Source organism: Numenius arquata, chromosome 1 (assembly GCF_964106895.1).
Source record: "Numenius arquata chromosome 1, bNumArq3.hap1.1, whole genome shotgun sequence".
Lineage (NCBI taxonomy): Eukaryota > Metazoa > Chordata > Aves > Charadriiformes > Scolopacidae > Numenius > Numenius arquata.
In genome coordinates this window covers 12,995,575-13,067,663 of record NC_133576.1, presented here as the reverse complement: position 1 = coordinate 13,067,663, position 72,089 = coordinate 12,995,575, and the positions used below count along the sequence as shown (strand labels likewise).

The 72,089-nt window shown below is 41.2% G+C and overlaps 1 protein-coding gene across 1 annotated transcript; it reads left to right on the top strand.

Annotated features, from left to right (window-relative positions):
• The first annotated feature begins 20,180 nt into the window (after nt 1-20,180).
• Nucleotides 20,181-54,429, top strand: SLC22A15 (solute carrier family 22 member 15). The gene is made up of 12 exons (XM_074150791.1): nt 20,181-20,267; nt 34,465-34,677; nt 37,785-37,917; nt 38,909-39,073; nt 40,094-40,223; nt 42,122-42,337; nt 43,633-43,773; nt 44,598-44,683; nt 46,706-46,826; nt 47,786-47,858; nt 51,027-51,215; nt 54,343-54,429. The coding sequence occupies exons 1-12, from the start codon at nt 20,181-20,183 to the stop codon at nt 54,427-54,429; spliced, it is 1,641 nt and encodes a 546-aa protein (XP_074006892.1).
• Nucleotides 54,430-72,089: the final 17,660 nt, after the last annotated feature.

Sequence of the window (72,089 nt, the reverse complement as noted above, 5' to 3'; positions counted from 1 at the left end):
AAGCTAACCATGTGCCCATGTTGGCTGCAAACCAAGGCTGGTTAAAACCTGCTCCTTTTTTTGCATGCTGTTTGTTTTGAAAGAATCGGAGACAGGGGCTTTGGGTCAGGCGTTCCAGCGCGTCTTATTGCAAGGCTTTGCTCACCCTCAGCAGCCCAAAACCCAATTCAGTTGGAAAATCAGGGGTCCTGGTATGATTTGGACCTGAGGGCCTTCTAGAAGCCTGTCCTGTCCTGGGGCTGATGCAATTTGAGGCAGGAGGAGAGCGTTAAATCTCCCTTGGGCCACTGGCAGTGTATTCAACCTGGAGTACAGCTTCTGAGAAGATTTCATGCACTGCTTAGTAGGACACACAGCAAGGAACAGTACAATGTTTGTAAGACTAAACCTCGGCTTCATTGGCAACAACTGTTTTAGAGGCATTGCAGCTACAGCAGGCGTTGTACCTGCATGTGGCTGGACAGACTTCCTAGGGTATCCTCCAAACTCTAGCCTCCTCCAAGCCTGCACTCACTGCTCCGTGGCCCATGTGGCTTGCTGTTCCCTCCTTTTTAGCTGCTTTTGTTGCTCTGTTTTGTTTGAATGTTTGCTGAATTGCCATACCAGTGCAGTTAACAGTGCACAGCTCCATCTAGAAAGAACATTTACTACTGTCTTTCAAGGTTGCCAGACCTTGAGTCCCTCTGTCACCCTTTGTTTGCACTGCTGCTGTTCTCAGGGACACAATTTCCTTCCTCTTGCAGCATCCATTTTGCTGATCCTTCTTGCTGTTCCCACAGCTTTTTCTTCCCAACTCTCCTATGTGAAGCAAGCTGACAGCAGAGGCTACTTATAAGGGCTCCCATTTGTGGACATGGCTCTTGTTTCTTTGGGTGTGCTGTCTGCTGCTTCTCTTCCACTGCCTTTGGTGGCATGTGCCCCTCTGTCCTAAGACTGCAGCTACCTCATCTCACTGTAGTTCAAATTGTTGCCTGCTGCACGCCCTTTGTGTGACTACTTGGTAGCTAAAGCAGATCTACTCTTGAGCACAGTCTCAGGCTCTTTTGCTGTAAAGCTGGCCTGCCTATCTCGATAGCCCTTTCGACAGCTCTGCCTCCCACACCTCACTCCTGCCATGGATTGCAGGAGACTACTTCTTAGGTGAAAAAGTGTTGCTTTTCTAGCCCCTAAGTCTTTACACTGCGGGGAGGCTGTCCTCTGATGATCTGGTTTGGCATGCATCCCTTTCTGCTCCCTTTGCTTTCGTCTTCTGTTGCTTGGCTGCCTTCCTACTGACTCTACCTTCCCAAAGATTGCTGTGTTCAAAAGGGACAGCATCTGGAGCAGAGGTTCCCAATTAGTGCTAATTAGTCATGTCTTGCAGTGCCTTCTGATCCATTGTGTGAGTAAGGTGGGTCTGGTATGCCAGCCCTTGCAAAACTCACTGTCAACTTCCTGGTCACAGTCCTTGCGTGAGTAACTTTTCATAATCCTGGCACTGAATAGCAAATAGCCCCTCTGGCCCTTTCTAGAGGTGGATTGGGTTCTTTAAGTCTCTTTCTGTTACTGGTTGTTACGCTCTTCACTCAGTTCGCACATCTCTCAAGCATGGCCATCCTGGATCAGATGAAAGGTACTTCAAGCCCAGTGTCCTGCTCCAGCAGTGGCCAGCAGCAGCTGGCTAGGGAAGAATGTAAAATCCAAGACAAACAGAGAGAGGCTGCTTCCAGCGTCACTAGTTTAGGGATCTCTTAAATAAAAGTCCCAGAAATTGTAGCATTTCAAATTTTATTCCTTCCATGTGATTTCCTTTCAAAAGCTTTTTTGCAACTCCCTGGCTATTCTCACGCTGCTTCACTGGTTATGCCTATGTGCTTTTGGGAAATGAGCAAAAACTGTGGTGCACTCCCCTCACATGCTCCATGCATGTACATCACCCACCTGTGACTCCTCTCATCATGCTGCTATAAGTACGCTCTAACCCTGTGCCACCTACGAATTTAAGGGACCCCTGTGGTGTGCGGCACTGTAAGGACCAGAGTTCTTACCTGCCCAACGCTCTCCATGTGGTATCACCATGATGGTACATATGAATCATGGTGGCTGCATCAGGCTGAAAACAGTGTGTCTCCCATTGCCCACACTGAAGGCAGATGCTGCCTAGGTGTGTGCTGATGACATGAGGTAAGTTTGATTTTAAGCGTATATCCAGATTTGCACTTGAAATAGAGGTGATGTACCCATGTTGTGTGGCCCAATTCAAGGGCTCATACATTTCTCAGTGGCAGAAGCAGAATCTATTCCTCTCTTCTCATAAGTTCCTGGATTCCCATCACGTCCTTAATGTATGTCAGTTTCCAAGGCTCCAGTCATTTGCATAAGTTATCATTTTAATGCTGTGTATGACCACAAACTCTAGATATACCTGTGGCAGACCACATACTTTATTTTCACTATGTAACCAGAGCTTGTCTTGCCACTGGCTTTTCCTCTTCATGTCATAAAAAACCTGTAGATGCAGATCTGTCCCTCATTGTTTGCTGGCTTGATAGTCAAGGCCAGCAGAACTCTGTACTTCAGTAGTCTCACAGGTAGCACAAAGAGGTCAATATCTAACTTTATCTTAGCCTTGCAGGGTTTTCTCCTTCTTGAAATATTTTGCTACAGAGCTTGATAAGATTTACAGTAACCTCTTCACGCTTACACATGATGAGGATGGTCTGGCATTCCACCATGGTCCTATATCATAAACTAAGAAATAACCTCTCTTGTTTCCTGGGCTTTTCAAACTGAAAGTTTTAAATACTTGCTACTTGAAAAGGGTATTTCTGGGTGCTATTAGGACCCTGAGGGCACCAATTGACTTTAATTGCCCTGCCCAGCCTTTATTAGGCTCTCCACCAACACACCCTGTGCCCATAGGCCCAAGGACTCTATATAAGCTCTGGACACAGGTGCCCAGAACTAGTCTGAACTGTGTCCTAAGCGTACTTCTGCCTTGTGCTGCCTTACTGGCTGGTTTTCAAGGCTGGATGCCAGACCTATGTTGTAAGCAGCTTTGTTTTAAGTCCTAGCTCTGACCCCATCTCCTACTGCTCCTGATTGGGCTCGCTGACCTGACATACCACTCCACCTTGTCTGGGACTGGATTGTCATTGCTCTGCCCTGCTCAGGCACTGTGAGATTGTGTGGGTGAAGGTGATGCACTTCATGTGTTGAGGTCACCTTCCTCTCCCCACCTGCCCTCTCTTGCAGAGTAGCCCTTATCATGCTGTTCCTGGACAGGTGTTGTGTTGGTGCTGTCAGATGTGTCCTGCCTGATCAACTCCACAGCAATAAAAGTCAGTCAACTTTCTGGTTTATGTCGGGAGAAATGGCTGAACGTTGCTGTGATAGATCAAGAGAGGCAAGGAAGTCATCATGCCTATAACCTTCAGGGAGATGTTGGCACCCAGATCAGCTTGTTTTAGTACACTGCACACATCAATACTGAAATTCTTCCCACTGTTGTGGTTTTTGCTCCTGACTTTTCTGAGGCGTGGTTGTGGCTTCATATTTCAAGCACATAATAGGTTGCCATTTCTTGTACAGAATAATGCATTTCCTACTCTGAATTGCATTTGCCCTGCACTGGCCAGTGCATATCATCAGCACATGGGTGTATTTCTCCCAGCTCATTTTCCTGCTTATCTTCTTTGCTAATATTACACGGCAGCTGGGTCTGCAGTCCAGCAGCAATCAAATTGGTCATTGATCTTAGAGCAGAGTTACTACAATGGTAGCTGAATGGGTAGCAGTCTTTGGAGATGTGCCTAGCATGTGTAAATCTCCCTGGCTGTGTTATCGTGCTAGATACAAATCTTCACCAGAAGTCTGTGTCATGTACCTTACCATCCATTACACAGCTGTGCTCTCCTTCTGCAGAAGATACCCCACAGGGAGGTGAAATGGTGCCGTTGCTCCAACATCTTCCACACCCCTTCATGACCTGTATATTGTCTTTCTTGTCTCTTGAATTGTTTCTGTAGGGTGTGCACTCTACTGTGACTTATTAGTCGGCTTTCCTTCTTCATGAAAACTGTTAGCTCTGGCAAATATACTTGTTCTACTGTAGCAGCCATTGTTTTGATGCTGGTTTTGGTATGTTCAACAGCCTTTGGTACTATTTCCCTAGGTCTGGGTCCGTGTCTCTGGACAAGGTGGAGTTCTCTCAGTTCAGAGGTGGGATCACTTGCAGAGATTTTTAATGAGTCTCAACGCCAGCATTGTTGTTGTTGCTCTAAGTATATTTCCTCTTCTTTGTATGTTTCTTCTGCATTATATGTTTGTATAAGCACCAACAAATTGTAACTTCCCCAAAAGCAGCTCTCTAAACTCTCATTTCCCTTGGCACTTTGTCAGTACCAAGCAGACGTGTGCAAATCCCTCCTGTTGGAGGCAATGTCTTTGATCCCTGATAGCTAAACTATTCATTTATGGACAGAGTCAACAGCTCAGGTCTAATAACAAATTATTGCTACCCATTTCTTCCTCACTCTGTGGGTCCTCTCTAAGATGATCTGGTGGCTTTGGTATATTACTTGATAGATGGAAATAAGATGTTGGCATCTTCTTGAAGATGTCCTAGGAACAGCAACTGAAATCTTCAGTATCTGTCCCTCAAAGACAGTGAGGATGAATGCTGCAGCACACTTTTGTGACAGGATCTGAAGATGAACTTGCTGATCAACAGATCTTAGAAATGTGCCCTGAAACCTATTGATTCCTGACTTTTATCTGACCATAAATGCCATTCCTCTTGCCCTGCCCTGGGAAGCAGCTTGTGAGAAGTGGCACAATTGACTTTCCCCACCTACCCAAGTGACATGATGCACTTGCACAAGCAGCACCACTGAAAGATAACAGGGAATTCTCTGCATGTGGCACCTTCTCTAGGCCAGAAAGAAAGAAAAGTCTATTGTGGCTGGTGTGACTCCAGAGTGGCAATTCAGACTCAGGGACTGTACGTCTGTCCTGCTTTGACAAGCAACATTGCAGGGTGTATGACCCAAAGAGCTAGCTGAGTCTCACATATAGGTCAGTGCCTTTGTTTAGACATTCAACACACTTCTTCCAACTGCCTGGCAAAAGGAATGTGTCTGGAGGTGTAAATGATTTTGACAATTCAAGTGCTGTGTGTTAATACACTGATCAAAATGCTGAGAATTTTCAGGTCAGGGCACATCTGTTCATCTCGGTGATTTTGTTAAGAGGTAAACTCTTATAACCTGGGTGACACCGAGGAAACGTTGCAGGATTTCTCTGTCTGGCAGGATTCTTTTCCAGTTTTAACTAGTGCTGGATCTTCACCATAGAAAGGGTCCTGTCATGGTCTTGAACACTAAAGAGACCTCAGCGGGTCAGTGTTAAACCAAATGGGATCTAAAAGGCCTCCACACTGTTTCCCAGCATCAGCGCTGACGAATGGCGGAAGCCGACAACCATTCATCAACACGACTAAATGAATGCAAGGAGTTTAGAAAACGCTAAAAGAAACTAGCGGAGTCATGGGGCCAATCTGCAGAGCTACTGTCGGTCATGTGAGGTTTGGGTCAATTCCCTGTCTGTGTTACCAATTCATTAGATAAATCTGGGCACTTCTGAGGCTAATGGGAGGTTTCCTGTTGTCTGCCAGGAGCTTGGCTTTAAACTGTCATTGCTTCCCCTTCCCTACTTAAGAAATAAGGATAGTTCTGCTTGCCGGGGAAGCTCTCTCCAGGTTTGCACTGCCTAAGATGTTACAAAAAGTTAGATCTCCTGTGGTCATTAAACTTCCTAGGGAGTTAGCCCCACCACCTGGGTGCAATGCATCATCTTGCCTATCAAGAAATGTCCCTGGGAATGAACGCTTTTGGTGAGTTGCTACACTTCATTCCTAACAAAGCAGAACAATTTGCATTACAAGTCAGTTGTTTTAGAAGACAATGGGTGAAATGTGGAGCTTGACACTTGGCTTTCCCTCAGTCTGTCTTCTTCAGGAATATTGCCAGCCAAAGAACTGACCAAAGACAGCATGAGAAGCACTGCTACTAACACAGTGCATTTCTGCAGTGCTATTTGTTCAAAGACTTCAGAGTACATTTATTAACTAAGGTAAAGCCCAGAGAAACCAGTTGAAATCTTTGCATTGACCTTAAGCAGCTTTTGGATCAGCTCCAAAATAAGGAAATATGCAGGCTCTGGAAAATCCTGGCATGTAGGCAAGAATAATCTATTTCCTTTTGGTGGGGAGAGGGGGAAATGGAGGCACAGAGGTGAAATAACTTGTCTGGTGCTGCTTGGATAATCTGAGACTGACACTAGGTAAAGACATATGTTTTAGGAAGTACAGACCATGGGGTCGGTATGTTCAGCTGATGTGAAATGGGCTAAACTTCAAAGTGCAAATTCAAATCACTTCAAGAAACTTTTCAATTTCAAAAAATCCCAAAGCCTCATATGGATTTGGTATAGAATGAATTAAGGACAAACTTCTTTTAATTGAATCCAAAAAGCTCCCTTGACTATTCTCTCTTCCATTTCTGCCTTCCCGCTCCTTTGGTGTCTGTGTAGCTATTATGTTTTATTTACAGATAATTGGAAATGCAATATAATTTCATTCACTGAGCCCAACTGGAACTCCAAAGAAATCAGCAATTAATGAGTGAATATTTAAACCAGTCTTGCTTAGAGGCAATAATGATGGATGTATAGTGTGGCAGCAGGTAGATTCTGGCACATGGGGTGAAAATACCATAGGTTATCCAAATCTGACCCCAGTTTTTCCTGGCTTAAGGAAAAGCTTGATTCCCCAACCTAAAACCTAGAAACTGACTTCCTCAGGTGCTGTGGTTCCTGTGTAAGACTGACATGGCTATGATCACACCTCTCAATTGACAAATCTCTATTGACTTTTAATTAGCTGAAATAATAGATCCCCACCTGAATTATGGAGTATGGTTCCTCTTTTTGTATTAGGAATATAACTTAACTAGTGGTCAAGATGGGCCGGAACATGCCAGAGAGGAACATAGGACTACTAAAATCACAGCAGGTTTTGAAAAAAGGGCCATTCAGTTCTACCTCCAGTGCTGCATTCCCTTTCCCAGGAGCTGTATCATCCATGCTGGCTGATAGCTAGTTCTTCTCTCTTCCCCATGGTCAAATCTAGGGGTCTCACCTCTTGACTGTTTGCTTGTAATTCTAGCAGTGCATCCCTGCCAAAAAAAGACTCTCCATTTCCATTTTGATTTTTTTCCCTTTCAGTCTACACAGACATATATGTAATTTTTTTCACTTAACTTCTATCTTTATTATCAAATATTGAACTATAGACAAGTTTGGGTTGCAGTCCATATGGCACATATGATATAGTTGTTTTAAGTGGCACTCTGGACTAATAACTTCCCAGCTATTCCCCACTCATGAGGAGCAAAGGCAGTTTTGCCTGTGTTCTTAGCAAATCTTTCCTTGCTTTTATTGGCAATGCTTCTGTTTTGGCAGCAACTGTCAAGTTTGGAGCTGGCAACTACAGTTTTTTTCGCATTCTCAGATGAAACGTAGGCAACATGTTTTCTACGAAAACACCCTTCTTACTCTTCATTAGTGCTTCCAACATTATTGTTCTTGGTGCAGAAAGCAAACAGTGGTAGGTTTCCCTCTCCCACCACTGTAACTTGAACTGAACAGGGCTGAACTGACATGGAGTTTTTGACTAGGAAAAAATGTCTAGTGAAGAAATAAGAAGCGAAGTCCATCTCAGCAAGCGAAGAATGGCTGAGTATGTTATACAAGTGGATGTCATGAAGTTGGTGCCATGCAGAGATACTTGATTCAGGGTACTGGAAATGCTATAGCGTGTTAGCATCACTGCAGCATGCTCCATTCATGCCCCATGCATCTCTTTTCAGCTCTACAAACTGATCCTTAGAAACATGTTACACGGGAAGCAAAGCAAGTCAAGTCCAAGAAGTCAGGTTTCCTTTTCCACTCAGTATAAAAAATGCGGCATGCATTGTAGGTATCAATCAGATCAGGATTCTCTTTGCTTGAGCAATGACCTTGTCCCTACAATCCCTGTTTAAAACCCTTCTGACTTCCTGTGCATCTCACAAATTATTTAAAATCAAAGTCCCTATAGAGACTTTATTTTATCCTCCTAGATCTCTGTTGTCCTACTGTGTTTACCCTTATTGGGGGTTTTCTACTGTTGGCCCCCCTCCTGCAGGAAGGTTGCCAGACCAGAGCATACTATGCCATTTCCCTAAGGTTCCTACACCGATTTCTGAATTCTTGCTCTACTCTACCCTTTGGAGATCTGATAATCTAGGATGGGATTCAGATCCCAATGTCCACACATGAGGATCTTAAAAATAAACTGTGAGGCAGTGAGGAAGTTAATCTCTGCTGAGATGCTTGGAGTGCTATCTCTTGCCCTCCCTGAGGTTAGGATGGATATCCCAGCCCCAGTGAAGAGTAACACAGCTGTTCACACTTGTGCTTCCTTTATCCTTCCTAACAGAGCCTCTGTCCCCTCAACACAACTCACTTCAGAGACTGCAATCATTAAAGGCGTCGGAAATAGGGTCTGAGACTTATGCAAACTCCTGCCTCAGGTGTCATGACCAACGAACCGATCAAAAATGCCAGCTCCTCTTAGAATGTCATCCCTGAATTCATACCCCATGGCAGATCTGTCACACAGTAGCCAAACATGTTAATACAGCTGAAGCCTTTAGGTGCACTTGTACCCTCAAAACTCAGTGGAGTTGCTGTCATTCTCTGACTGTTCAGTGGCCTAGATGAAATTAGTTAGAAGTCTAAATGCAGCTGCTAATAAAGATACTGTCTTTCTGCCTCAGAAAAAGCACCAGCTCCCTTTGCTACCAGATGTCCTCTTTGGCAGTTCGAGTCAATGAGGAGCTAAGTGATGAAGAATGAACCCAGTCTCCAAGAGGAGGCCTCAGGCCCGAAGTGGCAGTGGTGGAAACAGCAGAAGAGAAGTTCTCTATTGCTGCTGCCTACTGGGGCTTGGAGTTGATGTTGCTTCCTACTGACGCTGCTTGTCACCAGAATTCAACAGAGCTGCTTGTGTGAACTGTCTCCTGCTCAGGATACTTCTTGCCTTGGCTCCACACAGATCTCCTGGAGACAGGTCTGTGGGTAGATGGCCAGAGTGATCCCAGGAAGAAATGCAGGGTCTGGGGCCAGCTGACAAGTACAGCTTGTGGATGTCCAGATTTTTGGGGGGAGGAATGTGCATCCTACCTTCTCTGCCTGCTTGCTACTATCTGATAGAATTTGACTGGGAAACCAAACACGGTTGGATGGACTATCCTCACAATTCAGAGCTCCCAGGAGGAGGAAATGGAGAAGGAGCACTGCCTGCAACTTTCACTGAGAAGTCTGAGATATGAAGGCTACGTGTAGCTTGAATTCAGCACCACCACCACTTCCGGCACTAAAAGTGCTATCCAGATTTCATTTCATATGTAGCAATAGTCCTGAATCAGATTGCTCCAAATGGCCTGATCTAGACTGAGAAAGGGGTTTGAGAGCTAGTCACAGAAAACCACACATCTGAGAACCTTTTATGCACTTTCTCCTTGTGTTTCCTGCTAAGAAGCTTTCCCCAGGAAGTACTTCCTCTGTCCACTGTCCTAGAAGAATAGCAGGAGACCTCACAGTGCCCATCAATGTTTATAAAACTCCAAGTGGTACAGAGGATGTGAACTCTCTTCCATTTCACCAAAAAACATGGCAAGTGCAGATAGCAGGTCCCAGGATAACAAAAGGAGGTATTGTTTCACAGAACATGCAGTTACACAGTGGAAATCCTTGCTGTGGGACACAGTGAACAAAAAAAAGTTGGCAGGGCATCCAAAGGGGATTGGGCAATGGAAGAAAGCCTGTCCAGACCTACTAAGCATAAAGGCATCAGCTGTGACTTCAGTCACACATTGCAAGAAGACTAGGAAAGGGGGCTTGGAAGTCTTGGGGTATGTCTTTGCTCTTCCCTGTACTCTTTCCTTGGTACCTGCAACTGGCCAATAGTGGAGACAGTACTAACCTTTCGTCAGACCCAGCACAACTACTTTTACATGAAGTGCATACTAACCATACTAGTAAGGGTGAATGGGACTAGGTAGGTCTTAGAAGGAGCCAGTTTCAAAGTGTGTTACCTGTGTTAGCCAGGCTGGGCTATGCTTTCTTCTGTGGCTGAAGACATTCACAGGAACAGAAGTGCAAGCATTCATGGCCTTTGACTCTGGATTGAGGGTGGTATCCAAGTCCACTCCCATGGAATTGTGTAAGAAGTTTTACTGAAATCTACCCAGAACAGCAACACCAAGTTATGGAGAGATTACATTTTCAACGGGCCTACAGAGATCAGAATCTGGCTTGTAATGAGTGAGATCAGAGGGAGTTGCCAAGTTTGTTCAAGGCATCACCCACAATTTTACAGGCTAAAAATATTAGGGGAATTAAGATCTCCTTTTCCTTTATCCTACAAATCCAGAGAGATTAGAAATTTGGTTGCCTGTTGCTGAATGTATTTTAAGTTCCTCTAGAATGCACTGTACCAGAAGAGCACATATTTTTCATGTGAAGACATCCTTCTCAGTTTGGAGGACAAGGGTGACTCTCTCAGACTTCAGCATCATCCAGATTTACTAAAAAGTCTTTGAATTTTCTGCACAAGACTTGGATTTCACCATTTCATTTTTTTGAAGGATCTCTCCCATTCAGCCTAAGCTAACTCAAAGAAGACAAATTTGCTTCTGTGCTGTAGTCCAGAGGCTTAAATAGGTATAAAAACACTGCATGCATTTCCTCCAGGAATTCAACTATGTGATTTAGACTTCGAATGGCCACATCTTCTCCCTGACAATTTCCTAGGTTTTGCCATCATAAACAAATTTGCAGCTATTCTCTACCTGCTATGGCGATTTAATACTCCCCAAAAGTCTGGAAAATGTGACCATTGTAGTCAAGTGACCAATATGCTGGTAAGCTTGGTACTTAGAATTGCCACATCAAGTAAGTCAATCCTCTATAGAGCAGCTGCTTCTCTCACCTCTGGTAGAAAAATATTCTTTGGCTCTCATTGTATGTTATAGCTCTGTGTCTGTATAGCATGGTACAGTGATGGGCACGGTGATGGATAGTAATAGCGACTAAGAACTAGATATTTACAAGTCCGAATGGCAAATTTGCGTATCTTTTGCCAGAAACATCTGATGAGACTGCCTTCATGTTCTGACAAAGATTAATCCAGGCTGCAGCATTCAAGCGTGGATTTCAGACATGCCAGCGCGGTCATATTTAACTCGCATATTTAAGCAGCAAGATGTGAAAGTTGTTGTAATGCCCTACGCGGCTTCTGGAGATGCACCAAGAGGGCTGATGCTCCAATCCTGCTGTACGTCAGCAGTTTGCAACTGACACTCGCGTGGCCGCAGAACCCATTTGCAGCAATTAAATAAGATCAGCGGCGAATAAAATCAAATGCGAATAAACCCGCATTTCCCTTAAGTTCGGGGCCGAACTCGAGCTCACACGGAGAAGAAGGTGCTGGGTAAGGGAGGGGGGGAAACCCGCCCCAGCGCCATGGGGAGATTTACACCCGCAACGAGCCTCCCGACCGCCAACGAGGCCGTACGAGGGCAGCCCCGGCCCTGCTTAGAGCGCTAAGAACCGACCCCGCTGGAGGGGAGACACTGGCCCCGGTAGCGGCGTCGGCCCCGCGGGCGCGGCAGCGCTGGGCCGCCCCCTGCTGGCCCCGGCCGGCGCCGCAGGCGCTCTTTGTTCCCGAGGCGGAGGCAGCCACGCACCGCTCTTGTATTTCTTTATCTTCTTTTCCCCTCCTGGAAAGTGATGTAGGCATCTTCCTCGGTTCCTCGGCGCGGCCCCTTTGCTGGTGGCAGGTCTGTGCCCTCACGCGTTTGATTCACCTGCCTCGGGCAGCGCTGGGGCTCGGGGGGCGGGGGGGGGTGTGTACCTCACCTGGCACACACACCCCTGCCTCGGGCGGGCAGGCTTTGCTTTGCGCCCACCCAGTTCTTTTTCCCCAAAGAGCGAATTGCTGAGGATGCTGAGCAGGAGCATGAGAATCTGTGCCCTCTACAAAAAAGGACACTAATCCTCCCCAGCTGAGTTGCAAAGCCCTGTTCTTGGGCCTGTCTTAGGAATTACTTCAATGGTTATAGAATCATAGAATGGTTAGAGTTGGAAGAGACCTTAAAGATCATCTAGTCCCAACCTCGCACTAGACCAGGTTGCTCAAAGCCCCATCCAACCTGGTCTTGAACACTTCCAGGGAAGGGGCATCTACAGCTTCCCTGGGCAACCTGTTCCAGTGTCTCACCACCCCCTGGCTAAAGAATTTCTTCCTAATATCTAATCTAAATCTACCCTCTTTCAGTTTAAAACTGTTACCCCTCATCCTATATTACACTCTCTGATAAAAATTCCCTCCCCATCTTTCCTGTAGGCCACCTTTAGACACTGGAAGGGGCTATAAGGTCTCCCGGGAGCTTTCTCTTATTCTCCAGGCTAAACAACCCCAACTCTCATCCTGTCTTCACAAGAGAGGTGCTCCAGCTCTCTGATCATCTTTGTGGCCCTCCTCTGGACCTGCTCCAACAGGTCCATGTCCTTCTTATGTTGGACACAGTATCCAGGTGGAATCTCATGAGAGTGGAGGAGCAGAATCACCTTTGGTGCCTAGGGGATTGTGTTAAAACTGGTTGTAACTGTACAGTAGCAAAGAGGTGAGACTGAAGTGTTTTGAATCCAGAAGTTCCTTCACAGAGTCACCAAACAGCTACTAATGTTCAGACTAGGAGCACTGGGACAGCCAGCCTTGGTACAGTTCTGGCCTCCTCCAAAATTCAGACCTAGCCATGTTATTTCTTTGTACAGCCAGCTGAACATTTTTACCCCAGCTGGGTGTCCACGCTGTTACAGTGGTTTGCAGGTTGTCCTGAAACAAATGTACACAAAGGTCCCAGTTGAGACCTGCAGGCTTCCTGAGGTCCTTAGCAGTCAAAGTCCTTAGGCATCTTTCACGCTGTCAAGGCACCGTAATATTAGCTATCAGGCCATCTGGACTTTCACATCCAGGATACATAACATCTCCAGCCTCTGCTGGAGAAACCCCATATAGTCCAAATCCACTCCATTTGAAAGCCTTCCTCAGGACCTCTTTCTGCCTGTGTGCCTGTGGAAATCTGCCAGCACGTACTAGTTGTAACAGGCAGTTCAGTGCCGGCGTATTTATCTCGTTTGTATTGTACCATTTACCTCAGTGGCAAAATCCACTGTCTCCATGTTTTCTAACTTATGTGTTCATTTGGATTCATATCACTGCCTCCCCGTTTCACTGTCCCTCATCGCTCTCATTGACTCATGTCTTGCACCAGGCTGGAAATTTCTGAGGCAACAACCAACTCGGGGAAAATAAAAACTAGTACCGTGGATGGCTGAGAGATCCTTCTCACTATAGGGGGACAGGGCAAAGCCAGCTGTTTCTCTGGGATGCTGTGCTGTGTGAGGGGTTTGGTGTCTTTTGTTAACCCACATATCAACTGGAATGTCTGAAGACAAGGATGACTTGAAATCTCCTGTTTCCTTGGGTAAAGGGAAGCACCTGAAATTCTCCTGTTCTTGTTGCTCAAGCTTCAAAAGTGCTTCTTTGCTGCAAACGCCTGATTGTGTGTGTTGTCCCTTCCTGGTATAATTGAGTGAGGGTCTTATCTTGCAGAACATCTTTTATAGATGCTCCTACAGGATCCCAAGATCACTTTGAGAACTCCAGGTCTTTGGAGAAACAAAGTCCACAAGACCTTTGTGTCTTGGGAACTCCCTCAAGGTGCAAATCCCTTTGCTGGAGAAATGTCCTATGACTACCTATAGAAAACCTACCATGATTAGTGACATAATGAGCATCCCCCACCTCCCACGTCTAAAGCTAAAAATGCAGAATCCCATCACCCATGGATGCTTTCTCTTTTTGTGCAGAAGCCTAAAGTACATCTACACAGTTCAATAGATCATACTTTGATTAGCCCTGAGCCAGCACCAGCCAGAGTCTGGCAGTCCACATAGCACAGTCAGTGCCAACCCATCAGTTCAGACAAGTAGGGCATCATGAGACTTTCCATGTCACTGCCGCGGTGCTCTTAGGTCAACTTCTGCTAATGTTGACTTTGAGCTTCTACTTGACACTCAGCGGCACCTGTCTGATGTCTGGCTGCCTTTACACCTTCATTCCTGAGGGGTTTTCCTAAGTTAATCTCACTTCTTTTGCAAGGGCAGGACAGGACCAAAAGCCTTATTTTGCAGTTTAGAGTTGCTGTTGTAGGACAAGTTACTCCTGTGATAACCTGCAGCAGCAGTGATTAAGAAATTTAATGGGGGCCAAACATACTGAGCAGAACACCAGTACTGCCCTGTGTGGCACACCTGGGGTAGCAATATCTGCTGAAATCCATGTGGTTGTCCTTGCTAAGGGCTTTTGGCATTTTGAGAGCATTGTGAGAAAGCCAAGTGCCCTCTCTGCCGCCAAACCCGGCGTGCTGTCCCTTCTGCCAGACAAACCACCTGTAAGTGCTTGCGTCCTTCTGTGGGATCTTCAGCAGTCTCCAGAGCAACAGACATGGTCCAAACAAGTCTTGTGATGAGGCAGAGAATGAGGGGTATAAGTATCAAGCTTACGAGCACTACTCCAGCCAAATGATGACTGCTTGGAAAGAAAAAAGTCTGCGAAGAACACATGGGTTCTCTCAAAGGCAGAATGGCACAACTGTTCAAGAGAACCACTTTGAAATACAAGAACTCACCTTTCTGTTCAACATTGTTATCTCAGTCTCAGTCACTGCTGGGAGACCACAGTGGCCAATCCTAGCTCTTAGGACCACATTGGTTTTTTGGTTTTGTTTTTGTTTTGTTTTTTTTATGTCTAAGGTTTTAGTATATTTAAGCACTAAAGTGTGGTTCATAAATCCCTTTACTCAGGCTGAAACCCCTGAAGGCATTTGTGGTGAAAGCAGAGCTCCCACCCCCGGGTGGACACTGCAGGTAATGTGATGGGAAACTGAGCAGGATCAGGACAGTAGTGACAGATGCTGTTGGCCAAGAAGGGTGTTGAATGCAGATGTGCACCTTGGGGCATGATCGGGGAGACAGCTTGAGAGCAACTATCCACTGTCAGAGATATGTGATGTGTGAGGAAGCTCATATCTCTCTGGAACCTGAACCGGAGCTGGTTTGCAACAGACAACTGTCCATCTAGCAAAGGGAAGGGAATCAGCTTGTAACATCACTCACGGTACAGCCAGAAATTCAGCATCCCCAAGCCTCATCTAAAATTGAAAAGTGCCTCCAAAGGCATTGTTTGTTGCTTTGTTTGCAAAAAGTGCAAACGGCACATCAGAGAAGCAAAAATGCCTTGGTGGATTGTTTGGCTGAACACTTAGTCAGGGTATATTGTAATGAGCCATATGCTAGCTTTGCATAGTATTATGGGGTAAGCCAGCTGCAACGTGCAGCTGATTAGTCTGGTTGGAAAAATCTTCATTTTCTGTAACAGGAGGCCAGCGAAGGCAAGCATTCTGGCGGGTACCGTCAACCCCTCTGACTACTCCTGTCATCTTCCTGTGGATCGGATGAAGCTAAGAGAGCAAGAGAACCTCTGCTTTATTTTCACCCTAAAGGAGGGATCCTCCTTTAGCCTTATGCTTGTTTAATAGTAACTGTTTTTAAGAAGCATAACCCTTTTTATATCCTTATGGAAGAGGTTTCCACCACCTCTTCCTGCAGCTGCCATTCTCATTGCCTCAGTCAGAGCTCTGCCACTCCCCAGTTGGTATTCAGCTCGGCTGATGTGGTAGAAACCTCCTGTGAGTTAAGAGGATGGAGGTCAGGAAGGGATGGGAACCTGATGAAGTGCAAGATCACAAAAGTAGCTGGGCAGCAAGAGAGCATGTTCTTTTTGCCCCAAATTCCGCCTTCTGCTGTGGCCAAAAGCTGACGTCTAGGCAGGAGTATAAGAAGAGGGGGTATCCTCCAGATATCAGCTTTGAACAATTTGTTTCTTGGGGACTTTCTGGAGCCAGAGGTGTTTCCTCTTTGCATTAGATAAGCCTCAGTGGATTTTCCTTCTGTCTACTTGTTGAGCCTTCACTTGAACCCACTTGATCTTCTGGCACCCACAGCAGCCTGGGCTAAGGAGCTTCACAGCTTACTCACAATGCCCACTGGCGGACAAGCTGAAACTTCCTCCATCAGGAACAGATCTTCCTTAGATAGCTGTGCTAAGTGCTGAATCAATGATTCGTCTTGCCACTCTTTGAAATGGATGAGAAATCCACACCTAGAAGATGGGAACTTGAGTAATTCTTTTAAAGTCTTTTTTCAAACTATTACCGGTTGTGTTTCCAAGGCAAAATTAACAGCCGTGTCAGAATCTACTGCAAATCAATACAACAAATCCGGAAACACAATGCCAAAGAACCAGAATGAGTTTTTAGCTCTAAGGTATCTGATTTAACCTTGTTTTGTTTTTTGTTTTGTTTTGGTTTTTTTAGAGAGGAACTTAGCTTAGGGTTATCCCTTTGCATTTACAGACATCTAGCGCTTTGAATGCTCTGGGTCATCATTACACACAGATGGAAAGGGGCTGAACTTATACGGAAATATTATTTCAGAAAGGCTGAAAAAGAAGCCATGCAGCTATCTCAGTTTTGGGCTGCCCACGTGAATTTGACATGTTAAAGCCCCTAAAAAGCAACGAACCCATGAAGCCGTAGTAACAGAGGAGGGGTTGGGAGTGATGTGGGAAAACCTAGGGGATATATTTATGTCTGAGTAAGAACCCTGAATCACTCTCATTAAAAGAAAAATTCCCCCCAGACAGGATCATTAAGACTGTTCTTATTTGACACGGTTATTAATGAGGAGGAGGAGGGAGCAAATTGCACATTAATGAACTTCACAGACAATAATACTCTGGGAAGATCTGAGGGCTCCAGTGAGGAGAGGTCATTGGCCAAGTAGAGTGCAGCACTATTGTTATGTCCACAAAACGCTGAAGCCTCTGAACATTGCATCCAGTCCTTTCCAAAACCACCTGCCTCGCAGGGCAGACAGCTTTCATTGTCAGTGAAGAAGAAAAAGCCTGTTTTCCTCTAAATTCACCGTGTGGTCACTGCAGAACGTGACGTGAGGTGACCTGCATGTTTGGGGGTTAGGGTGATGGTTAATGGGCATTTTACTTCACCCAGTCAGTTCTTCTCCTCGCTCTACGTTCCACCTGGGTTCCTTGTTTCATACCTCTGGTCAGCGTCTCATAGATACACTCCTGCCAAGTCCTATCCTTCAGGCTGACCCTGAAACAACACCCTTTCTGCCGACACTCAGCTTTGACTGCCAAAAATGAAAAAGACAAATCCCTACTAAAATTAGGCATTTTTGGAAGTGTGACCAAAATCTCTAGCGTTTAGAAGGAAGTGGGAATATGAGAGGCTCAGTCGTAGCTGGGACATGCAAACTACAGAATTGTAAAATGGTTGAGGTTGGAAGTGACCTCTGGAGATCATCTAGTCCACCCCCCCTGCTCAAGTAGGGTCAGCTGGAGCAGGTTGTCTAGGACTGTGTCCAGTTGGGTGTTGAATATCACCACAAATGGACACTTCATACCCTGTCTAGTCAACCTGCTCCTGTTTGACCACTATCACAGTAAAAAAAAAAACTCAAACCCAAAAACTTCAGAGTTGAGGCAGGGGGCAACAGCCCTCCCTGGTGCTGGGCAAGCTGGAATAAAGCTGTGGTTGCCATAGAGCATGGCTGAACTGACTGGGAAGGTGAGGAAGTTGCAGTGGAGAGGAACACAGAGCGTCCTGAGCACCAGGACACCTCCTCTGCATCTTAACCAAGTAATAAAATGAGACTAGTGCAGTTGGATGAACACCAGAAAGGTCCTGACATTTCAGAAATCCTTTGCTGTTTTGCCTTTAATCAATCTGTACTAAGCCTCAAATATGAAAAGAAGTGCTTAGGGCAAAGGTGAATTTCATATTAAGAGTAAATTGCTTTGATGCTTGTCAATTTGCCAAGTTTTTTACAGCAAGGAAATGGTATTATTTCCCAGGCTCCTGGCATGGTTCTAAAGGTCACATCTCATGACACAACTCTCTTCCTTTCTCTCCAGCTGTTGTTCATGCAATAAAAGCCACAAGCATAAAGATGTTGCTGCTGCTTTTTTGCCACCACCAGGTAAAAAAGTCTCAACAATCTAAAGTTGTTTCATGTTCTTTAGTGTTTTAATGTAAAGGTGGAATGAAAATGGACTGTGAAAAGCTCATTGCCGCTTTGCACGAATATTATTATTTCACACACATATTTATCTCCCTTTCCTACTCAGTAGAGTTCATGTTCCTTCACAAACCAGCCCCATTACTTCCAACTGAGAATTTCTACCACACGTTCACAATGAAGGCTCTCCAAATAAATGGCAAATACTTTTCATAAAACACATTACAACTGCAGTTTTATGAAGACAGCTGTAAAAGAGAGAGGCATGTCTGCATTAAATCAAAACCAGCAAGATTTGTGTAGGTCCAGAACTGTAGTGGCACCTAGATAATAGTGTCATGCCAAATTTGTCTTGTTCAACTACCAGCAGGTATGCTATGAAGTATAATTACAGAATATTCTACAGTTGTGGTTATGTCAGCATTTAGGGGCCCTGCATGAATTTACAGAGATTAAGCAGCGTGCACTATGTAGGTACAGCTTCCCAGACACAGGGCTAACTAACACTGATGAAAGTGCAAACCCACTGAGCGCAGACTGTAGCTTAGCTGTGCTTTTATGATGAACCTGGACCGAAGCTGCCGTATGTAGAATGCCATAAAACCCAGAACCACTTTGCTAGCACGGACCCAGAGCAGCCTTCTTGCCAAGCCCCCGGAGCCAGAGCACTGGCATGGTCTAACCAAAGGTCCAGGGGTAATGCCTCTTTCCTTCTCCCCTTCCAAACAACTATGACCTCACAAGGAACACCAACACCCTCTGCCTAGCACCCACCTCCCCAGTCCTGCGCCTGCTTGATGTAAGTGACCCAGCCGCTCTGGCACCTCCACACTGCCTCCCCGACACCCCTCCCACACCCCCTCACACAGCACTTCATGCATCCCTTGCAGACCTCCCACACCCCCCCAGATCCCTCACAGACCCCCTCACAAACCCTACACCCCCTCAGACCCCTCACACACCCCTTGCAGACCCCACAGATCCCCTCACAAACCTCCTCACAAACCCTACACCCCCCCAGACCCCTCACACACCCCTTGCAGACTCCACACATTCCCTCACAAACCCCCTCAGACTCCCCACAGACCCCCCTCAAAAACTCCATCAGACCCCTCACAGACCCCACACATCCCCCCACAAACCCCCTCGCAGACCCCACACCCCTGCAGACCCCTCACAGATCCCCTCCCAGACCTCCCACACACCCTCACACTCCCTCAGGCATCCTTCACAGACCCCTCTCTGACATCCCACACCCCCTCAGACCCCTCAGAGACCCACTCACAAACCCTACAGCCCGAGACCCTTCACAGACCCCCGACAGATCCCCTCCCACACCCCCTCAGACCCCTCACAGACCCCACATGCCCTCCGACCCCTCGCAGACCCCACACATCCCCTCACAAACCCCCTCGCAGACCCCACACCCCTCGCAGACCTCCCACACGCCCTCACCCCCCCTCAGGCACCCTTCGCAGACCCCTCTCAGACACCCCACTTCACGCAACCCCTCAGAGACCCCACAGCCCTCCCCCTTCCTTCCCCCCCAGCAGTGCTGTCACACGTTTTCCCTCACGCACCTCTCACAGCATCCCTTCCCTCCCTCCCCCTCCATTTAAATTAGGAAGGTGCGCGTGCGCTAACGCCTGTAACGGCAAACGCTGCGCTTCCGCTTCCCTGGCGGGCGCCGAAGGAAGGAGGCGGGCGGCCTCCCAGCGGCTCTCCCCGGCGCCTGCGCATGAGCGCCGCCTGGCGCCTCTCGCCCTTCCCTCCACCTCCTCCGCGAGGGCCCGGCCGTTGCTCCGCGCCCCGCCCCGAGCCGGGGATGCGCTGCTCGGCGGCGGCTCGTCGGGGCTGCGGGGAGCGGGATGGAGGTGGAGGAAGCGTTCCCGCTGGTGGGGCAGATGGGCCCCTACCAGATGTACCTGTGCGTCCTGCTGGCTGTGCTCCTCCAGGTGAGAGGCCGCCTCCCCTGCCCTTCTCTCTCCGTTCCCCGGGGAATGGTGCGGCGCCCTGGGCTGGCCCGTGGGGGAGGCAGTGGTGGGGAGCGGGCTGCCCCAAGCTGCACGGCGTGGGTGGTGTGGGCAGTTGCCTTCGCCGGTGGTTGGGTGGACGTGCCTGTGGCAAGCTCTGCCTGGTGTAAAGGTTGGTGCTGGAGGCCTTCTGCTGAGGGGCTGCTGGTGGCGGTAACTGGTCTTCTGCTCTGGATTTAGCCTGCTGTGCTCCTGGGGCAAAGGTGACCTCTGCCCACAGGCAGGGTGAATTTCTACAGGGTGAAATTGGGGTAAATGACTGATGCTGTCTGTGCCACGCTGCCTGAGGAGTTATGCCGTGTGTCGGTCGCCCTGTGAGCGAATTGGGAGCATGCAGCTTGCCAGGTGAAGGCCTGGTTGAAGTGAAATTAAATGGAGATTTCTATGGGCTGGACTGGAAGTCAGCAACTTCTGTCAGAGACGCTAATGGGAATCCTACACAATCTAGAGTAAGTGGCCTAGGCTAGTGACTTCTAGGTTGTGTGTGGCTTGTGGTGGAAATGTTTGAAAAGCTACAGGTGATCACTGATAAATCTGTGTGCAGAAACTGTCATCTAACTAGCCAATAGGCCTATGACTGCTTATGGTACTTTGATTTGCCTTGACTTATCTCTTAAAATGTAAGGTCAGTGACTCTGTATTAGGTATTTGGATGAGGCTCTAGGTTTTGGGTACTCAGGTTTCTATTCTGTGAGATACAAAACTGGAACTCTTTTAAGTTCCGTGATAAAAATGGAGTCCAAAGTAACAGTGGAGGGCTATAACATCATTCGGAGACTGTATGACCAGGTGATGTGCTCTACAACCGTGTTTGTCATCTTTACTTCTGGGTTTCCTTCATCTTTGTGCCTGTTCCTAGGGGGTGTGGAATGGAGATGAGGATAATATGCGCACCTTCAGTCGGGCCTAGGCATAAAGTATAGTTTGAATCTGACAGGTTTGGCTTACTCCATGCTAACTCTTCAAAAAACTCAATTTTAGTGAATTCAGCTAGGCTGACAAATGATGCCCCTGTGGAAACTTACCAACTACAGGAGGAAAGAGGGGAACTTAAGTGTTCCCTTGCCTCTGTGACCAGTATTTTGTAGTAATCAAGAACTTCCAGTCATGAGCTGTGAGTCTGAAAATGTCTTCTCCTGGCGGCTAGGGGCCCAACAGAAGTATTAAGAAGCTTTATAAGAGGACCAGAGAAAATTCAGATGCCCAGTCTTGTCAGACTTGAGAACTCTGTATTTGGTTGCAAAGCTATGATGATGAACAGCAAAAGCTTTGTAGGTGTCTCTTTTGTCTCTTTCCTTGTACTGTTTTTCTCTTTTTCTCTCTCTCTCTTTTTTTTTTTTTTTTTTTTTTACTGACCTACCTGATTAATCCTATAAAATTATACATTGCTTAGAGTTTGTTTTACTGGCTGACTGGCTAGAAAGCTGGTATGCTCACTGAAGATTAGGGGGTGAGGAAGCAATAGTTATTTTTTCTTCCAGTGCTGCTCATGTTCTGGAATGAACTGCAACCATGACAAGTGCTCTGTACTCTCAAAGTTTTAAATAGTATGGGTCAGCTGTTCTGTAATGCATTTGTTTGTTTTGTTTTTAATGGATTAACTTGCATTTCTCATGGGAGAAGTTAGCAGAAATGTCTTTACGAATTCTTGAACTAATTCAGAATAACTGAAGGAAAAAAAGGTAGTAGGTCTGCTTTTTCTTCTCGGGTTATCTTTAATTCTTGAACTTTACCAATGGGCATCATCCCCTGACTGATATGTTTTCTTTGCTTCAAATCATGCAGGCGCAGGAGTTTGTAAGGGATTTAGATATGAAGCTTGTTGTCTTTCAATCCGTGAATAGGTTTGGACTTATACAACTGCTTCCTGCTTGGGTGGTTGATTGCTTTCTGTGTTCCTTTATTGGTGCCAAGTTACATAATGTGTCACTGGGATGTGCAAGAGCAAGATTGAAGGCAGATGCTATGATTGCTGTTAGTCTTTTGTCTGGTTTATTGTCAGTCCTTGGAGGATGGACCCAAAGGTAAGTAATGTGTCTGGTGTGTGTGATGTAGATTTAGGTAACCGTGGGCTTCCTTAGTGGATTAGGTGTAGCATCTGGCTGCAGAATGAGAACTCCTGCTAGACTATGTCACTGGCTCTGCTATGGACTGATTATTCCATTTTATTGCTTTTTTTTCCCTGTTCTTTCCCATGTGCTCCCTCAGCTGGCTTGTATTTTCATGTTGGCCTATTGGTATAAAATATTTCTACATTCTTAAAGGGAAGAATACCACAGAGGTGAAAACTGTTTTTGTCTTTGCTGTGTCAATTCCCTGCATCTCTTATGCTAATATACTGAGTTTAAACTCTCTACATTCCCTGCCCCCTAAGATTCCCAGCAGATGTTCTTGCTTTCCTTGTAGGCTTTTGTGCTTTTTCACATCTGCATGTTTCGGAGCTCTTGAGTTCCATACTTCATAGGTATTTTCCCTCATCTTAGTGTTTTTCTTCTCATATAAATTTCTACAGTTAACTACTTCTACCTTATAAACTTACTGATATGCCAACATATCTGGTATCTGAATTCTAATTAGAAACATAGTTTTGCTCACAGAACTTCTTTGAGGCACGTTGTACCAAACATTTCCTTATGGGTGAGACTTTCCACATGATAGTCAATTTTCATGTGGGCTTGAGCGAACTGGTACTCAACCTGTGGGATGAGCTTACTGACAGTCTGGCAAAGCCCCTCCAGGTTGCTTGTAATGGGAAAAAAGTTTTTGCATGTTATCAGCATAAAACTAGATTAAGTTTTGTGGGCTGCTGCTTTCATCTTCTTCACTGATTTGTATTATTCGTCTGCCACCTGCTGCTGTTATTCATTAACTTGTTGAGCTGTTACTGTATTAAGGTATGCCTGGCTTATTCACTACCAACTTAATAGAACTTTGAAAGACTTCAAGGAATTTTCTGTAGCAGTGGTTGCTAACTTTATAATTGGAGTGACAACAGCTAATGTAGAGAAACATTTTTTTCCAAAATCTATGAAATTATCCAAAGACTAAACTTATCTGAAGAATGTGGGGATAAACTAATGATGTGAATTTGAGGCTGGATTAGTCTTGCATTTTCAGTGTAACTTTAAGAGAGTGAGGGCGGAATAAAGGGAACCCTTAACTCTTATAATACTTAGGACTTGACTTTTGAACTAAAAGTAATTGCTTGACACCTATTGAATACTAGAAGGGTGCTCACTACCTTTTGAAGAAATTGTATTGAAGCATTATTAAAGAATGGTGTCTCCGGGTAAGTGTGTGTAGCAACACCAGACAGAATCTTGTATCTTGATCAGCATACAAGCGTATTAAAAATAAATTAAAAAAAAAAAAGTTTCTTGTTCTCTTGTGACTCAACATACATGGTTGAAAGAGTTTTGCATTTGCAAGCGAATCTGAGCTACAGGATTGTCCAAGCCCAAACTGAACCTGCAGAAATCTGAGAATGGAAGTATGTTCCTACTATATCTCTATTAAAAGGCTTTTTAAAACATGTTAGAGTTTAAAAGGGAGGTCTTGTCTGCACAGCTGAAAAAGGCTTTGCCTAAAGTTGCGTTATGTGCATTGCACAGCAGTGTGGATAATTACCAATGGTGGTGTTTCCCTCCGTCTTAGGGACTTAGTGCTAACTGAAGGGAAAGTGAAAAAACAGTTAAGATGGTAACATCAAGTTCCTTGAATAATTGTTTTATGGCAAAGGCAGCTGTAACTAGTGGTGCTGCTAACACCTCTTTGTTGTTAGCAGCAAGCTCATGTATGACTTCTATCATTAGACTATCCCAATGCAGAAAGCAGCTCGTTAACCAGCCCATCTGCACAAATATTTTGAGGGAAAGCAGATTCTGGGACATGTGGCTTAAGTAAGGCAGGCTCATCTCAAATCTTTAGAAATAATTCAAAAGGAGTAGTGTCTGTCTTCAGATAGGACACAGATATGATCTCATACATAGCCTTGTTTAACTCTGCTTCTTCGTATGTCATTCTCCCTCTTTAATGGCATGAGACATCACTCCAGTTGTAATGACAGTAATGAAATACTTTGTCGGTGAATCTTCTTTTAATACTTAGGTTTGCTTGAGTCTATTAAGCTGTTCTTTGAACTAGCCAGAATTGATCATAAATTGGACAGCTTGATGAGGTGTACTATTAGGACTTTAACTGAAAAGCAAGTGCAAAACAAATCTGAAAGGTAATAAACAACTTAAAATGAAGGAAAAAGGTGGCTATTGCATTACAATTGCTAGCATTGAGTGCTGAAGGCGTTCCAGGGGCTTCATGACAGGTATGCTGTTTATCCAAAGTTACTTGCACTGTAACTTAGACATAGTTTAACTATATGTATCCATAAGGTATGTAAGCAAGGTGGCAGATACAAAAAGGATTTACAGAATTGCTGAGTGACTTTCCTTCTCTTTATTACTTAGTTATTTGGTTTTTTTCTTCTTTATGTCTATGGGAAAAGAAAGAGTTTTAAGTCCCTGTGACTCTCAAGAAAGCAGCTGCAGAATGTATGTCAAACATGTGCAACCACTTACGCGGAGGGGTGGTTTCAAATGTGGCATGAATACAAACATAAAAAGTAGGGGCCCAAATTTTTATTTCTTGAAGTAAGCTTCTTATTCCCACATCTTTTCATGCATTGTATCTTACTCAGAAATGCTTGTGCTCAAGGATGGTGTTGCTTTCCTTGTAGAAGTGATGAAGGCTTTTAAAGTAGTTGTCACTGAATGTAATTCCTTGTTCTGGTATAGTTTATTCCTGCTTGGAAAGAAAAATAAACTAGGTGGGCATAAGTATGTAAACTATTCACGCTGAAAGATATGCTGCTACTTGTTTAGCTAAGAATAATTCTAGCTGAAATCTGGTGGAACTTCTAAGTGAAAACCAATCCTACCATTTGATCCAATTGTGTGTGGGTAAAATCTTTTAAGGAAAAAAGGTATTTCTTTGGTCATGTATTATATTTCATGCTAACTAAGACTCCTTGGTCCTTTAGTGGCCTTCTGTAAATAAAACATCTGCCAGAAGAATCAGGAATATAGTCAAGACTCAATGTGGTCTGTCTTTCTGTAATTGCTTCTTTTGGATTCTTAACTGTTTCTTGAAAGAAACAGTCACTTATCTTTTCTGATATTATAGTTATAACCTTAAAAACGTGAATGTAGCTGATGAAGACATTACTCTACATTCTGCAGAAAACCTGAAATAACAATGCTGAGTTGTGACATGTTTCCTTAGCAGTGGGGTCCTTAAATCTCAGGTATAATACAGAAGTCCAAATTCTAATAACTATTTCCTTGCAGATTAATTTTAAATAGCTAACTTGCTATTGTTTTTTCAAAAATAATCCTGAGTGGAGGGGAGTGATGAGTACTTTATCAGCTGCCTATGTTTCCATCTTCCCTCAAAATTACATTGTGTCTTAATCCAAACCAGTGCATCATCCAGACGGTTAAGCTTTAAATTTATGCTTGGGGAAAAGTATGGTCAGAGCAAGCTTGAGGTATAGAAGAAACATGAGCTGTAGCTTTGAGACCTTCCCTTCAGCTGCATCTGAACTGCAAAGCACGTGTAATTGAGCTCATATTTAGGTGGTTCCACATGTCATTCAGAATTGCCAGGTCTTCTTGCCATTGTAATGATAACTACATTCACTCTGACACTTGAAACCACATGCTCTGTGTGTACATATAAACACATCTAGTCGACTTTCACAATTTAACTTACAAGGCTGACTACAGTTTCTGTGAAGTTTGGTCCTGGACTTGTCTGTTCAATGTGCTGTTATAAAGACCTTTAGCAGGATTTTTGCTGGTGGGCATAGCAAGAAGCATGAGTTTTGAGAGAAGCACAGAGAAGTAGACGTTCTGAAGGCCTAGCAACAGAGGGAAGGAGGCAGATTGTTCTGCCTGTTTAAAAAAAAAAAAAAAAAATCAAACTTTTTAAACAAAAAGTGAAGGCTACATGCTGTGGAAAGGCTGAAGTTGTCAGAAGGAACTTGCTCTGGGGCTGTTTACTCTTGCTGTGGCTGAATGCCTTGCTTTTGTAATGTTTTTTTAACAACTGGGAATGTAAGGTGCCTGGGAGGCACTGTCAATGCACTCTATCTTATATGGGGAGATGTTTTCAGATTATTAACAATAAAGTTATTGTTACATAAATATTTTGTACAGTGGGATGGTATTTGGATTCAGTGAGAGCTGAAGCAATCCCATCTTCTCCTATTAATCAAGAAGACTTTCAGCCTGGCAAACTCTGTTGAAACAAGTGATTAGCCAATCTGTCCTCTGAGCACCCTCAGAAGATGAGTCTGGGAGTTAACAGGTGTAATTCTACTGGATAGCAAAGACTATGGATTAAAAATATTTGTGTTATGACACATTATCTCCCTTTCCTTCTTCCTTGCCCATGTGTACACACAGTCTCTAACTTGCCATGTTTTGTAGGTAATAAATTAGCTATGTTTTTCCACTAGCAAGCCACACCATCAGGGCTCTCCTCACTGCTACTTCCTCCATTTTAGAGACCTAATTTCCTTTTCTCTCAGGTGATGAAGCTGGTAGATGTGTAACTGAACTCAGAATAATTGTTTCCAACATGATTGTTGCTCTTTATTTCTGACCCAAATAAAGTTTTGTGCTCTCAAATGGTTTTTTGTTGGTTTTTTTTTTTTTAAACTGGAGTAGTTAATATAACTACTTCTATTTATAGGTAATGTAGTGCTTCATGTGCATTGTTTGCATTATGTAAAATCTCTGCTTGCTCTTTGCCAGTGTAAGTCTGGTGGGACTGGGGTCCCTCTGGAGCAGTAGTGTCTGTTTACAATATGATCTCTGGCTAAGTTTGGGACTTAACCTGGTTATATGTTGTTCACCTGGTCATTTTCCTAATCCTGGTGGGCTTGGGGGGAAAGGGTGTTAAGAATTTGCCTTGAAAGGCACAAGGAAGCTTTTGAGATCCTCAGGTAAAGGAAGCTGAAGAGAATTGTATATGTAGCTTATTCCACCTTTTTGTTTGTGATATGCTGTTGAGTTACTGGTGTTTTAAAAATATATAAAGACTAGAGTTCTTCAATCACATTATAGACTTCCCACTGAAGATGTTAAATCCTTGTGCAGTAAATTTAAGAGTGCTGATAACTTTGTGTTTCTTAATTATTTTCCCCAGAACTTTAAGATGCAATTCAGGGACTTCTGAGGCCTCTTGGCTATAACGTTTAAAATCACTGGTTTAGTAAGTTCTACCACAAAATTGGGAAAAGTTGTTCTTTCAGTTCTGGAGCATCATGTTGCTCTGAAATAGCAGTATTTTTAAAAACCCCAAACACAAGTAGATCCAATTGGTTATCCTCAGGCAAGTCCTTAAAATGAATAAGTGAATGAAAGCAGCTCATACAAATGTCAGCCATGTCTTTTAGTCTGGATACTTAAATAGCAGAAACTTCTGAAGTAATCAGTGTATGCTTTTATTGCATCTTTTTACCAAGTTAAATGCTTTAGTCATTTGGTAGCAAGGAAGTCCAGGCACACCCAAGAATGTGCTCTTATTGGGACTCTCTGTGACACCAAGATACTCACCCACTATTCTTTGGTGGTGTCCCAAACCAGCGTGCTAAAGTTAGAACTTAAATCTCTTATGGCACTGGTTGAGACTCAGATGTGTTGATAGCCAAAACAGGCTGGTAGATGTGGAGAGAAAGAGGGACAAAGATGAAATGCTGACATAAGAATGATTATGCTTGTGGAAACAGGACTAAACTCTGCCTGATACTTGTCAGCCTACAATTCCTACTATTTTTTAGCAGCAGTTGCTGACCTTTTTCTTCATGTTACCCTACAGTGCCATTAAGACAGTTCAGTCCTGGGATGATTTGTAGTCTGTCTGTAAACTGGTACAGGAACTTGTGTTACTTTTTTGCTTTCTTCTCTTAGAAGTACTTCTTTACATAAGAAGAGTGGAGTGGCAATTCTGACATGATATTAATGAAACTGTATAGCTGGTGTTCAACTGAGGAGTCTTGGCACTTGATTGCACATTAATGTAATTTAACTTTCTCGAATATTCCTGTTCAAGCAGAGGTAGTGTTTATAGTGGTTTGGTTTTTTTTTTCATAATTTTGGTTCTTGTTTATTGGCTTGGTTCTCTAAGTTTGTGGTGTGTGAGCATTTTTGGCAGAGAGGGACTGAGAGTTTACATGTAGATGTTTTAATAAGGCACCTAAGCTTTCTTTCTGCCTTTTGTTTTTAAAGGCAGAAAAATAATGCTTCCAACTTCCTTATTCCTGTTCAGAGGCCTGTCAGCCTATGATGTGAGGGTGACTTTATTTCCCTTGCTCAAGGTGATCCAGTCGTAGCAGTGGCAGGTCCAGTCCTGGCCCTCTGAGATACAGTGTATGAGTCCATGCTAGATATGTTTGCCCTTTCTTAAGGGTTGTTGCGTGTAATCCAGCATAATACAACAATGCAAATGCTTTCTGCTAAACTGCCTGAAGCAGTTCTGGACTCATGTTTTCAGTCACCCAGCATACAGTCAGCTGCTGTGCTGTTTAAATGCTGTGCTGTTTAAACTATTTAAAGTTTAAATAGTAAAACTTCTGTTAGTTTTCTGTAGAGGATCTTGATGCTTTGAAGGGCAAGGCTGTGAGGATTTTCCCAGGTGGTGTTACTTTGTAACATGCCAGAAGCATTGTAGCACCAGCTTCCCTCAAGTAAATTCCAGGTCTCCTTAGTACCATGTGCATTGCCTGTACCTCCTATGTTATTTTGAAGAAAAAAGTGTATTTCTGGTAATTTTTAATATTTCTGTGGTAGGTAGCACACTAGGTGTTAACTTATTCAAGAGACTGGTATACCACAGCAGTAGAATCCTATTGAGCTCTTTTCAATCCTGTAAATTGTTTTATCTGTCCCAGAACAAACCATATAGATAATTGTCTTGCAAGATTTTGCTTCAGTATAAGACTGACAGCTGACTTCTTAACAGCAAACTCATTATCTTTATCTTTAGCACTGTGGAGAAATCCAACTTGCAGGAAGTCATAGCAACCTGTCTTTTGATGGTGAGTTTTCTTATTTGTGTATTCTGGTATTTGGGAGAATAAGGTGGTGGAAGAGGTGAAGAGGTAGAGAAATCTCATGCTATTGGCACAATTTAATGTGTGATCTTGTTGTGTGAAGAATATTGTTTTGTTCTTGGAGAAACCTTTGTGGAACTTTGTTTTGACTTTCCTTTGTCACCATCTGCATTCCTCCCTCTGTTTTACTCTCCAGTTACAAGCAGACTCTGACATACCCTCTGTCTTTGGTTCCTTGACAATGACTGAGAAACCTCAAATGGTATAAATCTACCTAGAATCACTGGATCTCTAGAATGGCAATAGTAACAAAAGCGCAGAGCTGAAAGTACTTCACAAAACTTTGCTGGTAGAGATCAATTCTGTACGTTGGCAAAAACAGGGTAGATGCATTTTTTGGTGGTAGACTACAAAATTGAGCTGAGGAGGTGGGAGCCTAAGTATGTATCCTGCAGTCCTATCACCAATGCTATAACCGGTTTTGTTGTCGTTACGTAGGCAGGAGTACAGGTACAAGGTGTGTGCAGTGTTCCCATGGCCCTGGCAGGCAAAGGTATGTACACAGGAGTTGGTTACTCTTTGGACTGTCTTTGCAGAAGACTTGTACAATGAAGTTATTTGATCTTGAGACTCAAATACTTACCTGTACTGGCGGGAAGTAATGTGGGCCTTGTCTGCGCATGTGCACTTTGGTGGCAGCAGTTACCTGACTAATTGGCAAGTGAGCTGCCTGGCCAGTCTGAGCAGAAGGAGCACCAAACCCCTACTGCTGCCATTGCCCCTGAGAAGGATACTGAGCATGAAACAGAGTTGATGTGTGTGTGTGTTTGGATGTTTGGAACAAAAGAAGGGGAAGTGAAGGGGACATTTTCCACAAACCCATAGGAAACAAGGCTCAGAGTTGTGGTTTGCTGTACGGTATTAGATTTCAATGTAGATGTTAAAGAATTCTAGAATAAAGCTATGTATGGGCTTGGACAGACTTTGGAATTTTTTTTTTTGTGGATTCTGGAGGCCTACATTTTGAGGTTGAAAAACTATAAATTGGGTAGGTTTTCTCAGTTTCTCTACAGAAACCCTAAGCTCTTTCCACTGCATTGTCGTACAGGTAATAATCAACAGTGGTTATGTTCTTCATGGGGAATATTTCCTATCAGAGTGGGGATGGGGTTGTTAAGTGTCTGAGAGATTACATTGTGTTTTTCTGCACATGGTGATTCTTCACTTTGTAACTACAAAATAGCCTTTCCTTGTGTCTTATGGCGTTCTCTCTTACTGTGCTACCAAGAGGGGGTAGATACTTTGCTAAAAGAACGTTTTGTTAGCAGCAGATAATAATTTTGCAGCAGAAAGATGTTTTAGGGCTTTTCTGCACAAAGAAGTTATGGGGGGGAGGGGAATCATGTGAATTTGAAGGCAAATCACCCTCTTGAAGTTAACGAAGAGCAGATGAGATCATTAGACTTTGAAAAATAAGGTGGCCCTCCAGCATTTCAGCTGCTTATCATGGGTTCAGGAGAAACGACTCTAATCCTAAAATGTAACCATCTCTTCATTGTAGGCTTCTATCAGAGGAAGGTCTTTCGTTACTCTTCCTTGATTTCTGCCTTTCCTCAAGGTACAGTTTTAATGTTTCTGTATTTGAAAGGTCAGAAGTTAGTGGCCTGCTCATTATTTTGTTCAGCAGTGAATGCTTCAGCTGATAGTTGTCTAGAATGAGCAGATATGGTTGTGAATTGCTAATGAGCTGATTAACAAGGCTGAAAATGCTTCTTAGTAGAATATAAGTCTTGCTTTTGTTTTTCATTTGTGTTTCATAATGGGTAAGCTATGAGGTCTAAAAGAGTTTCTAAATTATTTTTGTATATATATTTTCATTGTACACAAATGAAGCTATTTAAGTTCTTCCTCCCTCTCCCTTGCTAATCTTATGAAAGATTCTACATTTTTCTTGGAAGTAATTTGTTATTCAGATGGACACCAAGAAAGCTGGTCAAGACATTCCAGGCATTTATTTTAATATTATTTTTAAAAAGTTAATTTTAAGTTAATTTGAAAACGTGTTAATGAAATGGCTATCTAAAATTCCTTCTACCTAGCAGAGAAAGTGAAAGTTTACAGGTTATTACGGTGTTGCCTTTTAATAAATCTCCTTATGCCATGGATTTCTAATCTAGATGACTATAAAATCTTTACCTACAGAGAATATAAACAGGAGAAACTTAAGCCAAACTAACAAAACTCTCAGCATATCATCATCAGTGACCATGAGCTGCTGCCTCCTCCCCTGTGCTTGGTTTTCATCTTAATACAGATGAGTGCAGGAAATTCGGTGGGGAACTGTTAACATCCATGTACAACCAATTAAAATGTTTTCTGAATAAAAGGTATACATTAAATGACAGATTTGCCTTGACTTGTACTATATGGGTTATAGAATAAATGAAAAATGAAAGGCTTTATTTGCCATGGTGCAAATAATGTAGCCATTTTATACCTTACAATTGTTACATAATATTTCTGTTCTGGTTTGATAGCGCTTTATATTGATCAGTAGTCTACACAACTATGTTATTGCTAAGTCCAAATGTTTAGAATTCTTAAGGGGGGAAATCTCCAGATTTGTTAACAGAAACTCATGACTTTTATTTGAATGTGAAACTGTATTCTGGATTTCTTCAAGTTTGGAGTTTACTTTGTCATGTTTAAGATCACTTCTAGAAAATGTTTCTGGTCTTCAGAAGTGTAAATGAATTTTGGGGGAGTGTTTTGCGGTGTTTGGTTATGTTTTATTTTTGCAATGAAATAAGAAGGGTTTACCATACCTGTTACCCAAAGTGTAAGGAAGATGATCACTAGGAAGAACAGTCTTGTTACAGCAGTGACTCCAGTGAACTTGAATATAGAACAATACTATTTGATAACAACAAAACATGTCTCCCTCTTCATACATTGTTCTGATTCAACAGATCAATTGAAAGGGTTTCTGTCTTTGTTGTAGCCTTGCTTACTGTAGCCACTAGGATGCTTAAGTCTGAATATTTTTTTTTATTGAAAAAATATCTGTAGTGTTTCTTTGTGTGCCTGCAATCACTTATTTTTTTGATTTAGCTTTCTGTAGCTGGGGTGGGTTTCATCTAGAGCAGAAATGAAAAGCATTATGCTTTTTTTCTCTAAACCAAATGCCTTGAGGATTTCATTTCCCGAACTACTTCAAAAATATGTTTATTTCACAAGACAAAAGCAAGGGTGTTATCACTTAGTCCTGACACAGAATTGTCTGAGCAAGTCAAAGTACAGGGATGTACCACAGATCATGACCTCTAATTCTCATTTCTCAGTAATTTCAAACTGTTCTTGAGAGTACCATATCCAAACATCCCTAGCAACATGGCCATTCAGCTTTTTAACACCTCTTTCCCCGTGTAGTCTTAGTCATTGCTTTCTTTCACAGATGAGGTCTTTTTACTTTTCATTGTTGTCTATCTAAAAGTTGTTCTTTAGCTTAAATAATAACATAGTTAAGATATTGTGGGTTTTCTTACGAATTCCTTTCCATATTCAATAATTTTATATTCAAAAATAGAAACAATTTTTTTGAAATATTTACCTCCTGCCATTACAGAAGTTTATCATGTAGAATGCAAAAAGGAGCTGATGGAAAGAAAATGCTTTCGGGTAATAACTCAGGGGTCTTTGTTAATTTAGTAGTAATTCTCATTTAGATCTGGGTCTAACTCCAACTGCTCAGCTGTTGTACAGAACAGAGTAGGATTACCTGGTGTTGATTGCATCAGAATTCAGAGATCCCCAAACTTCTTCTGTGCCTTTTTATGGTCTTCCCAGTTTTGAGAGTTATTTGTGTAGCAGCCTTCTGAGAGAATGCATTTCCTGCAGGTACCTTCTTCCCAAGAACATACGGAGGAGATGCTGGGAGCACAGCAAGGACTGTATTCAGGAGGTGCCTGAAGCGGGGTTTCAGGAATAGAGTAGCATGGCTGAAGGGTTTTTTATGGAGGCAGTAGGCAGGAGAAGCAGCAGGATCTTCTCTTTTTTTTTTTTTTTTTTTTTGGCAGGAGCTACTGCTTTGAGTTACTGTTCCTCAGTGAGGGCTTGAGACAAGAGGCAGTTTTATTTTGAGACCTGGGGGTCTTTGTGTTGTTACCAGCAATTGTTTTTGTCTTGGAAGACTTTAACTGTCTTGTGGCACTTCTGTGTTTAAATAGGTGTAAAAACACTGGGTTTTAAGATAGAGTTGCAATGTATACTGTTAAAGCAGAGGCCTGTGAATGTTCTTCTGAGCAAGCAGCAGTGACCCAGCTCTAGATAAGCCTTAAAATGTCTCTGTTTCCAGCAGTTTTAATTACTTTCCTAAACAATGCTAGCTGTTAACCACTGTACTTAGACTTTGTGTGTGTTTATAAATGTGTAGATGTATAAAGATGCATATGTACATTCACATGTAAGCCTCTATCTCTTTTTAAGGGGTAAAAGGGTTCATAGAAGATTAAAAAATAGAAAAGAATTAATTTTGGTAAAACTAGGAAAGATTACATATCAAACAGTGAGGATGAGATCTATTCCAACTATAAAATTAGAGAAATGAATAGCACAGGTGGAGGGAGGGGATATAGTAGGATAAGATATTTGCATTGAAGAAGAGTTTTATTTTGTCTCCATAGTATTACTAACAACTCTTCATGTGTCCAGAAGGTGTACTTGCTATGTGTGGGAGTTAGGGGCATCTGACACAGAATGGTGTCAGGAGGGGAACTTCTTTTCTCTCAAATAATCAACAGATTAAAAGCGCAAGAACCCTTGTGTTGAAGTTGTGGTTCTTTAGTGTGTGATACTTGACAGATGGGAGCTATACAGGGCATCTTGTAGTGATAGAAGGCAAATATAAAATACTCCTATTTTTTTTTTAAGACTGATTTGATCCAGCTGCAGAGGAAACATTGCTTGGGTGTATGTTTAGCATCTTTGGTGTTTTTTCTTTCATGCCAGCTCTATGTTGCCACTGAAGCCATCCTCATCGCATTGGTGGGCGCAACTCCTCCCTATCACTGGGATCTCCAAGAGCTCTTAGCTAATCAGAGCCATAGCAACCAGTCAGCGAGTGATCAGAGAGCTTTTGGGGAATGGCTTCTCACTGCCAATGGCAGCGAGGTGCATAAGCACATACATTTCAGCAGCAACTTCACGTCAATAGTCTCTGAGGTAAGTCTGAAACGTGTTTTGCTGCCTTGTGTGTGAGTAGTAAATCTTACTGGGTCACTTGTGGGGGACTGGTTGTACTGCTTCTTTCTCCCATGCAAATGCATGTTTTGATTAGCAAATGAAACAGGTGCTACCTCCAGGTAGAGAGCAGATAATCTATTCATATCTTTACTGGCAACAAAAACTAGCTTTATTTTGTTATGCAGATCTTGACGGAAGTTCTGTGTCAAAACTTCCTACCTTTTCCACGTGGAAGTTATTGGATCCTGTTGCCTGGATCCACAATTATTTGTACATTCATTGTATTAATGTGCTCAAAATCCTTTATGGAACCTGAGCTCTTTCTGGCCACCTCTTGTGATTCCCTTGCCAAGGTCAAATGTGTGTACTGCATCCATCATGCAGTCAGCAAGCAGTGGAGGAACTGGAGAGGAAGTGGCTTCTGTGGTCTTTGCAATTCCAGATATGAGGGAAGGAATGGGCAATGGAGTCAGGTGAACAAAGCAACTCCCTCCCATTCTATCTGAAGACAAGCTTTAGCTTTATTGGTGTCGCTTCTGTGTTTTGTAAGTGTCGTCTTTCATGGTCTAGCCACAGTCCTTAGGGAAATGATTCCAGACTCCGTGCTGATGTGTGCAACCCCTGCCCTTCCTGGGGCCTTCAGTATCTGTTAATGTCAAATTGTTCTGTGCAAGAGCCCTGTACGACTGCATCTGTTACAAGACCTGAATTTAGAGCTGTACAGTTCAGTCAAGTATAGTATCCCTTGATAATTCGTGGGTATTGTCCAGAGGCATTAATGCTATTTGAATTAGTCCTGTAAAGCACTTAACTTTATTGGTTATGAGCATATTAATAAAAACTGCCAGCTTTGGAATAGTACCAAGCAGTTGTGTACAATGGGCATTGCTTCTTGTTCTGGTAATAAAAAGGATATGAGTATTTATGCCACTATTTAAATTTAAATGCTAAAGGATGGTGGATTTTTAAAGCATTATTTAAAGCTTAGCAAGGTTTTCAAACTTTCTCCAGGCTCTTTCTTTTTTTGCTTTTTAATTTATCCAAGAATCTTTTATTCTCTTAAACTTGACAAGTCAGACATGTTTCTAGAGCCTAGCAGTGGTTTAGGACATAAATTCTATAAAGATTCTGATGTATTCTAGTTGCATGGGTAAGAAATGCAGGTAAAGAATGAAGTTTATTTGAAAAATACAAAATTGAACAAACAAAACTAAGGCAACTTGTGTAGATTCTGCTTTGAAGTTCTTTAATATACTTCTCAGTAGAGGCTCATGTGTATAAAAGCTTATTGCGTCTCCTGTTTATCACTGTTAAAATTCAGGGGTTTTTTTCAAAATTTGTTAGGTGAATGTGTGGTTTTGGAAGTGGAGTTATGCGCTAAATAAAAATATTTTAGTGATATCACACTTAGTTGGGAAATATCTGTAACTTTCTAATTTCATTTCTGATGTGTAAAGAAGCTTTTTCTACATCTAAGGAGGATATTTTTTTATGCTTATCTTGTGGCATCACTTACTAATAACATGACCATTGCAAATCTACACTGCAAAATATTCTGATGTAAAAAAACCTTGATTTATGAATATCAGGCATATGTATGTAACATGCTTTATGTAGAAGAGAAAAGCCTTGTTCCCTTTAAAAGGCTTCTTAGCTGTTGAGATTAATTTGCAGAACAAATTTTGCTTCACGGCCAAATTATCCCTTAATTTCTGAATGATTCAGAAAGCATCTCGTGTCGCTGAGCTTCAGTGTTGGCAGCTTTTTAAATTTTTACTCCAGAAGTTAGGGTATGATTCTTGTAGCTCTTATAAAACTATCTGACCATGTTATTTTAAGATAAAACTAATCTCATATGCTATTATTATACAAATATATTTTTGGGGAATTGTTTTTAAATTCTAGGGAAGCTTCAGAAGCTGATTTGTAGTCACATGGACCACAAAATTTACTTTTGTCAGTCTTGAGACTTTGTGGGCACATTACCTACTGTATCAGTAAACACCTCACCATTAAAGTGACCATTCAAAATGAAGCATATACTGATAGTAAGCAAGTAATGTTCTTGGAGCTTCTGAATGATTTTGTTTTGCTAGCTCCCTAATCTTGGTGAGATTTAATTGCGTGGCTCTGCTCTCGTGGTGAGGTAGTTTATAACTGAGCTTTGAAATAATACAAGCTTTGCTAGAAAGGATATCTACTGGGGTTTTGGTAGAGGAAGAGAAGATTAGGAGGAGGAGATTAAAGTGTTATTGCAGGGATAGTGACGTAATCGCCAGTTTACCAGCATAGGAAGAAAAGTTGGGTGTCACTAAGAGGAAACGTTATCTCAAGATGCAAGAGGAGTAGAAAAAGAAAAGAACACAAGATGTAGAGTTCTTAGAATACAAAAGGAAATAACTTTCGAACACAGAGCATGGCATATTTTCATTCTACAGTTTTCTGAGAGAGAGAATTTCCTGTCATGTTTAACCTGAGACATTAAGTCTACAAGAATCATACATATGAAGATCAGGTTTTGGTTTGGAATTGAGAAGAATTGGAAATGACACAAAGTAGACTGTAAAAAAGATGAGTATTTGCAATACCAGAAAACCTGTCTAATGCTACCAAAGTGTTTCTCAGTGACAAGACAGTTCATAAGGAGGAACATATGCAGGGTTATCTTTCAACATAAACCACAATTTTATTTTTGCATAGTATGCCTACACTATAGCGACATATGTCAAGAGGTAGGACTGAGTCTATTTAAGCTAATAGATTTGTGTGAGAAAAGACAATAAAAGGGAGAATGGGAGAAGACTGCAAAAATTGCAATATTCTGAGGGATCTGTCCTCGATTTCAGAATCGGAGACTGTGCATGATTTGGGGAGGATTGTGCAATTGGTTAGTACCACCTAGTGAGTCTGGGAGACAGCAGTCGTATTTTGGTGACTGATGACTGACTGAATGTAATGCTTAAGAGACCTCTGCAAAGTTTAATCTTCCTTATAGTATGTGTCATTCCCCTCCAACTATTAGGTGTTGAAGTGCTTGAATTCTGGTTAATTACCTTTTTTTTTTTTTTTTTTTCCCCTCCATCTAGTGGTTTTTAATTGGCAACACATCATACAAAGTCAGTGCTGCCAGTTCTTTCTACTTCAGTGGTGTGTTTGTTGGAGCAATCTCCTTTGGCCAGCTCTCAGATCGCTTTGGGAGGAAGAAAGTCTATCTCACAGGTAACCACTGCCATCTAACAAAATAAATGAAGTGGAGGTGTCATTTCTCTGAAGATCAGTGAGAAGAGTCTAGTTTCTGCTGAGAACTTGATGCTCAGCAATGAATAATGGACCATGATTTTTATTATTTTTTTGTCTTTCTGGTGTACTCAGGAATATAAGTAGGGACAAGAAATTAATACTTGACTGTTCGATCAAGGTGTTCTGGATTTAGGAATCGTACCATAAGAGCTTCCACTCATGCATGTCATGCTCATGGGATCTCCACAGGTTGCACTTAATATTTGCAAGTAATTTGTTAGCAATGTTCTTGCATCTAAAACCTGCTAGGAATTTGTTGATTTAATTTTTATGTATTTGTGATCCTCTTTGTGCTTTAAAGCTCATAAGCATTTTTTACTGTCCCCAGATCGCACAACATTTGGAACCTCATGTTTTGTGTATGTATTTATAAAGTTGGGTGGCAATGGATGAATATGTAGGATAAAAAAAAAGGAATTTTTTTGTAAAGGAAAAACCTCACTTAAAGCAGATAAAGGTGGGCCTGCTATTCAGTGCAAACTCCCAATGTACGGTCCCCTAGTAACACTTCTCTTTAGTGTGTGTGGACTACTTTCCAAGAATGAGGGGAGATATTTGGTCATATATTTAATCTGTGGATTCCATATGAGGATAAATATCAAGCCATCTTAACGGGAGCCAAACAGTAGTTCTGAGTATGTGGAAAAAATTGTCTGCCTGGATTGAATTTGAAGAGTTAATCCTGCAAATTATGTATCAGAAACTGCTCCTTTTATATCACCCCTTTTATGATATTGACTTTAGGTACTTAAATTTCTGCCAAAACCTGTGGTTTGTATCAGTGTGTTGTAGTTGTTGACTGTGATTACTTAGGACAAATGCTACTGAACATCAAGTAAAGATACTGATAAATGCTTCTGTTTTTCTTTAGATACTCTTCTGAAATGAAACCTTTTGCTTTGTTTTCCAGGTTTTGCCCTAGACATCTTGTTTGCCATTGCAAATGGATTCTCACCTTCATATGAATTCTTTGCCATCTCTCGCTTCTTGGTAGGAATGATGAATGGTGGGATGTCACTGGTGGCCTTTGTTCTACTGAATGAGTGTGTGGGTACTGCCTACTGGGCATTAGCAGGTAAAGTTTGTCAGTGTCTTTGTTGTGAGAATTTATAGATTTCAGTCTCGCATACACTTGAGACACACCAAAGTTAACGCCGTAGCAGTTGCAAATTTAATTCTGCTTTAGGATCTGCGTGACCACAGTCTTGGAGCCCTGCTTTGTTTAAAATGAGCCTTAGAAAAGCACTGTAGATGTCTTGGGTCCATTCAGATTCCTGTATCACTCAAGCTGACAAAGGTCCAGTTGAAACATCCCCTCTGAATGTTACACTGCTAAATACTTATTCAAGGCTCGTGATAGCTGAGCTCTAGCCATCAGAATTTTGGACTCTGCTAAATAGAGCTTAGTGTTTGTATGCTAAATATAAATTCTTTCATTCCTGGCAGTTCTCAAAGAAATCAAAAGTGGTTTTATAGAATGGGAAGATGAGACAACTATTATTTATATGTTAAAAAAAAATAGTCCTATGTGGCAATCAACCTTAGAACTTGGAACAAAAGGTACAGGCATCTTAACTGTCTTGGTTGCTAGTGTTGAAGCTGTTCTTCAGATATCGTGTGTATAAATTGTACTATTACAGCTCTCCCACCTGACTTACCCAGTCTGTGACAAGTGCCAAAAGCGCTACGCTGGGACAGTTTTAAAACAGGGTATCTTAGAGATCACAAGAGCTACAAATGACTGTTATATATCCTAAAAATACCCATTTTCCAATGGTTTGTAGTATGTATCTTTACACATAGAAAGCCAAAACATATTTGGAATTGCAAGACTTAATTGTTTATGGGGCTTTGTTGGGTGAAGAGGATGTAGAATGGTGCTTTTTGGATGTGTATTGATCTTTGCAATTAGATATAATGCTTCTGCCCTGCATGGGTGAGGAACAATGTTCTTTGGTCAAATGGCTGTGGTTTTGCCCGTATTGCTGAGTGAATCTTTCTTAATGTGTTAGTTTGTCTGATCCCATGTGTTGAGAGTTAATAATGTTCCTTAAAAGAGTGATAATGTTTTGTTTTGTTTTTAATCATATATTAGGATCTATTGGTGGCTTATTCTTTGCTATGGGAATTGCCCAGTATGCTTTATTAGGCTACTTCATTCGATCCTGGAGGACTCTGGCTGTCGTGGTTAACCTGGAAGGAACAGTCGTCTTTCTTCTTTCTCTGTAAGTTATTTTTCAAACTGAGTTTCATCAGGAAAGATGTCAAAAGTAAGAAGAAAAGAAAAAAAAACCAAACAAAAAAAAACCAAACCAGAAACAAACAGAAAACCCACAAAACAAAATCCAACCAACAAATCAAACAATTAAGTCAAGGTGCTTTTTCAGGATGGTATGAAATGGTGTAACTGTGTTTCTCTCTACCTCTACCATCCCACATTCTGTGCCGCCTTTAAATAGCAGTGCTGCAGTATTTGAAAGTGTAAGTGTACATTGTACTGTATATGCATTGTTACTGTAGATGGGAACAGTCTCTAGAGTGGTGTAGAAGCGGATCCCATGCCTGGAAGTGTTCAAGGCCAGGTTGGATGGGGCTTTGAGCAACCTGGTCTAGTGGAAAGTGTCTGCCCGTGGTAAGGGTTTGGAACTACATGATCTTCAATGTCCGTTCCAACTCTAACCATTCTGTGATTCTGTTCTTTAACTGGCATATGTAGATGATCTAGACTGTTGTGTGGTATGCTACAACACACTATATATACACGTTAAGATACATAAATGTTTTTGTGGTTATGTGATATGATGTTTCTTTTATAATTGTGGTTACACAGAAGGAACAGCATCAAAATTGCTTGCACATACAGTCTTAAAGGTGACATGCAAAAGAGAAAATAGGCAGCTTCCTTTTTATTTTTCAAATGTGATTAGGAAAGAATAGAAAGAAGGCTTCTTTTTTAAGACAGCGGGAGTGTTCTGTTTGTGGACTTCAGCACTGAAAGCTGTATGATGCAATGCACTCTTATATACTTCCTAACAGCAAAACTTCAGTAAGTGAAAAAAGAAAGTAACTTTACCCACTGTTTAAACATAAGGCTTTTTTCCTTCCAACATCCGTTTAACTTTCAGTAACTAATTTTCGGAATAAAGGTCTTTGCTAAAGAGTCAACGCACCCTTCCAAGGAAAGGTCTTAGAGGCTGTTCATGAGGTGAAAAGCAGAGATGACACTGATATTTCGAAATGTAAAGTCATTTTGGGGCCTTTGGGGAAAAAAAAAATTAACCTTTTCAGATTGATATGTACAATTTTTTTTGAAGTGGGACTTCAGAGCTGTGCTCAGAGGCCTATCTTACTGTAATAAAGGATTTTTTTTTTTTATTTCAAATTTCACACTGCCTCTCTCCCACATAGCATTTTCTGCACAGGGTAATTTTAAAGCAATCAGATTGTTTTTATCATGGGGAAGAAAACATGTTCCTTTCTAAGATCTTTTCTTTTATAAAACCACAGAATCACTTTCCTTTAAATTTAAAGGAAAAATGTCGCTTCTGGTCAGGGGCAAAAATCTTAGAGCTTCTGACAAAAGGCTAAAGTTTAAATTAGTTTTGGGAATCTGAAAGTAATATAAGACGACTTGTTTTTTAGGCTGCATTGGAGTTATAGACCTATCAAGTGAACAGTGCACATGGGGAGCAAGAGCATGACCTTTGCACAGCCTCTGACTTCCCATCTATAGGAGAGAATTTGGGGAAAAAGTTGGAAAAGGAGGAACAGAGGACAACTAGTTAGTTTTACGAAAACGTCCTTTGGTTACTTGTAGTAATGTGATGCTTCCTTAATTCTAGAATCTCCTAAGAGAGAGTCCTAATGATGTTGTAATTTGTAGCATTGTGTGTATATATGTATATACTGACCGTAATTTCTTGGTATCTAAATTACATATGACTTATATTCCCTTTCCTTTTTAACATGCTTTGTATCTGTTTTAATAAGTGAATTCTATACTTGCAGGGCTGTTTGAAAAATTCTTTGTCATACTGAAATGTATTTCAGCCTTATTTCCAGAGACAGGTCCAGCCTCATAGAAGAGAAAAGCCCTAAAGCTGTCTGTGTATGTGTGTTTCAGATTCATTCCAGAGTCCCCTCGCTGGCTCTACTCACAAGGCCGGCTGAATGAAGCAGAAGATGCCCTCTACCTCATCGCAAAGAGGAACCGCAAGCAGAAGTGCACTTTTTCATTAAAACTCCCGTCAGAGAGGAGCTCCAGAGAGGCTGGCAGCTTCTTGGATCTGTTCCGATATAAGATTCTCTTGGGACGCACCTTGATCATGATGTTTACCTGGTATTTGAAATACATTGTAGACCCAGCTGTGCTACTGTTGCCTCTTTGAGAGAACATATTGTTGAGAATTGGCTTATCCTGCAGATTGTACTTAGTCTCAGCCTTTATTATTAGGGACACTGTACCTAAAAAGGATCCTTGTATTATAGTATTTCCTTGGGGATTTTCTAATATGAAGCCATTTTTACAGTCTAGTTCTGAGGTGTTTTGTCTTTGCATTTCTGTCATGCTTTTTGAGTCTCAAAATAGTTAAGAACTATCTCCTTTCTGACCCTCAAAGGCTGCTGAGGTTAGTCACGCTGTCCTCATCTGGCCCAATGCTATATGTCACTACTTTCATTCACATGGATTATTCTTTTTGTATGTAAGGAGGCCATTAGCAGGTGGGTGGCCTACCTCATCTAATGAGTGTTTGTTTTCTTAAGAGAAATTTCTGCCAGTGCTAGCAGTTGCTGAGGTAAGGAGCAGGAACCCATGATGGGAACAGGGAGCAGAAACTAACTCTAGTCACTAGCAGAAATTTAACTCTCCAGTGACTATTTTGTTTCAGACAACTCTGCTAGCCCTGAGGTCTTTTGCTGCCACTTTGAAATAAACCTTATGTATGACATGGTATGTGAGTCCTCTGGCATTAATGTTCATACAGGTGCTTTTATAATGCATATATTTGGGGAAAATATATTGATTAAGAAAAAAGCAAATGGCGTTACTTTGTCAGCAGACAACACGAGCTGTTTTGCTCTTGATTTTGCAAATGCTTAATGTAGAATAGTTCATTTTTCTGTTCCTTAAAGGAGAGTTGCTGATTTCTTGCAGAATGAATAAGTGATCTGTTCCTTTCCTCTCTGTAAATAAAACAACCAGTTAGGCTTACAAAAGAAAAGTAAAAAATTAGAATTGAAGAATGAATAAGACTAGACTAGGGTGTAGAAATTAAAAGAAGGCAGAAGTGTTATCTGAACTGTTTGAGAGAGGGTTTACACACAATTGGAAAAGTACGGACTAAAGTGAAACCTGATGAAAACAATAAAGACATAATTTCTAAAGTCAAATAATATAATCATGATCATATTTTAACTTTATTCTGGTTTATACACATTCTTCTTATGTTTAAGAGTCTGTGTAGAGACAGAATAGTTTCTTTACCTAGAAAGCATCATGCACTGGCAGAGAAACATTTTAGACCTATCTTCTGAAACACTACACACAGTTTACAGTGTATTGTGCCAGACCAGTACTTCAATTTGACAGGCAAAACAGCACCTCTGATTTAATTCTTTTTCTGTCTTTTTCAGGTTTGTGTGCAGCTTGGTTTACTATGGTCTTACCCTTAATGTGGGTGACTTAGGTGGAAATATTTATGCCAATTTAGCCCTTTCAGGGTTGATAGAAATTCCAGCATACCCAATCTGTATTTACTTAATTAGCCAAAAATGGTAAGTATGAAATTTATTAAACCATTCAGAGTTTTGTTTTGTTACAATTGTTCTCAAGATTAGGTTTTCTGTATATTGTATCTCCTAACTTGTATCTGTTGTGTGAGGCTTCCTGCTTCGATGCTACTACTTCATTATATTATCCTGGGAAATTTTTTTTTATTTGAAAGTGCTGTTAGTATATCTTTATTTCAAATAGCAACAGTTTAACTTATTCTCAGTAGTTTACTTGTTAATGAGCTGTCTAAATTTGGCTCAGGTGAGGCTGATCACCTCTATCAGTTGGACCTAGCTGTCCTGACTCCATGCTAACACAAGATGGCATTCTTCCCACCTCTGTCTGTAATGCTCATTCTCACTGTTACGTCAAAGCTACCTCAACTAAACTCAAGGGAAGCTGTTGTGTGGTTTCGTGTAAGAGCTGGTATGTGCACTAGTATGTGAACAGAGCTGTTGATTCAGATATTTAGCCTTTTCCTTTAACCCATGATACTCTGGACAATGTCTTTCACTTCTTGTAGAATTCACCTCCCAGTCTCTTCTCTACCTGTCTCCTGAGGAGTTTTACAAACGTGCACACACAGTGGGAAGCAAATCAAAATCCTAGAAATTGTGTTAGCCACTGCGTAAAGACTTCTTGATGTTCATTTTGTTTAGAGTACAGTAGAAGCTTGTTTAAAAACTGTGTGAGAGGAAGAGTATGTGAGAGATGGCATTTAGAATTTCCAACTGCAAATAAAGAGACAATGTGAATTTAGAGGACTTGTACCTCTGTAAACTACAGATCTAATGCAGAATAAAGCTTTGTTATCCTTGCATATCAGGTTTGGTCGGAAGAGAACATTGAGTACATTTCTGTTCCTGGGAGGATTGGCTTGTCTTATTGTCATGTTTCTTCCTAAAAAAAAAGGTAAATATTTCCTTTGCTTTCTGGAGTATGTGTTAATAAGTTGTAAACACAGCATCCTACAGCCTAAGAATTTGATGGTTGCCAGTAGATTAGGCTCATACTGCATGCAAATCTCAATTTTCAAAGCCAGAGGAGCTAACTCACAGAAAGGATGAGCAGGAACCTACCGAAGACCTTAAGGAAAGCTTGTTAGAAAGGTTTGGGTTTGAACTTCTGTCTTTGGAGTCGGGTCTTTACTTGACACATCAGTCACTCCTTCCAGTGTTTCTGACTTAATCCCAAAGAATGATGTTTCTCGAGGTATCTCCATTAGCCAAATGATAGGTCAGTGTAAGTAGTACCCATGTAATTTGTATGTATCTCTCTGACTGAAAGACCAATGTCAGAAGATCTTAAGAATTGAATCTTGGGCAAGTTTCCAGCTTTTCCTCACTGCTCTGTAATGTTCAAGACTGGTGTGATTGTGGTATTAGTACTGTCATCACAAAATTTATAATTCAGAGAGCATTCTGAAAATCTTCTGAAGCAAGGGGTTTCTAAGAAATGTGAAGTGAAATGTCTTTTCTGTAAAGATGCAGTAATGTTCACTTCATTTTTGGATGTTTTTCTGAATGATAGAAACAAAATTGCACAATGAGCAATTTTTCCCTTTGAAAACTAAGCACATAAATACATCTCAGCTTGTAAAATTTGTGCATGTATAACACCTGTCATAAGGGGAGCAAATGCTTAAAACGCTTGAAGCATGATTCAAAAAGGTTAAACATTTATGATGACAGTGTGCATAAGTTGCTCTAGATAGCAGTGAATTTAATAGGTAGAGCTTTTTTAAAGGGATGCAACTGAAGTTTCCAGAAGTATGGGCTCTAGCACCTGGAATACACTCAGAGATACTCTACTTAGGCTAGTACCAGTCATCAAGTGGTGTTTGTCTTTCAGTCAAAGTATATCGTGTAGAAAGAAAATTTCAGAGGATAGAACTGCGAGACACCAAGAGACTTTGTGCTGAATTGCCAAAGACATCCAGGAGTGAAGTACCGTAGAAGCGAAATGGCTAACTGGCCAGAAGCAAGCACCTGTCTCTACTAAGCATTACTACAGAGCAGTAATGGCTTATGCTGTAGCCTTCCTTGGTAGGCATTTAATGTGTGTTCTGATGTGCCTGGAATAAGCAAATAAACGCTGGCCATTCTGACAAAACTAAGCTGGGTGGAATATTTTTCTTCCAAAGTAATTATGTTAGAAGCATGTTATCATACTATGGAATTGACACTGAATAGGGCTCTTCTTACTAAAAGAACTTGCTCACTTTTAGAAAATGTATCCATTCTTTTCTTCAACTTACTGACAGACTAGTTTAGTATTTTATTAGTGGTAGACTCAGAAAATGTTGAGTTTTAGTTTCAGCTTTTACTATGTTTACAGGATTTTTATCTTACACTTCTAAAATTTGATGTTCTAGTAGAGCCTTAAGGCAGGATTTTAATGCTTTAAAGGTATCACTTACTGTAACACTGAGGACAAGGAAAGGAAAACTCAGTTTGTCTTTTTTTTTCTGATATTGAGCAATAATTCCACTTCGTAGTCCCTTGGACTGTTCAGTCACTTAACCAAGTCTTTTTCTATTGGATTATGTTTAATAGAATAGAAACAACTTTGGGCTAGTAGCAAGTTTGCTATAAACTTAAAATCAATTTTTTCAGTTATTTTTTTCACAGTGTGTTACTTGGAGAGTTTTCCTCTTTGTACAAATTTGATTGCACAGACACAGAATATAAATTATGTTGGATGATTTCTGCAATTGCTGTCTAAACAAAGGCCCTTTGGATTCTCTTGAGTTTTGAGAGTTCTCCTGAAGGTATCGCCTCTGACAAATACTGCCTTTAATAGAAATATGCTTGGCTGTTGTAGCAGATTCCTCAGTAGATTCCTTTTCAGTCCATGCTGTTGTGTGATTGAAATGTTTGTGGAGATGTATTTGAGTGCTCAAAAATCTTATAAGGGTCATGTTTTCTCTGTCAGATACTGGAGTTTTTGCAGTGGTGAACAGTCACTCTCTGTCTTTGCTGGGGAAACTGACAATCAGTGCTGCATTTAACATTGTCTACATCTACACATCAGAACTTTATCCCACAGTGATCAGGTAATGCAAGTTAATTTTAAGATCTTCATTTTTCTGCCTCTCTTACCTGATCACCTTTTACTTTTCTGTTACTTTTTTCTATTTACTATACCTTTTCATTTGAGTTTTTTCAGTTATGTATAATGATAAACCATAGTTTTATATGCTAAATTTCTTCCCTTATCCTCTTCTCACTTCCTCTTCCCTCAAATTTGCAGTGTTTTCTTCAGACTAACCATATACTTTATGTAACAGTAAAATAGTCCTTTGACTGATTGGTGTGCTCACAGCCCTCCTTGCACTAATGTGGATAACAGTAGTATTGCTGATATTTCTTCAATTAGTGGTATCTGTAACTTTTTCAGTGCTTTATAAACCAGACAACTTTTAAACATTCATACTTGCTTAACAAGCAACACAGAAGATGACCGGTAAATAAGCTTTGGAAAAGTAACTTCATGTTTTATAGGCCATATGTAAGCAACAGTAAGGCTTCACTCACTAGCGGCAGAAGTACCATGTGCTTGTGCTGACAGAGCAGACAAAAGCATCTATCATATGGGTGCAATTTTTCATAGATATTTTAACCAAGTATTATTGTTGATCAGCCACCAGTGAAACTATACTGTTGTGTTTTTCATGGGTGGGCAAATCTGCTGATAAATAGAATTTGGATAAAGGAATTTAGCCAAAGTCTCAGGCAGAGAGAAGATACATTAACTGAAATCACACTTTTTTTGCCTCTCTGTATGTGTATGTATGTTAGAATTCTTAACGTGCAGGGGATTTCTCTTTAAGAACAAAGCATATGTTTTAATTCTTGTCTTGGGATGCTTTCAGTTACATTTGACTTCTTTGCCAGATAGTGTGGTCAGGGTCATGACTGAGATTTTTTTTTTTCCTCGCCCCATGACACTTTTCAAAAAAGTCATAATTTCTCCTGTGCAAATGTCACTGATTAATGATTGTTGTTTTCTTAGGAATGTTGGAATGGGTGCCTGCTCTATGTTTTCCCGTGTTGGTGGAATCATTGCTCCTTTCGTCCCTTCATTGGTTTGTTTGAACTTCTCACTGTTATGTATATTTTTGTTTTGTGGCTCTGATGTATCAGAGGCTTACAGAGGTGGGAATGTTTTGGATAAATTATGTATATAAACTAAGATATTTAAATTGCTTGTCTTAATAGTCTCATGGTAGGTCAAACACATTGCAGTATAATCTGTGTGATTATAAAAAAACTCAACATTTTTTTAGTTCAAAGGTGTTTTAGCCCTGTAAAAAATTTTGGGACTTAGCTAGTGGACATTAGCAATGTAGTAGTTTCAAAATACCAAGATGGTGCTACCCAATTTTAAACCCTAAGTGAGCAAGAGCAAAAAACCCCACATAGTTAAAAGACCCGCTGCATCAAGGTAAAGCATATAGGCTCAATAACTCATATTTCTGAGACTATATTAGTTTTACTGTTAGTATACTTCATTGAATATCCGCGGATTATAATTATCAGCAAAGTGATGTATCTTTCAATGAATAAAGATGATTATGTGGAGACCTGATACACCTGCAAGGCTATTGAGCACACACTTCACAGCAGTCTGTCAAGGCAAAGAAAAATTCTTATGAACGAAACATGGGGGTGACACCGTTATTTTCTTCTGTTCATAGTCCTATGTGTATGCAGGTAAAAGTGTGCCAGTTTTCACACACACTGCTTGCTGAGGTCAAGTGACAATTCCTTTAATGTGACAGATTTCATCTGGAATAACTTTCCTCTCTGCCATTTGCCATCTTGTTATGTCAGGCAGAGGGCTAGCAAAAGGGCAGATGAGCACAGTGAGCCTTTTAATCTGCAGAATGAAACATTGGGTAGTTGAGAGCACAAGCACCTCTGGGGTACAACAGGCAAAGTCAAGACTGGTGCAGGTCTCCCAGGTAGATTTAATAGGCAGTTTTTATGATGTAGCAGTCACGACATCCATTATGTTATATCTAGCAGAGATTTGGCTCTGCAGGAGATGCAAATCTTGGATCATCATGTTTGAGGGGGTCCCATGGAAGTGAAAACAACTCTGTTTAAATAACAGCTGAACATCTATTTGAGGAAAGAATTAAGTATTACTGTGTTTTGGAATTTCTTCAACTATTTCACTCTTTTGTCTGGGGATCTTATAAAAATGGTAGGAATAAGAAAAGTTAGTTGCTGAGAAAAGATGAATTGTTCCTCTTGTATTTGATCACAGTCTGTTATTTTTTTGACTTAGAAATTGCTCTTTACTACAAAGTGAGTTTTTGAAACAAGCAGCTAAATTCTTGCCTTTTTTAAAATGAGCCTGCTTTACTGGTCATCTGAAAGCGAATGTGCACATTTTGGACCTATATTGTAGATGATTCAGTTTTGCATGCACCTTTCCCCAGTGTAGTTCTGCTTTTAACAAACCATGTGAAAGCAGGGACAGGCATCAAAGGAGGAGTATAAACATTGCTTAGGCTGTCAAGGGTGATGACAGGAAGGCCAAAACTCATTTGAAGCTAAAACAGCAAGGAGCATAAATAGGGATTCGATCAGCTAAAGGAAATTTAGAGAACGTGTTTAACCCATTGTTGAATGGGATGGAGATCCTATTGGTGGATGAGATTGAATAAGCTGAAATACTTAACACTTTTGCTTTAGCCTTCATAGGCAAAGCCTGACCCCAAGACTCTGTGCATATCAGCACAGTTGAGGAAGCCGAAGGCCAGCAAACTGCAGGAGCAGTAGATTCAAGAACACCTAAAGCTGAAAGCTTTCAATTCCATGGGATAGGATTCCCTAGGAGGTGGTGAAAGAGCTGGTTGTGACAGTGAGGCGAGTGTCCATCATCTTTCTCTACAATGGTTTATCACAGGTCACTGATAACTGTGGGGGATGAAGAGAAGCTAATGCTAGGTGTGTATTTACAATCAGAAAGTGGATCCAGGCTGAGCAGCTCAAACTTAGTCTCTGGGAAGATCATGGGACATGACCACTCAGACTCTGTTTCTGAGCATGTGAAGGCCAAGAAGGTAATCAGGATCAGTGAACTTGGATTTACTAAGGTCAATTCTTTCTCAGCCAGTTTGAGTTGATAGTCAGGCATTTCATCACAGAAGGTAATATGAATGAGGAAAGAGAGGAGATTATGAAAGGCTTTTGTAAGGCTTTTGATGTTTTCCCACAGCATTCTTGTTTGGAAGCTAAAGAAGTGTGTCCTGGGTGAAAGGAATACTAGATTTGAATGTTGCATGGACCACCAGACTCAAAGAGATAGTGACAGGCTCAGTATTTGGTGGCTGGTGACAAGTGGAAGACAAGACAGAATACCTCCTCATATATTTTTAGAGGATGCAAAATAAGGAGTGATTGATTGACACACCAACAGGTAGATTTTGAGTCCACTGGGACCTTTTGGGCCAACAGAAATCCCATGAAGGCCAATAACAAGAACAAAATTCTTTTTTCTGGTGTGTACTAAGCACAGGCTGGGAACCAACTGGCTGAGTAGCAGCTTTGCTGGAAGAGACCCAGGCAGGACAATGGATAACAAGCTAGCAGTGTCCTCTCGTCACAAACAGGCAAACTTCACACTGAGCTACATTGGGCCCAGCTTGAGGGAATATTGTACCTTTGATATTCCCAGCAGTGTGGAACACTTCAGCAGGGGTCAATGACCGCAAATTTTGGCTTGGGGGTTAGATAAGAAATTTGGAGAATATTCTTTTTGAGAGGCTTAATGCAACCCTGGAACAATCTACTCTGAGGGGGAATCTCCATCCTTGGAGTCTTTTCAGTACTGGATTGCACAAAGCTATGATTGACCTGTTCTACTGTTGTCTGTAATTGTGCTTAGAGTAGGTGGTTGGCCTTGATGACCCCGAGATCTCTTCCAACCAGCATGTCTGTGATTTTATGATATCTCTTCCCTACTACAAAGTGATGTTGCATTTGTTAAAAAGTACGTGTTATGGGCAAGAATTGAGTATAAATTCATCAGGCATTTCTTTTAAAGTCCATCCCAAAATCTGTGTGGATCTAATAGTAAAAGATACAAATAAGAATATTGGTTAAAAAACCCAAACAGTAAATCTGTAATTTTTATGCTAAATATGAATGCAAACACTTGCCAGGTGGAATGGTTAAGTGCTTTAATATGAAGTATGAACTAGAGGGAACCAATCTCAACCTAACTCTGTTCTTTTTTCCAGAAAACTGTACAGTGGTCTCTGCCTTACATTGTATTTGGAGCAGCTGGTCTTTTGTCTGGTTTCTTAAGTTTATTGCTGCCAGAGACCTTAAACAGCCCTTTGCTAGAAACTATTTCAGACCTGCAGGTATGTTCATACTGGAGGCTGGGTGATGAAGCCATGTCTTTGCAAGCCCTAGATGGCTCACAGGTATATTCAAATTTTTTCCCTACTACTTTTCTGTTGTGTTTATTTCAGCTGTCAGTTTGAATATGCCACTCTAAATAGATTAGGATAGTGATTCTTGGCCTGCGGAGGATAGGCCTCAAGGAGATACAGAAGATAGTTTAGTAACCTTACCATCACGTCTGAAATGTTGTCTGGAAATGCAGGCTGAAACATAGCTGGGTTAATTCATCCCTTCAAGGCCAAAAGCATCCAATCTTTTCCTTTGGAATAAAGGACTCAGTGGTGTCTGTGCCTCTTTAATCTCTAAGATGGATTGCTGCAGCATGCTTCATGCAAAGCTGGCCGTTGAAGTTTGAGAAGCCTTAAATATTGAAGAAAACAGAAGCCTTTTTGTGAAGGGCTGTTCTCAAAGCGCAGTACTTCTGCCCTGACCTGTACTGGCTGTTCTGCGATGTCAATTGTTAGGTCTAGCCTAGAAAGTCTTCAAATGGGTTAGAGCTAGACTAACCTCTGTGATCTGTCCACTTGCTTTTCTTTTCCTCCTTTTTCTTTCCCTGCTCCCTCTCCCCCTTCCTCCCCCTCCCCCCCATTCCAGGAAATGAGTTTCATTGAAAACATTGGAACCACAAAACTCCCAGGCATAAGCATAAATAAATGTGGCAGCAGGATGTTTTCCAGTGAGGTTTCCTTGAATGTTGTTTTTTCATATTGCTTTGTACTTCATTTTGTCAAACTCCTGGACACCTCTTGAGGTGTGTACATCTTCCAGTTGTGTGGAGGTTTTCTTACATGGCTGCTCCTCTGTGAATGGAGGGGGATTAGAGAGAAGTAACTAGAGAGCTAAAAGTGAGTGTATGAGTTTGGGTAAGCTTTTAATGTTTAAATCCTGGTCCAAAAATTTTAAGTATTGATAGACTAATAAAAATTGAGTAAGTGCTGAGAAGACTTGAAGGGCAACTCAAAACAAAAAATGTTAGTTGTCCCATTAGGCTGAGTGAAACAGGATTTTTATAATACCTTTTACTTTAATTTGATTAATTTTGGTCAAGCAGTCTGAGATTAACAGGTAGTCATAAACTTATTTTCACAGAAATCAGGAGGCAGAGTAACATCTATTCGTAGAATGAGAACAGTTGCTTCCTTTCAAAGGCTTCAACATGTTGCCTTGTTTACCAATTTTAGCTGTAATAATTCTTGACAGGACAGTACAGTTTAGTGATAAAAGCACCCTTGAAGAAAGCTGAAAGAGGCAGTCTTGTAACAATTAATTTTATATTTTAGCTACTTTACATGCACATTTTTATAAACATTTTTATCTGTACTGAATAATGTGTTATGGCACCACATTCTTGTTGGCTGCACAAATCTATCATATACACTTACATCAAGTTTACAGCAGCTGTTATTTTGGTAATTACATCGTCATTACACTTTAACTGTGCAGATGGCTTACTAACAAAAAACAATTCTAGCAAACAGTGCAGGTATTACAACCTAGAAGGAGGAAAGTTGTGTTTTTATTTCCCTTTCTAACCAAGTATTGCCCTTTGGAGTGACGAGTATTGTCTATCTATCGGTATTTGCACAACTTGGTTCACTTTGTCAAGCAGTCTTCTCGGGTTTAAATCTTCCCCGCTTGCACTTCTGCAGGCTTCTTAAAAATCCCAACCTGAACAGGATCCACAAAAGAAAAAAATAAATTCGAGAACGTTCTTCAGGAACACTTTTCCCCAGATGGATTAAAATTATTGAATCCAAGTGAAAAAAAGACATTTGTTCAGGCCTGAAGTAATCCTGTAACTTCACTGAAGTTGTATCTTGAACGTTTGTGACACATTAGGGCTTTATTTTAAAGCTCACAAAGAGAGCGCTGATAAAATGGGAAGCTGTTAAACATTAACCCTATTTGACAAGGCCGTGGAGAGGTCTAACGAAGCTGCTGTAAGAAAGATGTAGAATTTATTTGGCGTACCCTGACTTCCCCCTGTGGAATCCATTGTCCTTCTGTACCACTTTCAAGATAACATGTGTTATGGTTGCCCGGAGTGGCGGTTTTATCCCTGTTAACATACATGAATGTGATATTCAAGTTGGACAGCATCCAGCGATAGCCTGACTTTCCTCAAATAATTTTCGAAATACAGAAAAAAAATAACATAATTCTCTTTTTATCTTCTGACAGGTCTTAGTGCTCAAACTGTTCGAAATTCCTTTGCAGTTAACACACATTGCTGTAGCAAAACTCCTCTGAAGACAGATCTAAAGCTACAGATTTTGCTTGCATGGTACTGTCAGTCAGGAACATGATTTCCATTTCTCAATTTTTCACCCTCTCTCTCACCCTGCTTTGCATAAGACTAGACAGGCAGAAGTCTTGGTGTGGGTGCAAGCGTACTGGGGAAAAAATTCCTAAATACTCAAACTAGATGGAGTCTATACTAGCAAGAAAACCTTTTTTACTGGACTAATTTGTATCAGTTCCATGGAAAAATGCTACACTGGCCAAATAAAAAATGAATTAGCTGTAATAGCTGACTTCAGTTTGGGTATGTGATATAAATTATGTTGTTAAAAGGACTCTGGCTGGAGTAAGTATACCTATAAATAGGGAGTTTACTTTCTGAATTTATGAAGTAGTAATGTTTTTTTCCCTTTTCTATAACACCTTTAGTTAGTATTGCAGGGAGATCTTTTTAATTAAAAACTTGATTAGGATGTTGCCCATGCTATACATGGAGAAGTAATAATTCATGACAGAGAAGCTCTTACATAATCAAGTAATCTGTGTTTTCTGAGCCCCTGTTTCCAGTAGCTCACCACAGAGTAGGGACCTTAGACTTAATCTACTCAGTTTTCTCAATTTATCCCTTCAGAACCATTCTAGCTGATCTCCCTCCTGCATGTACTATCTAGTGTACTGGTGGAGCAGAGAAAGCCCATCTCTTTTAAAGAGATTTTGAAGAACCAAGGACACAAATTTTAATTCATGTAATGTCTCTTACAAAGTTTTAATACATTGATTTGATGTGTCTTTTCTTATTTTTTCCTCTACCAGGATTCCAGCAGAGGTGTGATGATTCATGCTTATGTATTTTGAGATCAATTTAGTGGCTTCTGTGCTAACCAGTGACTTCATTTTTGTTTCTAGTCTGGAGACAAAGACAGTTCTGCAGGGAGTGGAAGCGAAGATGAAGAGTTTTATGATGCTGATGAAGAGACTCATATGATCAAGTAGTGAAAAGAAGAAACACTGGCCTATTTTATGCCTTTTCTTACTTGTCCAGTCAGTTCAGCTGTAAGACGCGTACTGGGGACCTCGCCTGTCAGAGAATGTAATTGGGCAAGTGCCTGTGTTTTTCCTGACTTGGAGAGGGGTTTGAGTAGTGTTCAGACTAATTACACCACTGATGCCCTCCATATGAGATGGCTGTTCATATTCTTGCGGTTCAGAATGACAGTGCATGGACCACATTTGAAGCCAGGTGAGACAGCAAGGGTGGGATCATGTATTTCTGAAACCTAGGAAATTACCTAGGCTTGGACAGTTCATCAATGCACATGTTTGTATTTTATTTTCAAGGTGGTTGATTTTGATTCAGTATAAATTGACAAACTTGAAAATATCCACTGTTTGTTTTTTTCTGTAGAGTGAAAGTGGTCACAGAATGTGCTGTGTGCTACTCCAGTGGGAACAAATTCCTGAAATTTTATGTTAAAAAGGCTTCTGCATATTGAGTAGGGGAGAGGCAACTGTGAACATAAGGTTTCTCTCTCTGCACACCTGTATGTAGTTACAGTGTGCAGCTGGTTAGTCATGAGCTGTGCATTAACTTAATAAAAATGGAAGGCCAGGAGGAAGGACTACAGGAAAGAGCAACCATAAAGCCTGAAGACATAAAGGACATGTACTGATTTTTTTTTTTTTTTTCCCTTCTCTTCATCCACCAAGCATATTCTTGAGCTGTCTTACGCATACGTTTACTACATGTTCCCCACATCTCAGCACTGCTGTTTATAGCTTTGCCTACTTTTCCCTAGTCCTCACTTTGCCATAAATATTGAAGCTCAGCAACTTCTCTGTGCAGTGAAATAATTTTGTGAAGGATATAATTTCATGGGTGGGACATAGGTGAAGTATTTATCACATAGTGTGTGTGTGTGAGGTGTGTGTTAGAATATATAGCTCATTTTTGTGGACCTATCTGTCTTATTTCTGGAAGAAACTTAGCTCTGAAGTGGTAAGAGGAACCATGGGTTGCTGTTGCATTTTGGAGATTATTGCTGGGAAGCTGCTAGTATTTATTTAAAATTCTTGTGTGTAGATGAAGTTCTCATTAAAAAAAAAACAAAGGGCAAGTATCTTTGAGGCTGCATTTGGTTACTCAATGTTGTTTCTTAACCAGGTGCTTGCTTGAGCACTTGGTTACTTGACTTTGTTGAGGAAGACAACTTCATTCTCCTGTTTATGCTGAACTTCCTGTAAGTGCTTCGTTAGAGAGATATGGAATCTTGAAATATGAAACATGAACATATGAGGTGTTCCAACTACAAAGATGAGGCTTTACAAGGATTCGGTTTTCTTGATTACATCGTCACCTTCATCCTCTAACTTGTGGCTTTCTATTTATTAAGATTGACTTCCATAAAATGTTTGCTAATCTTTATACCTGGAGTTCCTAGAAAATGCCACACAATGGCAGCAAATGTATTGTCAGGCTCACCAGCCATGTTTGTGGATGTTAGGCTAAAAAAACTGGATTAAAAAAAATTCAAAAAGCTGGCTGCTGAATAGTTTCTGGTTAAACTGGGAAGCTCCTTTACTCCGAAAGGAAGTAAAAGCAGACAGCATCTGAAGTTTGCAGCTAGCTGCTTGAACTTCGTTCACTGGGAACTGTAATGCTGAGCAATGTGCAGCTACCCTGGTTGGTGCAGAGGGCAACCCAGAGACTGTGGATTCACGCATGCAGTGCTCTCACTTGGCCTGAACTTGATCCAGGCGTTGACTGTGAGCAAAGTTGGGAACTTCAGTCCCTATGGACGATGTGTCAGTATAGTTTTATTTTTTGCCTGTGTTATGGGCTCACTAGAAGAATTCCAGCCTGCAGTCTTCACTTTTATTTTTTCCAGACTGTTGAATAGTTGTTGTAGCTATGGCAGGGCACTTTTAAACCCAGCTGAATAGTCTTTCTGCCTTACATGGCCCTTTTGTATGCAAGAAAATTGCTCCAAATAAGGTACTTGGAACTACTTGGAAAGGTTGAATCTTTTTGGTCAAAGAATTTTTTTAGTTTTGCATTCACATTTTGAATTATGGACGGCTGGAAAAAAAATGACTTTTTGTTTTGTTGCTGATGGCAACAAAATAATAATTCTAAATAAATAAAACCTGCTTATTTAGAAGCATATAGTGGTAAGCCTGGCAGCATTAACATGCTGCCAAGACCCAACAGGTTTGTTTAGGTGTTTGCTGCCTCTGTCCCTCTTTGGATGGTAGGTGGAGTAAGTCCCCTGAGAGGCAGACAGAAACTGTCAGCCTTCCTCCCTCCATAGTTTTACTGTCATCTTCTGCTACTGGCAACTCTGGTCATGCCATAGGACACCTCAACACAATTTTCATTTGAGCAGTAGGATGCTGTAATGGTTCAGGTGGAGATCGCTCTTTGTAGGACCTGATCTGGATTTTTTTGACAGTCCTCAACTTACCGCTCCGCTCATTCACTTCTATATTGTAAATATATATATATAGATATTAAAAAAAAAATGCAAAAATGATTGTGAAGAAAACAGCAATTAAAAGTTGCTATTTTTTAACCAAAATTTGCTGCTCTTTTTTAACCTTATATCTGTCCCATGTTTGCACCTTTAGATTTTTAAAGAGTAGCATCTTTTTTGTGTCAACCATAGGAACTCTCTATTGTTACTGTCCCTGGCCAGTTAATTCAGAAGTTTTATAGGAGAGAATCCCTCCGGGAGGAGCTCAGCAATGTTGTATCAGGCTTCTTACAATTACTTGCTCTCCCCCTTTATATTTCAAAACCCAAATCTGTTGGGTGCATTAAGTTTCTTTTCAGATAGGTTGGTTTTATAAGAACTGACCTTCTGGTACAGAAGCCTGTAGAATCACTTCTTTCTTACCCAGAGGGTGTAATGCTTTATAATATTGAGGTACTTGTGCTATATGTGGCATTCACTGGAGAGAGATGCTGCACAGCGTTTTGTAGCCTATGTGGTCGGCATTTTCTGTATCTAGATGGAGCATTATTGCTAAGCAGAAGTTCTTCAGTTGAGCAGTGCCTGCTGTTACAGGCATGGTGTCTCAACCACGTTACTTGAAAGCCCAAGTCAGAAGGTCAGAAACCTTGTAACTCTGAAGTTGTATGTAAGCAGTCTGTGTAGTCCCAATTAATAAATGTCAGTGTTTGGACAGTAAGCTTGCCCTGAGGAGCTACCGGAGAGCAGAGGCTGATACAGCACTAGTTATATCACCCTTTATGACATATTGTAATGCTAAGAGTCTGAGACCTAATATCCTTGCTATAGTTGAGTGAAGTATGACAACCTTATCCCAATTTTTTTGCTAGAGTAGCTTTGTATACTAAGTAGCCTGCACTGTTAACTAGTTTTTGTGTTGTGCAGGCACTAGGCTACCTACCCCCAAGATGGGAATTCTTTCCCTGGATTCCTCTGGTTTTGTAGCTGTCTTTTTTTTTTTCAGCCACCTTGCTTAATGGGATTATGCTAGAGATGAGAGAGGCTTTCCCATGGTGCTGATGAGTTAGATCTTAATAATGTCTCAGGTGAGGTATGTTTGGGATTCTGCTGTCTGGGGACTTCCTCTTTAATGTCAACTTTGTTCAGCATTACTACTTTAGTGATGAAACATTTATTTTGATCGATATAAAATGTGGCACGCTTGAGTTTTCTTTTGGACTCAGCTTTTCTATGCGATGGCATGTCACTAAAATCATTAAAATTTGTAAAGCCCTCTTTTGGAGAATACCGTATAACTGGTCATAGCTTATTTTGCCAGCTTCCCTTTAGAAAGATAGGAAGATTAAGATTATTTGATGTATTTTTGTCACACAACTGACACTTCAGCCTTCTAAAAGGGTTTTACTACCTGGTTATTTTTGATAGGCTGAACAAGAATAGAGTGCTTCTCTATTTAATTTAAATTCTATTTAATTTAAACTGCTTCCCCTGAAAGCTAGTGGTCTCCATTTAGGATTTGGGAAAGTGCTGTTCAGGGACTTCCTGGCACACCAGAAGCTTGGAAGCTCTGTATTAAAGAAGGGCCACAGGTGACTACGTGTTCAGGTCAGGGTGCTGAGTAAAGAACATCTCTCTGGAGAGAAGTGGACAACTAATTAACATGGAGCAGGTTGTAGCTAGTTGCCACTGTTGTTATGGTCAAGGCTTTAAGGATTGCAGCCACATGCTCCTCTGCTGATGGTGCACAATCCATGCCAGGGTTTCCAGACTGTATGGATGTACTGAGCTTAGCAGAACATCCTTTGCAGAACCATGGCGAATGCTGTTGAGCCATATATTTTCCAGCTTAATTCACCTAAGCGTATAAAAGCAGTTCACAAGAGAATGTTTTTGTTGTGTTGAGGAGAAGGGGAAGGCGAGGAACAAAACTTAGTTTTCCTAGAGTATGTTAATGGTAACATTTGAGCTAAAACTCTTGTTCCTGAGTCTTCTGCATAATCACCAAATGCAGATTTGGTTAGTATTATTTTGTTTTAGCTGAAGGAAGGTGTGCTATGTATACCTTTTCCCACCCTATTAGAGTTTCTTTGATCATGCTTTTTGACACAGCTGAATCTAGGCATCTCTGCACGTGAGCCTTGCCGTAAGTATGTCAGAGAAGCCCAAGAGCGCTGCTATTGTTTGATGGTGGAATTTAGTTTGACCTGACACACTTAATGCCTGTGTCAGAAATGTCTATATTCAGCTGTTTACCAAACTGGAGACTTAGGGTATAGCTGTATGTCGAGTCTCATTGCTTGTGTCTTACTACAACTTGAATTAAGTGGAAGAAAGACATGTACATAGAAAACTTCTGTGAGATCTAAATGTAGAATTGGAGGGTGAACAAATTTGGACAGAATTTTTCCATTATACATATTTGTAATGCCTTGTCCAGTCTGTTGTAGCCTTCAGATTTTCCAGGTGCTACTGTTATTTAAGTCTAATGGAGCTGGGTTAAACTTTCAACCTGATGGTCTGACTTCACTGAGCTCTGTCATCTTATTTTTGGTATTACTTGCTGTTTCTGTCATTCTGACAAAAGCTCCTGTATTGCCTAATGGGGAACATTTTTCTCTTCTAATTTGAAGTGCCTGCTTTATAAAAGTTGTCTTTAATTTCCTCAGTCAACTTGATATGGGACTGTGTGTAAAGTAACATCATAGAATTAGATTATACAAGTGCCAAAGACAGTTTTTGCTGGAAAGCAATGGTCCACAACTAGTTCTAACTGCATTCATTTGGAATTCTTCCATGCAACCTGCTAAAACTGGTATTTACAAGCAGCTCTGGAGCTTTAGGGGACAGAGAGTGAGTTACCTGTGTTTGCTTGTCTTTCTTTCATTGCTCAGTTAACTCAAGTAGCTTTTGTTTCTGAGAAACCAAAGAAATTAAATGCAGGATTTAAGATAAAGTGTAGGTTTTGTAGAACATGCAGAATTTATACCATGTAGCCATTATAGAGAAATCTGCAGAGCCTGTTTTCTTCAGAGTTGCAAATGTCAAAGCTTACTTGAAGAGTGATAAAACCTGGTTAAAAATTGCAGATTGGAATTTGTTAATTCATTCATCAGCCTTACAAATTAGCATTGCTAATAACAGCTTGCCTGGAGCTTCATAGGATCTAGCAGATTTCTGTAAAATGTACAGTCTGTTTAAGGCATTGCTAAATAATAATGTCTGGAGTTTAAATCCATAGTACAACTAAAATTCACTGCGAGTCAGCCCTATTATGGCTGCTTGTTTGCCAGTAAATAAGCAGGTGGAGAAAAGTTTGTGCAGCAACAGCTGGCTGCCCCCAGATAAATGGTTTAAAAGAAATAATCTGCTCTCTCCAGTGTGTATGTAAAATGAAGCAGGACCATGGAGTGTCAGGACCCTCTCATACACAGCAAGCTTATAGAATGGAGTATGTTTAAATAAGTACTTGCCCACCCTCATTTACAAAAGGTTTGTAGAGGAACCAGATCTTTAGCATGCATGTTACTGCCTCCCACCAACACATCTGAGGTGCTCATATTATACCTAAATTATCAGGAGGCAGAAAAAAGTGGGGCAGTAAGAAAACTGTTGCCAATATTGAAAGTTTTATTTACTTAAAGATGTCCCATAAGAGGTATCTGGCACATCTGTGTACAAACAAAATGTTTTTAAACAATGGAAACTTCATTGGGACACAGGCATTTCTGATGTTAGTTTGTAGGAAAAAAAAAAAATCAGTGTTGCAGACACTGATGAAAACTTACAGAGCAGACAACTGCTGGGTGATTTGTGATAAAAGAATTTATTGCAGTGGCTGTGATTTCAAATATGCCTCTAAGACTGGTTTTAAATATTTGATCCTTGTCACTCCCCAAAGTCTAACCCAAATTTTATTTTGTTCTTGTTAAAATTTGAGTAAGTCGTGTAGAAATTGGAAATATATTTTTCGTATGGATACTTTTATTGCACTACCTTTCCTTCCTGAATCTAATAATACTTTGATATTTTTTTTAAGCTACCTCTTTATGTTGAGCTTTTTTGTCAATTTTGTATTTAACTACAAAATACTTACTTTTTTTATTTATGTGGGAATCCATGACTTTAAAACCATGAGTCTTCCTTCTGTTTAAAGTTTTTCTTAAAGGTCTTTTAAATTTAGTTAAAAGACTTAAGCTTTTGAAGGAGCAGAATAATTACACACTTAGAACATGTGTTCTCCCGTGTGTACCGTCTGCTTTTAGAAGGGCCAGAAAGCTCTTGATTTAATACTAACCTCAGTTGAGGACATGACTTTTTGGGGGCAATAAGTATTGAGTTGGGGAGTTTTAATCAATTTAATTTATTGCCAATTAAAGGGCTTTTAGTTACTGGTTTTGGTATTGAAATAAAAAAATAAATAAAACACTTAAGGAAAACACTGCTGCTTTCTTCCAGACAGCAGTCTTCCTGCTGTCCCTCACCCCACAGCGGTCTCCAATTCCTTGGCTGCATGTCCCTTCAGCAGTATAACAGGCAGCACAGGTGATTGGGATTGGTCTGTTGTGCTTGTTCTTCTTTCACTGCTCCTTGTTTCTTATTCAACTGCTCTTTCATAGGTTTCTTCACCAGCCACACTCCCTTTAGAGTTGTAGCTCCTTCTGAGTCTACTCTCAGCCTCTGCTCAGGCTATGATTTCCCTTTGGCATTTCTTCTGCTCAGCTGTCTCTCCTTTCTGCCCCTCTTGTGCTGTCATGGTCTTACCCTTTTTTTTCTCCTACTGCTGTAGCACTGTAATCTTTCTTGTCATTTACTGCCCTTTCTTAAATGTGCTTTTGCAGAAGTGCCAGAAACTCCTCTGACAGTGTTGGAGTGCATTGGGTCAGTGCCCACTATGCCCAAGAGGCAATGGACACTAACAAAGCACAAGAGTATCCATCTGAACATCGGGAAGAACTTTTTTTACTGTGAGGGTGCCCAGGCACTGGTACAGGTTGTTTGGAGAGGTTGTGGAGTCTCCATGCGTGGAGATATTCAGAAGTTATCTGGACGTAGTCCTAGGCAGCCTGCTTTAGTAGTTGGCCCTGCTTGAGTAGAGGGTTGGACCAGATGACCTCCAGAGATTCCCTTCCAACCTCGTCCATTTTATGATTTCTGTGCTGCCTGTTGCTGAGCTGGGTGGGACCAGAACAGGGCAGTCCCTGGCCTCTTCCCACACAAGACACCCTGCAGTCCTTTCGCTACCAAAACCCTGACATTAATGGTTAATACATGATTGTATAGGGTTTTCTTCCAAATCAAGGCCTTGCAGTTTGAGCTGACAGTTTTTTGAGTGGTAGTTGGTACTGTATTTCCTTTCTGTGTTACTATTGTCTTAGGTCAAGTAAATGAAACTCCTAAGGATATAATCAGACATTTATAGCCAAGTTCTGTGTCTGGTTACATTTGCATCCATGCTGATTTCAGAAGACAGAATTTAGATCTCCACTTGACCAGAGGAAGAGCCAAAGGGGTAAACTACTTTCTATTCAACTCTTCATCATCATGAAAACAAATCTTTATATAGTCTCTGCATCCTGTAGATCCTTGTGCCACTTTAATTTGAACGAACAATCAAAAGCCCTTGCCGGTTGAGAGTTGAGTAACAGGAGAGTGGGAATGGGGGGAATAGATTCACTGCTTCAAACAAAAATCAAGTTGTATATAGTTGGTGTGTGTGTATTTTTAAATATTTAATTTGGATTACTTGAATACTGAGTGTTATGAGCCTTCCTATGTTAAAATGAGGACTGAGGTATTTCAGAAGTACTTTTGCTTCTTTAGCTGTATTAGCGTGCTGCTGTTAACTCAGAGTTGTACTGCTGAAAAGTCTGGTTTTTAGGATATGTGATCTGAGAAGTCACAACTAAAGACAGCATAAGCTTTTCCACAGTAGACCTTTTATGGTGGTATATTCATATGTTCTGTGAACAGCTGTTGGTTCCATCTTTTTAAGATGTTTGTCATAGGTGAGGGGCCATAACAAATGTTGAAATATTCAGAATAATTGCACTTACCTTTTCTGTTTTCTTAATGTATTTCCTATGCATACTGCCTTACCTGTATGTACTGTACTTCACTGGAGGTACAAAAGGTAAATATCAGGTTTTTAATTTATAAAATGTAAATGAGTTTTAAAAATAATTCTGTAATACTATGTATTTTCCAGTGATACCTGTCTTCTGGGAGGGTGATGGTGGTAAACCCAGGTGAATTTATTCAGAATTAATATTGATGGTCTTTACATTCTCACTTAATTTCTGAACTATTTTGATCATTTGAAACATATTTTTAAGTTTTTTGTAGAGGCTAACCTATGTTAGTAAGCCAACTTTTGGGTGATTTGTAACAGCTCTGATACTGCCTCTGACTCATACAGTTCACATAATGTCTTTGTAACTTATTTTGTGCCTTTTCTTCCCCTGACACAAAATCTCTCAATAAAAACAAGCTGTTTTGCAGCACCACAAACCTATTTTATTGCATTTTTTTTTTTTTTTGCTTGCCTGACCCTTTTGTTTTGTTTTCTGGAGGGGGCTGAAGCTCTCGGAATAGAATAGATATTCATAACAGACTCTGCAGAAGAAAATTGACAAGGTGGAAAGCAGGTCATCTTGGAATGGCAGTGCTACAAAGCGCCTGGGAAACTGGGACTGTCAGTACTAATCAATATATTCCACCGTATCTATCACAAATAATTTCTAACAAAAACCGGCACCCGTGGAATGTGAGAATCAATTTACTACTGGCTTCAGTTGTGCTGATTGATGTTGAAGGACTGGAAACACTTTGGGGGCTTTAGCATAGCAAAATGTCTGTGGTGTTGTAACTAACACTTGTAGTGGGGCAGTGCCCACCAACACTAGCTGGCACTTAACACCCCTTCTCTGAAGGGTATGCAAATGCACAAAAACATAAGCCTTATCCTCAGGGCTTCTGCCTAAGCATTTTGGCAGGGAATGGCAGAATCTGAACATTTGTCTTCATTACCTGGAAATGAGGTGATAAATAGCTTGACTGCATTTCTTGTCCCCTGTCCAGTGACAAAGAAAATACTGTCTGAATCTGAAAAAAGTGACTGTGGGAAATAGGGATCAGTGCTCTATTTTAAATTGCTGGGTACCAGAGCATTCATACCTTTGTCTATCCTTCAAAAAAAAAAAAAAAGAAAAAAAAAAAAGTAATTTAAAGATTCTCCTTGAATAGCTAGTCCCTTGAGCACACATCAAAGCACTGCATCTATCAATATTTTAAAGTGTATATACTAAAGAAGACAGGCGGTCTACATGACAGATAATATTACCATACCTTGTGTTATGTTACGTTGCATTTTACTCCTTGTCAACATGGAGTTAAGAACAATAATCCAGCCAGATGCCCTGTCCGCACTTCTGGACACAGACCACTGCTGAAGTCATCCTTTGCTCTTGTATTGGTTACTGTAAAAGAAAAATGCAACAGTCTTAAGTGTCTTTTCTCATTAATCTGTCATATACTTTCTAGAATCTCCTGAAGTTTTAAACAAGGTATTCTGAAGTCTTTTGAATTCCAAGTGTTTTCATCAGCAGCCTTTCTAGAATGAGTAACTGGAGTCTATGAAGCATACACCAGCATCCAAAATCACTTGTATTGTTCATCCCTTGATCTAAAGTTATCAGACAAAGGCCCCCTTTTTTCTTGGTATTTCTGATTCTTGTGAGCCTTAATCTTATTTCTGGTACTTGAGATACTTAGGATTTTACTTCAGTTTCACTTTTGCCGCTCTTTCACCATGGAGGTGGTGATTGACGGCCCAGTTTTTCAGATGTGTCTCGTTAAATGCTCAGCATAGTTCCACCTATAGCCATTCAAATTTGCTTTTCCCTTCTATCTAATAGGTCTTAACTACATACTGCAGGGAGCTAGTGGCTTAAAAGGCTTGTTTGGTTGTCATCTACATGAGGATAAGGAGCGCTTCTGTAAGCAGCCACTGGATATGACAGTATGATCTGCCATACCCAAGGGCTGATTTACATTGACGCACCTTTCTACGTACATTTCTTTGAACCTGTTAACTTGGGCTGCTGTTAAATGCAGCTTTGCTTGCCTGTGCTTTATCTAGGAACCAGCTGTATCTTGCTGTAACTGGAGCCTGTTTGACTACCGGGCTATGGTGTTGTACTCTTTGTTGAGCCAAGATAAGGAAAAACAGGTGGAGAGACCAAGAATGGGGGAAGGGACCACAAATTACATATGGAAAGACTGTGGTTAACATGGCTGTGAGAAATTTTTCAAATTGTTTTTCTTTTTAATAGTCAGTATAGCTCTAACCTTTTCTTTGTTGTGATGCTTCTGCTATCAGTAATTTTTCACACTGACAAGAGGAAGACACTTCTGGACATCATCAAATGGGAGGTGTGGAACTAAAGTGCCCTCCCTTGGAAGCAGGGACATTTTGAGAAATGCGCTTGTCCCTTGCAAATAACAGCCAGTATTGGTGTTGAGATGGCAGTAATAAGTGTTTCTTACCAGCTGCCAAGCAGCTATCAGGCAAAATTACTTGGTTCTTCCAAACAGCACCAGGCTCAAATTTAACTAAAATTACCTTATTTCTACTAGACTCTGCAGTGCGCTTCTGAGAGAGACTCAACTCTGCCTTTTCCTGCATTGTCATCTTCTTGTTGGTTACACAGAGACAAGACAAATCACTTGTGGTCAAATTCTCTCTGTCTTGGCGAATGAAGGTCTCTAATCCTGATCTATTACTTAATTAAGAGCACCTTAATGAACAATCCCTGCTGCAGGGAGGAGGGGGGAACCTCATCTTCTTATTGATCAAACTTGGTAAGAGCAGTTAATACAATGTTATGCTTGGAAAAGTGATTCATGCCACTTGCCATTTCTTTTTCTAGTAAAGATGACAGCGATGCAACTGAGCAGATTTACCTCTGCCTTGTGGAAGGAGGAGGTAATATGTACCAGAAATATTGCAGCATTGCTTCTGATCTCATTTTGCCTTCCACACTCCTGCTATTGAAAGGTTGCCAAGATATAACAATCCTGCAATCTGTCCTGCAGCTGAAAGTGGGCAATTTTGTTTGTTTCTCTGCACTTTGTATAATCCATGCGCTAGCTTGGCAAAACTACAATGGAGAATGTCATGAGGACTCATTGAAGGGAAGGCTGACTGATCCATGCAGATGGGATTACTTGGAAGTTTGCAAGTTCAGAAACAATTTAAAAAATCTAGTTCAGCTTTCTTTTGATTCAGTTATGGTTTAAGCCATGGACCAGATCCCAAAGCTGGAGTGCTCTAATTGGGAGGGGAAGGGGTATTTATTATTTTTTTTTAGAGGAGTTGTTAGCTCTCTGATGCTGCATCTTGCAGTATCAGACTCCTGATCTCTAACGTGTCTTCCAGCTGCTTTGCTTACCATCCATGCAGGACAAGGTGACACCTTTGCTAATGTCATGATGGAGCTGTCCTGTGGGTGTGCCTAACATACATAAGCAGAGAAACAACCATAAGCAGCATACAGGTGCTTTGTGCAAGTAAAAACTACTGATGAAGGAGGTTGTTCAGTGTAGGGTAATTCCTCTCTTGATCAACTGCTCCTTCTACCAAGAGCTCCTGTGAAGCTTTGACACCTCCCAAAGCTATTAGTAGTCCTTGGATTTGGTAAGAATCCTCTGCCTCATTTTGGATGGTAGGTGCACCGAATAGTAGAGATTACCTCTGCACAAGTTCTAGCAATTGACTGACAGTTTCTCCCCCTTCCCCGAATGTGAGGTGCTATCTTCTCAACTCTGGGCTCAAGTAAAAGTAGAAGGTATTAGAGGAAGTATTCTGTCTACAGTTAAATTGAGGAGCCAAATGCGGGTCAGTACAGAGCTCTCCTGTCTGACAGGAGGCAGAGGTAGGCTCCATCCTTCAGCATGCCTCTACTGCCCTTTGTGAAGATCTGCCACGTCAGCTTGAGCCTACAATGCTCCGTTTGTGTTTTTCTATGGTGTTGGTTTCCTGCTCTGCAGCCGCCCTTGTTTTTCGGGGATAGTGAAAGTGGCTACTTGTACTTCACATGTTTATTTTCCCTTCGATTTTAAACCTGCATCAAGGCACTTTACCATTTGTGCTGCATGGATACTGACCCATGGATACATTTGCAGTTGATACCAAATACACACCCTGTTGTATATCGGTTATTAACTAGCAGTTGGAATCTTGAGCTTGTCCAGACCGTGTTCTGTTTGGGTCAAGGTCTCTCTCTGGTTTGCTTGATATTCACTTTGAAGTGTTTGATTAACACCTTGTTAAAGGAAGTAAAGAAAAGTCCTCTCAAGCCTCTGCAAAGCCCTGCCAAAGCACAGTGATTACCAATGTGGTGATTAGGATAGAACCTTTGAGTACTACAGCTGAAATTGGCCCCAGCTCCGGGTGAGTCACTTTTTCTCACCGAAGTTTTTTGCTTTCTTGAACCCTCCACCCCAACTCCTATCTATAAAATGGAGCCAGGGTGATTTTGCCAGATCATGGGTTATGTTAAATTAGTCTTCATAACGATGATGCTGGACAGGGTGTATCTCTGTTGAAGTTGGTGTAAAAATGTCATAGAGAAACTGAATATTCTTAGGAAAGTAATTTTTATTGTTTTGATCCCCGCATAGCACATAAGGAGGGTGAGCTTTTGGGATGGTGTGGCTTTCAGAAACAGTATGCATAAAGGTAGGAGAAAGCAGTGCTTGGACACTGGCCTTTTCTCAGGGATGTTGTGTTGTTTGAATTGAGGATCTGTTATTTTCTCTAAAATTTTGAATTACAGCTGTGGCCATTTGGTCTTTTTCTCTGCTAGGCTTTGGTTTGTGAGAGCAGTAAATGGAGTAGAAGTTCACTCATATGAGACTCTGTTGTCCCGGATAGCGGGAACTGGACTGAAGGACCCTGGATGCCTATGAGCTCTGTTCTGCTTCCTCTTCTCTTCTGCCCCAAACTGAGCGTGGTGGTGCATTAGCCTGGCAAAGCGACTTGTTCTGCATATTCCTAGTGCTTTGTTTCTCCTCCCCCACTCCCGCTTTCAGCGCCCTTAATCTGCATTTAACTAGTTCTAGCCCTAAATATCTACCCTGTGTCCTGTCACTGCCTGGAGCAGATGCAGCGCAAATGATCAACCCTCTCCCTTTGGCAATTTGGCTTTGACTGCACAAAACAGCCGATAAAGTGGAAAGGGCTGGGCAGCTGATTACGGGGATTAACTTGAAGCTGTATAGTTTTATGGTCTAAGATAGAGGAGGAAGTGTTGGCTTGAAGAATGCAATTGCATTCCTCCTCCTTTCTTCTGCTGCCTGCTCCTGACAATAACAAGTTTGTAGAAGTTGCCAACTAAAAAAACAGTATACACATTTGCCAGACACAGCTTGGGCAGGAGGCTGTTAGCTCATTTTCCAGTGACCGAAGCTGGAGTGTGCAGCAATGCAGGTCATGATCTGATCTGTCTAGAAATTCTCTGAAAAGACTTGACTGAAGCCTCTGTTGAGACTCTCTCTCCTATGAGGCTGCTTCTCACTAGAGTTTGTCTGCTGAATCTCTTGATCTGCTTCGTGGTACGTATATTGTACTTTTAATAAAGCATCTCTTTTCTTGCTTCTGCTGGTGCTCTCATTCTTGTCTGTATTGTAATTGCTCCCTCGTGGTAACTGCTTCCCTCGGGGCCCTCATACTATAGTTTCTTAATGATTCTATTCTCCCCTCCCTTCTTCCCACCCAAAACATGCAGTTGCCTGGCTCTTTCCCTGTGCTTTTCTCAAGCTACTTCTAATGTTATACTGGCAAATTCTTCTTCAGCATCTCCTTTCCATCCTCTCCTCAATGCCACGTTAGCTTCGGAACACAACACAGTGTCCAAACTGACATATCCTGGGGGTCACCTATTAGCTGTAAGTTTGATATCTGTTACCTGTGTGTGGCATGACACAAGCTGAGAAGTTTGATCAGACAGCTTTTACAGCATATTGTCCATACCACTAAGCAAGATCATACAAAACCACAGCTGCTTTAATGTTGTTCAAGCTCTTGCTGAGCTCTTCACTCTTGTTGGTTTTTTTAGTCTCACTTCCCTCCCATACAAATATATCTCCCAGCGCTCGGAAGTAGGTTCCAAGCGCCAGGCTCTTTGGGTCTGGAGACTCTTCTCAACTGCTTACTGAAGCTGACCTGTTTGTTCTGCAATAATATTTTCATCAAGAGAAAGCAATAGATCTTATGGGTACATAGCTGTCATTGCCCTGTGAGGTATGAGGCCTAGTTTCTAGTTTTGGCTCCAATGAACATTTGGACATTTTTTACTAATCAGTCAGTGGATGAAGCACGTAAACAGGGAGGCCAGTGTGAGTCTTCTCTCTCCCAAGTGAGTTTGCGTTAGAGTGACTATTCTCACTTAGCACCGGTGATTTATTCAATTTAATTCCAACTTCCATAGACTCAAGAATAAGTTCAGAATCGGGTCAATTTGGACACAACAGCAAAGGGTAAAAATAATACCAGCTAACATTGTGCTCTGGAGGGCAGCCACGGAAAAAACACCAGCTCCTGGAAATGCTGTGTTCCAGTCTGATTCAGCTCCTCGTATAGACAGAGCATCATTGCAAATGTGCTCCTTGTTTGGGCTCTTGTTAATCTCAGCTGTGGTCTGTCTGTCCCAGAGTTATCATGCCTCTAGATTCAAAGTCCTTTTCTTGATAGCTGAAAATAATAAGTCTACCAAGAGCCAAGCAAACCTATGCTGAGATCAAAAATGAGCCAGCTTTTTCTCACCTGCCAAGACTTCCAGTGCTAAATGTTTTTCCAGTTGCACTGTGCTCTGCCAAACATCATGTTTTCTCCAGATGCTGCTCTTCTAGCCATGTGTTTCAATCAGTGAGAGCTGCTTGATGCTGAGCCTTTCCTTTTTGGCATTCAGGCCATTTACCTAGGCATATACATAAAAGTGCTGGAAGGCTCCTGTTTTTCTGGATGTTTGCCACAGGTATTTTTTCAAGATGGTGAGACATCCTGGTTGAAACAATAGTTCAGTGGTTGTAGTTTAGTGATGGATAAAACGTAGTGACAGAGGAAAAATATCCTTTGCAGATGTTTGGAAATGGTCTAATGAAATATTTTATGTTTGAATTGTGATGCATTGAACTTGTACTATTTCAATGAACTTCCAGAGGATAATACGTGGATTTAGTACTCAAAATGCCAGTTTTCCTGCCCAACATCTCAGTCAATTTTCCTGGGAGCCTCTGAGCTGATGAAGCCAGGGCTCCCAGGTTCCTGTCCCCCTGCCGCTCACTGAGCTGACTGTTATGAACTTGGAAATTTCCAGACTCTCTCTGAGCAGCTCACCACGTGGGGTGCCAGTGATCTTGGCAATACTAGAAGCCCTGCTATATGATTTCTGTGTGCTACCCAGTGGCTTGCTTCTTAACAACAGCTTCAAAGCTGACTGAATTGTTGTGCATTTGCTAGTTTGGAGCCGGTCAGTGGTGCGTAGCAGCATCATAATCTCAGCATTTTTCAGAGTTTCCTGTGTCCTCAGCTAGTGACAATGGAGTCATCATTTTCTTTGGAAATGCTACGCTGCAGCCTGAAAAGATTCAGGTTGTAAATAATTTTGGATTTCAAAACTCTTACCAGGTTGAGAGAACTCGTTTCTAGCAAAAGCTATCTGCCTTTTTTCTGACGTGCCCGGTCTGGCCACAAATGGAAAAAAGATATCAGGCTTGATAAACCACTGGACATGATCCAATCCTATGCTTAGTTTGGAAAGGATATAAACCTTTAACTTACTTGATATGAAATGCAGGCCCAAGGCTAATGTGAGAACGTGTGGCAGTGAGAACAAGCAGCACAGGCATTTGGAGCATTTTTGAGCCTGCCAAGTATTGATCGGTGAGGGGTGGGAATGAGTGGAGAAGCATTTCAATTTGGCATCCATATGTGATTCTGATGCTGTCACAGTGAATTAGTAGTGCTTTCTTTTCCCTCTAGTCCATCCCAGGCTTTTGTCATTGAAGCATCCCCTTTGCCCGTATCTACTCGTTAAAAGACAAAGTGAAAAAAAAACAAATACATTCACAGAACTTGCGCCTCCCTTAAAAGCTTGATTATGTTATGCTAGTGTTCTCTGAATGGAGACTGAACAGTAAGGAACCATCACTGCTAAGGACTGTATGGCATAAATGTTACAGGGGATTCAAGCTACAATTACTCATTTTGTGCAGTCACTTAATCCACTAATGGGGAGAAATGGGGCAACAGTTTAAGAAGGCAAGAGAACTGTCAGAGATTATTAAATCTACTGGGATGATTTGTTTTGGTAGTCTCTCTTGACCCAAGTACATGCTTCAGCTAATGCAGCAGACTTAATGCCTCTGGTAATTAGAGCAAGAAGTGATGGGTCATCATTAGCAACTGCAAATTAAGGGTTCTATTTCATCTGGAAGGCAACATCTTCAACTGGACTTATTTGTTGCCACTGCAGATCGTCTGCGAGTCACAAGTGATACATTGGACTGACTCATTTGTGTGATTTAGTAGAGGCTTTTTAATACATGCTTACTGTTCCACATGAGTAGTTTTTCTAAATAGTTGCCAAACAGCAGAAGCCACAATATTGGACTTTCCCATGCCATTAATACTACCACTGTTATTTACATGATGTTGGTGATTTTTTTTATTGCTGTACAGTACACAGGTCAGATGATTTTCATTTGTAGGTTTGAAATACATTTGTCGCATCTACGAAACTGAAAAGTGAAGAAAGGAAAGCCAGGCAAGCATAGAAAGCATCAGTAATTGGCAGCTTCAGAAGATGTGAGAGCCAATCTAATACCATTCAAGGTATATATTCACAAAATACTTTTGTATGGGTTTCCCAGAGCTGCAATTGTATTCAGTTCTAAGTATTGTGAAAGGCATGAATGAAGATAATATATTCATAGATTCGGTATTTTTGCAGATACTAGGAAATCCCTAAATCCTCTTAGGAGAATACCAATAAGCAAATGAAGACACAGGTACAAAGGAAATTAGCCACAAACTGAACTCCATTACAAGGTGCTATGAGGTGGGCACTGAAATAAAACAAATGGGGGAATGTAGTACAGCTGAATCATTTCAGATGAACTTAG

Excerpts from the sequence above, each read along its gene's own strand:
- SLC22A15 (XM_074150791.1), top strand. The coding sequence starts at position 20,181 with ATGGAGGTGGAGGAAGCGTTCCCGCTGGTGGGGCAGATGGGCCCCTAC. Across the intron at positions 20,268-34,464 it reads TGCTGGCTGTGCTCCTCCAG|CTCTATGTTGCCACTGAAGC; the intron begins GTGAGAGGCCGC and ends CTTTCATGCCAG. Across the intron at positions 42,338-43,632 it reads TTGATCATGATGTTTACCTG|GTTTGTGTGCAGCTTGGTTT; the intron begins GTATTTGAAATA and ends TGTCTTTTTCAG.